Source organism: Rosa rugosa, chromosome 4 (assembly GCF_958449725.1).
Source record: "Rosa rugosa chromosome 4, drRosRugo1.1, whole genome shotgun sequence".
In the NCBI taxonomy this organism is placed as follows: domain Eukaryota; kingdom Viridiplantae; phylum Streptophyta; class Magnoliopsida; order Rosales; family Rosaceae; genus Rosa; species Rosa rugosa.
The window spans coordinates 3,542,674-3,614,490 of record NC_084823.1 but is presented as its reverse complement, the minus strand read 5'-3'; the positions used below and the strand labels follow the sequence as shown (position 1 = coordinate 3,614,490).

The 71,817-nt window shown below is 39.5% G+C and overlaps 4 protein-coding genes, 2 long non-coding RNA genes, 1 other non-coding gene and 2 pseudogenes across 7 annotated transcripts in view; 3 read left to right on the top strand and 6 right to left on the bottom strand.

The window, feature by feature from the left end:
- Window positions 1-2,436, bottom strand: part of LOC133744182 (probable leucine-rich repeat receptor-like protein kinase At1g35710) — a 4,405-nt gene extending 1,969 nt beyond the window's left edge. The window contains exon 1 of the mRNA XM_062172325.1: window positions 1-2,436. This exon is cut by the window's left edge and continues 476 nt beyond it. Within this exon, the coding sequence (XP_062028309.1) occupies window positions 1-2,436 (2,436 nt within the window).
- A 3,514-nt stretch (window positions 2,437-5,950) lies between these two features.
- Window positions 5,951-6,562, top strand: LOC133743394 (uncharacterized). The gene is made up of 3 exons (XR_009863094.1): window positions 5,951-6,042; window positions 6,156-6,289; window positions 6,503-6,562. It is a non-coding gene; the product is annotated as an uncharacterized LOC133743394 (long non-coding RNA).
- A 4,941-nt stretch (window positions 6,563-11,503) lies between these two features.
- On the bottom strand, window positions 11,504-12,234 carry LOC133742615 (uncharacterized). Its single transcript, XM_062170305.1, has 2 exons — window positions 11,884-12,234; window positions 11,504-11,794 (listed from the first exon to the last, which is right to left on the bottom strand). The coding sequence occupies exons 1-2, from the start codon at window positions 12,110-12,112 to the stop codon at window positions 11,577-11,579; spliced, it is 447 nt and encodes a 148-aa protein (XP_062026289.1). The 5' UTR covers window positions 12,113-12,234; the 3' UTR covers window positions 11,504-11,576.
- A 12,693-nt stretch (window positions 12,235-24,927) lies between these two features.
- On the top strand, window positions 24,928-26,820 carry LOC133746152 (uncharacterized). Its single transcript, XR_009863989.1, has 3 exons — window positions 24,928-25,345; window positions 25,453-25,556; window positions 26,479-26,820. It is a non-coding gene; the product is annotated as an uncharacterized LOC133746152 (long non-coding RNA).
- Window positions 26,821-30,284: 3,464 nt separating this feature from the next.
- On the bottom strand, window positions 30,285-33,924 carry LOC133745145 (uncharacterized; annotated as a pseudogene).
- Window positions 33,925-36,522: 2,598 nt separating this feature from the next.
- Window positions 36,523-38,778, bottom strand: LOC133744180 (MDIS1-interacting receptor like kinase 2-like). The gene has a single exon (XM_062172324.1). The coding sequence runs from the start codon at window positions 38,776-38,778 to the stop codon at window positions 36,523-36,525; it is 2,256 nt and encodes a 751-aa protein (XP_062028308.1).
- Window positions 38,779-45,458: 6,680 nt separating this feature from the next.
- On the bottom strand, window positions 45,459-50,808 carry LOC133744179 (uncharacterized; annotated as a pseudogene).
- Window positions 50,327-50,433, top strand: LOC133707632 (small nucleolar RNA R71). Its single transcript, XR_009845241.1, has one exon. It is a non-coding gene; the product is annotated as a small nucleolar RNA R71 (small nucleolar RNA).
- A 9,112-nt stretch (window positions 50,809-59,920) lies between the features above and the next one.
- On the bottom strand, window positions 59,921-64,182 carry LOC133744178 (MDIS1-interacting receptor like kinase 2-like). Its single transcript, XM_062172323.1, has 5 exons — window positions 64,041-64,182; window positions 63,195-63,767; window positions 61,542-63,032; window positions 61,204-61,451; window positions 59,921-60,841 (listed from the first exon to the last, which is right to left on the bottom strand). Exons 1-5 carry the CDS (start codon window positions 64,180-64,182, stop codon window positions 59,921-59,923), a joined length of 3,375 nt encoding a protein of 1,124 aa, XP_062028307.1.
- Window positions 64,183-71,817: the final 7,635 nt, after the last annotated feature.

The window sequence follows — 71,817 nt, the reverse complement described above, 5'->3', positions numbered from 1 at the left end:
TTCAAGTGTGTTAAAACTCAAATCTAGTTTGGACAGATGAATTAACTTCCCCAACTGAATTGGAATTGCTTGACTGAATTTGTTGTTGCTCAAATTCAAGTAACTTAACTTGAGAAAGTCACCTACAAAGCTTGGAATTGAATCATTGAATTTGTTTGTTGATAGATCAAGATATTCTAGATCAGCCAATGATTCAAACTCTGAAGGGACACGACCTGAAAGTTGATTGCCATCCATCATCAGCTTCACCAGTGAAGTCAATCTCCCAAACTCTTTCGGAATCGTCCCGACCAAACGATTTGATGAAATATTCAGCTCTTGAATTTGGGTTGCGGTAGCAATCTCAACTGGTATAGAACCAGTAAGTTTATTTCCCGCAATTCGTAGCGATGTTAAATTTTTGCACAATCCCCAATTTGGTGAGATTTCACCGTAAAGTTGATTGTTGCTCAAATCTATAAAATTGAGACTAGGATAAACGCCAAAGTCTTCAGATATGTTACCTTTCAACTGGTTCTGGTCAAGACGCACTCTGAATAAGCTTGTGCAGATTTTTAAGCTTTTTGGGATTGGGCCAGTTAGATGGTTGATGGATGCTGTAAACTTTCTAAGCGATCCAGCTCGGCATATGTTCTGTGGCAAATAACCGGAAAATTGATTTGTATCTAATTCCAATTCGATCAATTTCTGGATATTTCCCAGCTTTGGAGGGATGAAGCCAGAAAGTTGGTTGTCACGGAGGTGTAAGATATTCAAGTTATGCAAGTCACATAATGAAGCTGGAATTGAACCATTGAGTTGATTGTCGCTCAACACTAGTTTCACCAATGATTTCAGGTTTCCTATCTCCATAGGAATAGTTCCTGAAAGATTATTTGAATTGAGATAGAGACTGGTAAGGTTGTTCAAATTCCCAAATGTTGTCGGAATTAAACCACTGAGTTGATTGGTGCTCAACACTAGATCCACCAATGATTTCAGGTTTCCTATCTCCATAGGAATAGGGCCAGAAAGATTATTTGTATGGAGATAGAGAGTGGCAAGGTTGGTCAGATCCCCCAGTGTTGTCGGAATTGAACCACTGAGTTGATTGGTGCTAAAGGCTAGATCCACCAATGATTTCAAGTTTCCTAACTCCGTAGGAATAGGGCCAGAAAGATTATTTGTATGGAGATAGAGAGTGGCAAGGTTGGTCAGATCCCCCAGTGTTGTCGGAATTAAACCACTGAGTTGATTGGTGCTCAACACTAGATCCACCGATGATTTCAGGTTTCCTATCTCCATAGGAATAGGGCCAGAAAGATTATTTGTATGGAGATAGAGAGTGGCAAGGTTGGTCAGATCCCCCAGTGTTGTCGGAATTGAACCACCGAGTTGATTGGTGCTCAAGGCTAGATCCACCAATGATTTCAAGTTTCCTATCTCCGTAGGAATAGGGCCAGAAAGATTATTTGTATGGAGATAGAGAGTGGCAAGGTTGGTCAGATCCCCCAGTGTTGTCGGAATTAAACCACTGAGTTGATTGGTGCTCAACACTAGATCCACCAATGATTTCAGGTTTCCTATCTCCATAGGAATAGGGCCAGAAAGATTATTTGTATCAAGATAGAGAGTGATAAGGTTGGTCAGATCCCCCAGTGTTGTCGGAATTGAACCACTGAGTTGATTGGAGCTCAACTGTTGATCCACCAATGATTTCAGGTTTCCTATCTCCATGGGAATAGGGCCAGAAAGATTATTTGTATGGAGATAGAGAGTGGTAAGGTTGGTCAGATCACCCAATGTTGTCGGAATTGAACCACTGAGTTGATTGGTGTTCAAGGCTAGATTCACCAATGATTTCAGGTTTCCTATCTCCATAGGAATAGTGCCAGAAAGATTATTTGTATGGAGATAGAGAGTGGTAAGGTTGGTCAGATCCCCCAGTGTTGTCGGAATTAAACCACTGAGTTGATTGGTGCTCAACTCTAGATCCACCAATGATTTCAAGTTTCCTATCTCCATAGGAATAGTGCCAAAAAGATTATTTGTATGGAGATAGAGACTGGTAAGGTTGGTCAGATCACCCAGTGTTGTCGGAATTGAACCACTGAGTTGATTGGTGCTCAAGGCTAGATTCACCAATGATTTCAAGTTTCCTATCTCCGTAGGAATAGGGCCAGAAAGATTATTTGTATGGAGATAGAGAGTGGTAAGGTTGGTAAGATCACCCAATGTTGTCGGAATTGAACCACTGAGTTGATTGGTGCTCAACTCTAGATCCACCAATGATTTCAGGTTTCCTATCTCCATCGGAATAGTGCCAGAAAGATTATTTGTATGGAGATAGAGACTGGTAAGGTTGGTCAGATCACCCAGTGTTGTCGGAATTGAACCACTGAGGTGATTGGTGCTCAAGCTTAGATTCACCAATGATTTCAAGTTTCCTATCTCCATATGAATAGGGCTAGAAAGATTATTTGTATGGAGATGGAGAATGGTAAGGTTGGTCAGATCACCCAATGTTGTCGGAATTGAACCACTGAGTTAATTGATGCCCAACTGTAGATCCATCAAAGATTTCAAGTTCCCTACCTCTTTTGGAATGGAGCCAGAGAGATTATTTGAATGGAGATAGAGAAATGTGAGACTACTTAGAAGACCAATTTCTGGCGGGATTTTCCCAGAAAATTGATTACTAGATAGATTAAGAAAACTGAGTTTCGAGAGGAAACTAATTCCAGGTGGTATGACATCGAAGAGTTTATTTGAGTCGAGGTTTAGATACACAAGACTAGGGAATGACAGGAATGAGAATTCATGTAGCATACCTTGTATACCATAATTGGTAAGGTTTATCCTGTTGACACTTCCGGCAGCATTGCACGAGATACCAGTCCAAATGCATGGGTTTGCAATTGCTTTGGGATTGGTGGAAGTATTGGTGGCATTATTTGTACTGGGAAGTGACCCAGAACACGAGATTGGTGGAAGTATCATCCATGAGTTGATAGGCTGGGTTTGATTTTGTAAGCTGGCTTTCCATTTCAGAAGGGCTTGCGCTTCAGTAGTTGAACTGGCTAAAGCAAAAGCAAAGTAATTTTGTGACGAAAGTAGGTGAACATACAAGAAAATAAGGCAATAATAAGATCTCATGGTTATTGTTTTGTTTTGGTGTACACTTGGTGAGGGTTGGCTATCTATTTATAGTGTTCCACATTAATTGACTACTGTTTCAACTATTTCAAGAATCTGGTTTTTCTTTTTTACTTCTCTTATCAAAGTAATTTGGAACTAATTGGTGTTATTAGTCTTCAAATGAGCGTGTGGGGCTTTCTTTTCATCCACCTAAAAAGTCGGTTGACGCGTTTCCAATAAATAGGGAAGCCCCTTTCATACGGTTAGTTGTCAGCGGATAGGAAATGAGCGATCAAACAGGTGCCTCCTATCCATTGCCAACTTTAAGTCAAAACAATGGCAACACGTATGACGTCATGTACTAGTTTAAGTAAGCGCTGGTTTACAAAATTTCCAATGGCGAAGATATGTCGTTTCTTTCAGAATCTTGCTCAATCGTCGCAGACGGCCAGTAACTGGAGGCATTGCTATCCCCTTTTCTGAGTGTTGAACCCACCGATTGGTCACCTTCAGCTACAGTTTAGGTAGGTAAATTGGTTACATCTCAGATTTATACAAGATCTATAAACATGCCCAACAAAGACAGAATTTTGATGAACTCCATACCTTCCGGTGAATGATTGAGGCACAGAACCATAATCATAAATTAAGATATCCATCACAAATGATATAACATTTTTTTTTTATAGTACCTGCAAAACTACCAAACTATTGATATACATAGAACTAAAGCAAATATATATATATATATATATATATATATATTAAGGTTATGACTGTATTTGTATCTAGCAGCAAGGCAAGAAAATCAAAAGAAATCTAAACTCCAAAGTTTTTGCAAACATACCCCATCTATACCAGTTATATAACATATAAAACACCCTTCATATGAACTACATGCAAGGACTTATATAATGAAAATTTAAGGTGTGCACTACATATGGAACAGCACAAGATTTGCCTAACAAAATGAATGCAAGGACTTGGACATGCAAATTGAGTATGAATATGAAGGTATGCATTGTGCACCACTACATATGAATGAAATTCTGAAAAACTGAAATGGAAACAAAATCAAAAGCTAATTTTGTTCAAAATCATTTCAAACAGTTACGAGAAACAAGATCATGATAGAGATCTCTACCTGAAAATGCACAATTGTGGACTTGACAAGCTTTGTGTTGTAGTGGAAGTCATAGAACCTCTACCCCTTCTCCACTTGCAAGCGCTCTTGTAACATTCACAAGAGTTAGTAGTTAGTACACAAACAAAAGAAATCGATCCGGCTGAAAATTGAGGCACGCATAAGATCAAAAGGAATGAAGTCGAGGTCTTGACGAGGCCGACCGAGGCTCTCATAGTTCTTATACTGCTTCAATCGTGCCTCACGGTACTTATCTCTGGTGAAATTAAGTCTCTCCTATAATATTCCCTATATGTCTTTTCCATTTCTAGCTTCCAAAGCCGAAGTATCAGTCTTCACCTTGCAATGTAACTCCCAAACATCACTAAGCTCAGCTCAATTTCTCAAAATCAAGTAAATTCCAAGGTTCGAAAAATCGCTAGGCGCTAGTCGGACGGTGACCAAGGGACTAGCGCCTAGACGCCTAGGCGGGTGACTAGGCGGCGCCTAGGCGGTTTATATTTTTTTAATTTTTAATTCATTTTTATAGCATATAAAAATATAAATAAGAGTATATATAGACTCAAAATATATTTGCTTCTTATTATAATTAATAAAGAAGAATAATGAGATACTCTATAATAACATATTTTATTTTCATATTCCAATGTCTGTCGATTCAAAGTTAATAAATGAATTAAGGGGTAGGGGAACATTGGAAAATGGAAAGGATGCCATTGGAAAGAACAATTAATCCTATTTATTCTCTGTCAGAGAGAGAATACGGTAAAGAACAAATTTTTTTCTCTTTTCCTGCTCTCCTCGCTGCTCCTCCCCTCTCTCTCTCTCTCTCTCTCCCTCCCCCTCCCCCTCCCCCTCCCCCTCCAGCAACTGGATCGAAATCACGGCACACACTCTCTCTCCCCCTCCATCTCTATCTCTCAATTTCACTCTGGGTCAGAAATTTAGAAGCGGAGCTCTGAGTGCAATCTGATCTCACCAAGACATGTTTTACAGAGGACAGAGAAGAATTCATGATCTTGAAAAATTTTCAGGTTTCGAAATCCATTCTGCCCAGATCCGCCTAGATCCGCTCAGACCCGCCCAGACCCGCCTAAAACTGCCTAGGCGGCCGCCGAACATTTGCCCGCCCAATAGTACCGAGTTGGCATTCCTCGAATCGGAGAGCCACCGCCCAGCGCCTAGGCGGCCGAGTTTTAGAACACTGGTAAATTCTGTTCAAGAAAATTGAAGAGAAACAGTGAGGCGTTACCGAATCAAGGTCGTCTTCTAAGTCATCGGAGTCGACCTCGAGGCTTCGCCGGGGGTGATTATCAGCAAAAGTGTCATTTTGTTCCTCAAACTCAACGCGTCACCGTAGTAGTCGTTCGCCACTTGAAGGAACCAACGTGGCCAAGATTAATTCTTCCTGTATGGATGCAATCAGGGGCGGATCTACATGGTGGGCTGTATGGGCTCAAGCCTAGACAGTTTTTTGCCCAAAAAACTGCCATGCCAAGTATATATATATATATATATCTCAGCCCATACCCAAAGAAAAAAAAAAAAAAAAAAAATTAAGCCTTGAGCTGCGTTCTCCCCCAGCCACAGCTTCGAGACCGACGAGACGTCGACTGCTTCGAGTTCTGGAGAAGTGTTCTCTCTTCTCTTCGCCTCCTCAATCCTCGCCTATTTTTCACTCATTGGAAATATCAGACCCTCCGCGGTCGGCGGCTCCGCCTTTTCTTCTCCAATCTCCACCTCTCCCTTCCATTGCCCGATCTAATGCCCAACTGCCCAAGGTTTCTCTCACTCTCCTAGTCTCCTTTAAGCCAATTTCATATCTTGTTCGATTTTCTTAATGTGGGTTCACTGGGTATATTCCATTTCACTGGGTATCTTGTTCGATTTGCAGATTTGCAGAGATTCTTGGCTTCTTGCAGAGTTGCAGACTGGAGTGACCGAGTGAATGAGTGATTGGCTGATTGCCTGGGTTTCTGGAAGAGTTCTAGGCTTCTGGCCCTCCATCACTCCATAGCTCCATGAATTGTGAGTTGGGATTTTGATTGCCTCATTGCCTGGGTTTCTGGGATTGTTGGATTTGTTTGGCTAATTGCCTGGGATTCTGGGAATTTGGGATTGTTGGATTTGTTTAGGAATCGGTTTTGGCCTTTTGGGTTTGTTACTTTGTTTCACTCGTCTTAGTCGGCTACTCGGCTATCTCTTTTAAATCTGTCTTGCTTGTGTATGGTGTTTGTGTAGATAATATGAGGCTGAACTGTAGAAAGAAGGGGATCCTGGACAACTAATTAGCCTAGACAGCTCTCGCATCCTGGATCCGCCACTGGATGCAATGGACTAAATAAGGGTCTCCGGTTTTGCGTAGTTGGCCATGGTGAGCCTTCTTGTCAAATGCAATAGCTTTTTGCACCTGACTTCACACACAATTAAACTCTTTTAGTGGAAGCAGGTCATCAAATTCAATTCTATCACAGAAAATGAAAATGGCCCCAAATAAAAATGGAAATGGCGGCAAAACCTTTGGATCACGTCTAAGGAATTTGTTATGTGCATTGGATCACCGTAGTCTTCAGAGTCGGGGCTGAAGGATAATCCTTGCTTTGATCATCAGTTGCCGCCTCTGTTATTTCCCTCCCATAAACAATCTTCACTTGAGCACCATGACTAGCTTTCTAGCTCCGTGGTCTTCATCTTGGGTGGCATGATCAAAATTACTTTCATAGGTAATTTGGTTCAATCCTCCACTCATAGAAGATTGTCCATATCCATATCTTTCACGTCCACCACCTGTTCTGCTTCCACCATCTTCATCATCAGAACTATCCGGAGTTGCTGTACCACCTCTGACATCATCACTATCTGAATTATCTCCTGGGTTTTTAACAACTTCTTTAGATGATTCATATGATTGCACTTTATTTTTTTACACTCTTGTGCAAACCATAACCAAGAGTCTGTTCTCCTCGTTTGAAACTATCATATAGTTGAGGCCAATTCCAACATGGCTCCATCAAGTTTTTCTTTCGCTGAAATTGCTCCATCATGAATTCTTCTCACCCAGATTCATCTCGAGGGAATTTCTCCTCACCTGAATTCCACTTCAGTAATACCCCGAAAAATCCAAATTAACTTCCATGGATTTTTAGAAATGATTTCACGATAGTGGGAGTGAGTACGAAGCTTGGAGAAGTTGTGGAATTAGTTCGAACGATTTTATTTTCGAAATCGAACGTTATTTAGGGGCTCGTGGAAATTGACTTTTTATACATACGGAATTTGGGAAAACTTCCTTCATGAAAGTTGTAGAGCTCATCGATACGATCTCGTGCATATGTGGAACGTAATATTCGGAGTTCGTATGAATAAGTTATGAATATTTGAAAATTGGGATTTTCCTATAAATAGGTGAAGAATCCGAATTATTTCGGAAGGACGAAAGTTTCTCAAAATTGCAAATTGGTCCCCCGGATTCTCCGTTCTCTCTCCTCTCCCACGCGGCCGAACCGCTTGACCCGACCCGGATCCATCTCTCTCCTCCGGCGTCCTCTGGCCACGACCCGGCCCTCTCCGGACTCGCCGTGCCACGCCCAGCCGCCTGGTGGCCTCCCCTTGCACCGCAGCTGCCCCCAGAAGGAGATCGGAGCTCCCCAGCCACCGATCGGTGACCCGGCCGGATTTCAAGTTTTCCGGCGTTCCCTCGGCCGATCCTTCCCATTTTCGTGATGTCCTCTTCCTCCTGATCATCCCCATATAGGCCTTGCATGACGATTTTGGGTGTAGAGCGCTTGATCAAGGTTTGACTTTTTCGACGGCTCTGATTCAATCTGGAATCAGATCAGACGCTCCGGATTAATCCAACTTCCAAGCTTGATCTAGGACGATCTAGGCCAAACCAGACTTAGCTCCAGGTATGGAAGTCGATCACCCTTTCATTTTGAACAAGTTTGTAGTTGGTCGCTTTGCCATCGGAGGTGGTTGACCCGGAGTTGACCGCCGCGTTGACCGCCCACTGACCACCGCTTGTGGCGGCGCGTCAGACCATATTTCGAGTTTTCATTATCTAGGCGATGATCTATGCATCCATACGAGCGTTTTGATATATAACATGGTCATGTTAGAAAAAGTTGATAAATAGTGGATTTACGTTTTTACGTTACTATTTACGGTTTTTACGTTTTATCCACGGTTTACGATCTGCGAAGATCAGACCATCGGTTTTGCTTCAAATTTTAATATGTTGATCGTATGACTGTCCCGATGACTTTGTGAGGTCACGGGCGAAGATCCGACCGTTGGATCTTCGTATAATTGTAAAACAATAATTCTGAAGGCGATTCGTGAGAATCTGACCGTCGGATTTTCATATAAAATTATGGACATATTAGTAAGGGCGATTCAGGAAGATCAGACCGTTGGATCTTCATGATAATTTAGGAGGATGATCCTAAAGGCGATCTGTGAGGATTTGACCGTTGGATCATCATTTAATTTGAATCCGACCGTTGGATCGTCGTTTAAGTACGTTTATGAGTTGTTGGCTAAGTTAAGATCATTATTGGATTAGGTGATCGATGGATTGATTTGGCGGACGATTCGTGGAATTGTAGTTTGAGCTGTTAAGAAGACGCAGCTGGATTAGAGGTGAGTAAACCTCACGTGGTTCATATTACGAACCGAATAAATTTAATTACTTTATTTTTGTCGCAATTGTGTGAAAATATTTATGGAATAAATATTTGTTTTAAATCATATGGACTTGATCAACTACGGTCCATAGGTAAGTAAAATGATTTTGTTATACAAATGAATTTCACGGTTTTTATGCTTGAACTATAGTTGGTATTAGTGGTCATCCCTGAGCGGATGATTACGTATATATATATTTATGTGGAATATATATATTGGTTGACGTGTGATTGGTGTGATGAAATGATTGAGACTGGATTGGATATTATTCAAGCTATTAATCTCGCATTTAATTGTTGAATAATGAAATGTTGATCATGTGGTGTGAAAGCTATTTTATATGCCCAATTGTGAATATGTGGAAATTATTTTAAGAAATAAAGATTTATCTTGAAATAATATGTCTCTTTATGTGGGTGTACATATACATATATACGATCTATAAATCATAAAGATTGTATTTTGTGATTTTGATTATGTCTGAAAAGTACAATTGTGAAGCCGGGTGATTACAACAACCCCGTGCTTAAGTGAATTACTGGTAAATGTGTTTTGGTGTTATGTGGAAGTTAGCCTTGGGCCCTAGTCCCTACAGATAGTGCACTATTATACTCTTAGGAACCTTGCTTTGTGCATACGGTTGCTTTGTGCATACTTTGAGTATACATACCTTGGTATGGTGGACCTTGAGTATGCTGCGGCTTACCCGTGCTTTGGTATAGTGGACCCTAGCATGTGGATTTATGAATTGTTACCAGTCAACCTGGCTTTCCTGTGTTTTGGTATTATGGACCCTAACACGTGGATTTATGATTTGTTACCAGTTAATCCGAAAATTCACTAAAATGAAAGATGTACTTATATTATTTTGATCAAATATCTATCTGTGATATATTGTTAATATGTGAAGGTGTTAGTGGAAAGGGAATCAAGCATGCTTTGCTTTAATGTTATTTCACATATTAATGTTGCAATAGTTGTTGGTTGTGATCAGTCAAATGTTGAGTTTTAAAAGAGAGTATCGAGAATATACTTGCTTTTATGTTTATGTGATTTTTGGAGTTACCGTGTGACTGTGTTGATTGTTTACTTGAGTTATAATAAATATAATTGAATAAATCAACAGTTCTTTCTTGTTTACTCATACGGGCTGTCAAAAGCTTACCGGGTTTTGTGTTGTTGCAATTCCCGGTACACTATTCAAATTGTGTAGCGGGTAATCTTACAGGTCAGGAGAATCAGAGCAGTGATCGTGCGGTTTAGAGTATTAGTATTAGATTTACAGCATTTGTTTTGTGAGGAGAATTATACTCATTTGAGTTTTACTATTTGATTTGGTGAGAGTGTGCTGTAATAAGTAGCTTGAGGATTTGGTTTATGTATTATTAAGAGGTGTAAGGTGTGGTTGGTTTTGAGAAAAAAGTTCAGAACGTTATTTGTAATTGTTATTAATCATGTTTCGGATTTGAATCCTTTATTCAAAATTCGGGGCGTGACAGTTTGGTATCAGAGCGTAAGGTGCATATTTAATGATTTGTCAATACTTTCCGAGTGATGGCCCGTCTGCAGCGGATCCCCATCGTGTGCTCTTCGGTATTGATCAAGTCATTGGTATGTAAGAGTGTTAGAAGTCATCTAGGACGTTAGGTCGTATTAGGAGTTATGAAATACCCTCAGTGTGTTAGTATATTGGTTATTAGGTACTTGTATTGACTTATGCTATGTTTGAGTGTTGTACAAGTTTTAACCACGTATTGCTATGCTTCCAAAGTAATGGACAGATTGGGAAGCATAATTAAGGATTGAGGTAGACCCTTAGGTAGAGGTCTAGTTTTTTGTAGGAACATGATCTTTCTATGGAGACAGTTGAGGATGAGGTGTAGGCATTAGAGGTTGAGCTGCCTGTTCCATTAGTGGTTGATGTGATGAATTCTATTCTTAGGTTGAAATGGTGAAAAATGTTGAGGATTTAGGAGTTAGGAGTAGTTGGAAAGAGAATTGATCTCACAACTCAATATGATAGGAGTGTGAGAGATTATGAGACAAATGGATGCTAATTTTAGCAAGGTGTGAGGAATAGAGGTGCCTTATTAGACTTAAGACTTTTCTTACTAAAGCGAAGTGTGATACCGGAGAACCTAATTCCTTGGTGTGTTGTGACAGGCTGTGCTTGATGTCTATAGTAGACTTTTGCGTGTGAATTCTTTTTGTAAAGTGTTGTTCTATGTGGTATGTCGCATGATGCATCTTTCGTTATTTAACAGAGAAGTCTTTTACAACTTTGTTTGTGTGTGCAATACTATCTTGTTGTGTTTGAAATTATTTGAGTGTTTGTTGTGATTTTGGAAAAGTATCAACATACATTCAATCTTATTGATTTTAGGATGAGTCTTTTACCACTTTAATTAGTGCTGGGGCAATAGAGTTAATACTCTAAGCTCCTCATAGGGGGATGCCAATTATGAAAGATGTGTGCAGTAGAGTTGTTTATGGTTTTGAAAATAGTATTGGGTGACCAAGGTTCGATCCTTGGTGTTGTTGTTGGTTAAACAAAAAGAAAAGAAAACATGCACACCATCTTATTGATTTAATATTACAAAAAGGAAATTGGAACTACGCTATACTAAGCCTAATCAGTAGCTCCGGATGGGTTGAGGCTGAGCTCAAGAGAAACTGGAGATCCACGGTTGTAACCGCCTGAGCCACCGAAATAGTAATCATATGCGCTACCTTCCTCGGAAGTAGTCTTCGGGTTACCATAGACGTCCTCGCCGTGCACGGGGAACAGAGGAAGAGTTTCAAACTCCTGGCGAACTCCTCCTCGTTGTTCCATGGAAGATTGTCCTCCTGTTGTGCCAAAAGAGTTGTACTGGTATTAGTATTGAAGGGTGAGGAAGATTATGAAACAAAATTTAAGTAAATAAATCCTTCATTACCAGTAGAAGCAGTGGAACCAAAATTGAGATCAATGGATCCACCAGCACCAGTAGAACTAGTGGACCCAAAATTGATGTCAATGGATCCACCAGCTGGCCCAAAATTGATGTCGATGGATCCACCAGCACCAGTAGAACCAGTGGACCCCAAATTGAGATCAATGGATCCACCAGTACCAGGAGAACTAGTTCCCATGGGCACTTGAGCAGCCTGATTGCACCTCTTCATCTGCTTCTCTCGAGCCCTGACGTTCTGGAACCAAAAGTAAATGTTCTTGCCCTCAACCTGTCCATACTGGTTCAGCTGGAGACAGATCTCGTGAATGTGCTCTGTAGTTGGGCACTTAACTCCCTTGTCGTAGTAAAGATCCTTGAGGATTCTTATTTGATCTGGAGTAGGAATCCACCTGGTACGGCTTCGCCAGAAATCTGTGTTGGCACTACTCCCGGCTGCTTGGTTGTTTCCTACATCCTCGATTTGTTGCTGGGTTTGTAGCTCCATTAGTTGCAGAGTTCGTGGTTCCATGGTGATGAGTTGAGAGGAAGTGTAAATTGAAGAACGAAGTTGTTGAGTGTTTGTGGGAGATTGACCTTAGAAGGATTAAGGTCGATGAAGGGGTATTGGAGATCTGAAAGTTCAGAGGAAAGAAGAGATCGAATCTTCAAATGGAAGAAAAGATCTGAGAAAGAAGGATTGAAGATTTGGAGGAAAAGATTGAAGATCTGAGAGTGAAAAACTGGGGATTTGAGAAGAGAAAGGCTGAAGAGTTGAGAGAGAAAGGCTTGAGCTCGGAAGAAAATTTCTTTTCCTTTGGAGTGAACAGTCGCGTCTCCAGAATGCACCTATTTATAGAACAAGGTGAGCAGATCTCCACCGTTGGATGAACGATCTCAGAATTTGAATCCACGCGTTGGATTAAAGTCGCCCCGAAACCCGGAAAAGCTGTTGGCGCGTGTTGAGCGTGTAAGGGGACATGCCGAATCTCGAGGCGCTGTGGCAGACAGCTTTAGCCGAAAGTGATTCTGATTGCCTTAAATCACGGAAGGGATAAGCCGTGGCAGGTGGGCCGTACGTGGGCTTGTCTCGGATCAAGGCCCTCACTGTAGTTGTGGGTGGAGGCCCAATGGGCTGAACTTCTGAAATAGTTTTGGGTGAAATCCTTGGGCCAAATTTCTGAATAGTTTTGGGATGAAATTCATGGGCCGGATTTCTGCAACAGTTTTGGGTGTTTTGGGCCGGATTGTTGAAACAATTTGAAACAGCTTGGTTTAAATAAAAGGAATGGTATAGTTATCATCGAGAGCAGCTTGTGCTCGAGTGGTTGAGAGCGAGATTCATGTGCAAGAGGTCTGAGGTTCGAACCTCGCCTCTTGTTTATTTTTATTATGTTCGTTTATGACATAATAAGTATAACATTTGTGCACATTATATTAAGCACAGCTTGTGCTCCAGTGGTTGGGGGGCAAAGCCTTTGTGCAGCAGGTTAAGGTTTCGAACCTTGCCACCCTTTTTATTTTATTTATGTCGCTTATGACATAATAAATATAACACGTGAGCATATATTATTGGAAGCAGCTCTTGCTTCAGTGGTTGGGAGCAAAACTTTTGTGTTCGAGGTCGGGAGTTCGACCCTTGCCTCTTACATTTATTTTTGGATCTTGTATACGCTCAGTATACAGACGTATTTTTATACATAGAACCGTAGCTTTGTATATTTCTACGGTATGGTATCTGTAGATTTCTACAGTATTGGTAAAGTTGGAGATAGTATAGTCAGGCGTGGTAGTTGAAGTAAGAATTGTGGTGATCAAGTTGATGCTTGGTTAGTGTTCTGAAAACTTTAATCGGGAGAAATGGACTCACGATTAAATTTCGGGACAAAATTTCTTTAAGGAGGGTAGACTGTAATACCCCAAAAAATCCAAATTAACTTCCATGGATTTTTAGAAATGATTTCACGATAGTGGGAGCGAGTACGAAGCTTGGAGAAGTTGTGGAATTAGTTCGAACGATTTTATTTTCGAAATCGAACGTTATTTAGGGGCTCGTGGAAATTGACTTTTTATACATACGGAATTTGGGAAAACTTCCTTCATGAAAGTTGTAGAGCTCATCGATACGATCTCGTGCATATGTGGAACGTAATATTCGGAGTTCGTATGAATAAGTTATGAATATTTGAAAATTGGGATTTTCCTATAAATAGGTGAAGAATCCGAATTATTTCGGAAGGACGAAAGTTTCTCAAAATTGCAAATTGGTCCCCCGGATTCTCCGTTCTCTCTCCTCTCCCACGCGGCCGAACCGCTTGACCCGACCCGGATCCATCTCTCTCCTCCGGCGTCCTCTGGCCACGACCCGGCCCTCTCCGGACTCGCCGTGCCACGCCCAGCCGCCTGGTGGCCTCCCCTTGCACCGCAGCTGCCCCCAGAAGGAGATCGGAGCTCCCCAGCCACCGATCGGTGACCCGGCCGGATTTCAAGTTTTCCGGCGTTCCCTCGGCCGATCCTTCCCATTTTCGTGATGTCCTCTTCCTCCTGATCATCCCCATATAGGCCTTGCATGACGATTTTGGGTGTAGAGCGCTTGATCAAGGTTTGACTTTTTCGACGGCTCTGATTCAATCTGGAATCAGATCAGACGCTCCGGATTAATCCAACTTCCAAGCTTGATCTAGGACGATCTAGGCCAAACCAGACTTAGCTCCAGGTATGGAAGTCGATCACCCTTTCATTTTGAACAAGTTTGTAGTTGGTCGCTTTGCCATCGGAGGTGGTTGACCCGGAGTTGACCGCCGCGTTGACCGCCCACTGACCACCGCTTGTGGCGGCGCGTCAGACCATATTTCGAGTTTTCATTATCTAGGCGATGATCTATGCATCCATACGAGCGTTTTGATATATAACATGGTCATGTTAGAAAAAGTTGATAAATAGTGGATTTACGTTTTTACGTTACTATTTACGGTTTTTACGTTTTATCCACGGTTTACGATCTGCGAAGATCAGACCATCGGTTTTGCTTCAAATTTTAATATGTTGATCGTATGACTGTCCCGATGACTTTGTGAGGTCACGGGCGAAGATCCGACCGTTGGATCTTCGTATAATTGTAAAACAGTAATTCTGAAGGCGATTCGTGAGAATCTGACCGTCGGATTTTCATATAAAATTATGGACATATTAGTAAGGGCGATTCAGGAAGATCAGACCGTTGGATCTTCATGATAATTTAGGAGGATGATCCTAAAGGCGATCTGTGAGGATTTGACCGTTGGATCATCATTTAATTTGAATCCGACCGTTGGATCGTCGTTTAAGTACGTTTATGAGTTGTTGGCTAAGTTAAGATCATTATTGGATTAGGTGATCGATGGATTGATTTGGCGGACGATTCGTGGAATTGTAGTTTGAGCTGTTAAGAAGACGCAGCTGGATTAGAGGTGAGTAAACCTCACGTGGTTCATATTACGAACCGAATAAATTTAATTACTTTATTTTTGTCGCAATTGTGTGAAAATATTTATGGAATAAATATTTGTTTTAAATCATATGGACTTGATCAACTACGGTCCATAGGTAAGTAAAATGATTTTGTTATACAAATGAATTTCACGGTTTTTATGCTTGAACTATAGTTGGTATTAGTGGTCATCCCTGAGCGGATGATTACGTATATATATATTTATGTGGAATATATATATTGGTTGACGTGTGATTGGTGTGATGAAATGATTGAGACTGGATTGGATATTATTCAAGCTATTAATCTCGCATTTAATTGTTGAATAATGAAATGTTGATCATGTGGTGTGAAAGCTATTTTATATGCCCAATTGTGAATATGTGGAAATTATTTTAAGAAATAAAGATTTATCTTGAAATAATATGTCTCTTTATGTGGGTGTACATATACATATATACGATCTATAAATCATAAAGATTGTATTTTGTGATTTTGATTATGTCTGAAAAGTACAATTGTGAAGCCGGGTGATTACAACAACCCCGTGCTTAAGTGAATTACTGGTAAATGTGTTTTGGTGTTATGTGGAAGTTAGCCTTGGGCCCTAGTCCCTACAGATAGTGCACTATTATACTCTTAGGAACCTTGCTTTGTGCATACGGTTGCTTTGTGCATACTTTGAGTATACATACCTTGGTATGGTGGACCTTGAGTATGCTGCGGCTTACCCGTGCTTTGGTATAGTGGACCCTAGCATGTGGATTTATGAATTGTTACCAGTCAACCTGGCTTTCCTGTGTTTTGGTATTATGGACCCTAACACGTGGATTTATGATTTGTTACCAGTTAATCCGAAAATTCACTAAAATGAAAGATGTACTTATATTATTTTGATCAAATATCTATCTGTGATATATTGTTAATATGTGAAGGTGTTAGTGGAAAGGGAATCAAGCATGCTTTGCTTTAATGTTATTTCACATATTAATGTTGCAATAGTTGTTGGTTGTGATCAGTCAAATGTTGAGTTTTAAAAGAGAGTATCGAGAATATACTTGCTTTTATGTTTATGTGATTTTTGGAGTTACCGTGTGACTGTGTTGATTGTTTACTTGAGTTATAATAAATATAATTGAATAAATCAACAGTTCTTTCTTGTTTACTCATACGGGCTGTCAAAAGCTTACCGGGTTTTGTGTTGTTGCAATTCCCGGTACACTATTCAAATTGTGTAGCGGGTAATCTTACAGGTCAGGAGAATCAGAGCAGTGATCGTGCGGTTTAGAGTATTAGTATTAGATTTACAGCATTTGTTTTGTGAGGAGAATTATACTCATTTGAGTTTTACTATTTGATTTGGTGAGAGTGTGCTGTAATAAGTAGCTTGAGGATTTGGTTTATGTATTATTAAGAGGTGTAAGGTGTGGTTGGTTTTGAGAAAAAAGTTCAGAACGTTATTTGTAATTGTTATTAATCATGTTTCGGATTTGAATCCTTTATTCAAAATTCGGGGCGTGACAGTTTGGTATCAGAGCGTAAGGTGCATATTTAATGATTTGTCAATACTTTCCGAGTGATGGCCCGTCTGCAGCGGATCCCCATCGTGTGCTCTTCGGTATTGATCAAGTCATTGGTATGTAAGAGTGTTAGAAGTCATCTAGGACGTTAGGTCGTATTAGGAGTTATGAAATACCCTCAGTGTGTTAGTATATTGGTTATTAGGTACTTGTATTGACTTATGCTATGTTTGAGTGTTGTACAAGTTTTAACCACGTATTGCTATGCTTCCAAAGTAATGGACAGATTGGGAAGCATAATTAAGGATTGAGGTAGACCCTTAGGTAGAGGTCTAGTTTTTTGTAGGAACATGATCTTTCTATGGAGACAGTTGAGGATGAGGTGTAGGCATTAGAGGTTGAGCTGCCTGTTCCATTAGTGGTTGATGTGATGAATTCTATTCTTAGGTTGAAATGGTGAAAAATGTTGAGGATTTAGGAGTTAGGAGTAGTTGGAAAGAGAATTGATCTCACAACTCAATATGATAGGAGTGTGAGAGATTATGAGACAAATGGATGCTAATTTTAGCAAGGTGTGAGGAATAGAGGTGCCTTATTAGACTTAAGACTTTTCTTACTAAAGCGAAGTGTGATACCGGAGAACCTAATTCCTTGGTGTGTTGTGACAGGCTGTGCTTGATGTCTATAGTAGACTTTTGCGTGTGAATTCTTTTTGTAAAGTGTTGTTCTATGTGGTATGTCGCATGATGCATCTTTCGTTATTTAACAGAGAAGTCTTTTACAACTTTGTTTGTGTGTGCAATACTATCTTGTTGTGTTTGAAATTATTTGAGTGTTTGTTGTGATTTTGGAAAAGTATCAACATACATTCAATCTTATTGATTTTAGGATGAGTCTTTTACCACTTTAATTAGTGCTGGGGCAATAGAGTTAATACTCTAAGCTCCTCATAGGGGGATGCCAATTATGAAAGATGTGTGCAGTAGAGTTGTTTATGGTTTTGAAAATAGTATTGGGTGACCAAGGTTCGATCCTTGGTGTTGTTGTTGGTTAAACAAAAAGAAAAGAAAACATGCACACCATCTTATTGATTTAATATTACAAAAAGGAAATTGGAACTACGCTATACTAAGCCTAATCAGTAGCTCCGGATGGGTTGAGGCTGAGCTCAAGAGAAACTGGAGATCCACGGTTGTAACCGCCTGAGCCACCGAAATAGTAATCATATGCGCTACCTTCCTCGGAAGTAGTCTTCGGGTTACCATAGACGTCCTCGCCGTGCACGGGGAACAGAGGAAGAGTTTCAAACTCCTGGCGAACTCCTCCTCGTTGTTCCATGGAAGATTGTCCTCCTGTTGTGCCAAAAGAGTTGTACTGGTATTAGTATTGAAGGGTGAGGAAGATTATGAAACAAAATTTAAGTAAATAAATCCTTCATTACCAGTAGAAGCAGTGGAACCAAAATTGAGATCAATGGATCCACCAGCACCAGTAGAACTAGTGGGCCCAAAATTGATGTCAATGGATCCACCAGCTGGCCCAAAATTGATGTCGATGGATCCACCAGCACCAGTAGAACCAGTGGACCCCAAATTGAGATCAATGGATCCACCAGTACCAGGAGAACTAGTTCCCATGGGCACTTGAGCAGCCTGATTGCACCTCTTCATCTGCTTCTCTCGAGCCCTGACGTTCTGGAACCAAAAGTAAATGTTCTTGCCCTCAACCTGTCCATACTGGTTCAGCTGGAGACAGATCTCGTGAATGTGCTCTGTAGTTGGGCACTTAACTCCCTTGTCGTAGTAAAGATCCTTGAGGATTCTTATTTGATCTGGAGTAGGAATCCACCTGGTACGGCTTCGCCAGAAATCTGTGTTGGCACTACTCCCGGCTGCTTGGTTGTTTCCTACATCCTCGATTTGTTGCTGGGTTTGTAGCTCCATTAGTTGCAGAGTTCGTGGTTCCATGGTGATGAGTTGAGAGGAAGTGTAAATTGAAGAACGAAGTTGTTGAGTGTTTGTGGGAGATTGACCTTAGAAGGATTAAGGTCGATGAAGGGGTATTGGAGATCTGAAAGTTCAGAGGAAAGAAGAGATCGAATCTTCAAATGGAAGAAAAGATCTGAGAAAGAAGGATTGAAGATTTGGAGGAAAAGATTGAAGATCTGAGAGTGAAAAACTGGGGATTTGAGAAGAGAAAGGCTGAAGAGTTGAGAGAGAAAGGCTTGAGCTCGGAAGAAAATTTCTTTTCCTTTGGAGTGAACAGTCGCGTCTCCAGAATGCACCTATTTATAGAACAAGGTGAGCAGATCTCCACCGTTGGATGAACGATCTCAGAATTTGAATCCACGCGTTGGATTAAAGTCGCCCCGAAACCCGGAAAAGCTGTTGGCGCGTGTTGAGCGTGTAAGGGGACATGCCGAATCTCGAGGCGCTGTGGCAGACAGCTTTAGCCGAAAGTGATTCTGATTGCCTTAAATCACGGAAGGGATAAGCCGTGGCAGGTGGGCCGTACGTGGGCTTGTCTCGGATCAAGGCCCTCACTGTAGTTGTGGGTGGAGGCCCAATGGGCTGAACTTCTGAAATAGTTTTGGGTGAAATCCTTGGGCCAAATTTCTGAATAGTTTTGGGATGAAATTCATGGGCCGGATTTCTGCAACAGTTTTGGGTGTTTTGGGCCGGATTGTTGAAACAATTTGAAACAGCTTGGTTTAAATAAAAGGAATGGTATAGTTATCATCGAGAGCAGCTTGTGCTCGAGTGGTTGAGAGCGAGATTCATGTGCAAGAGGTCTGAGGTTCGAACCTCGCCTCTTGTTTATTTTTATTATGTTCGTTTATGACATAATAAGTATAACATTTGTGCACATTATATTAAGCACAGCTTGTGCTCCAGTGGTTGGGGGGCAAAGCCTTTGTGCAGCAGGTTAAGGTTTCGAACCTTGCCACCCTTTTTATTTTATTTATGTCGCTTATGACATAATAAATATAACACGTGAGCATATATTATTGGAAGCAGCTCTTGCTTCAGTGGTTGGGAGCAAAACTTTTGTGTTCGAGGTCGGGAGTTCGACCCTTGCCTCTTACATTTATTTTTGGATCTTGTATACGCTCAGTATACAGACGTATTTTTATACATAGAACCGTAGCTTTGTATATTTCTACGGTATGGTATCTGTAGATTTCTACAGTATTGGTAAAGTTGGAGATAGTATAGTCAGGCGTGGTAGTTGAAGTAAGAATTGTGGTGATCAAGTTGATGCTTGGTTAGTGTTCTGAAAACTTTAATCGGGAGAAATGGACTCACGATTAAATTTCGGGACAAAATTTCTTTAAGGAGGGTAGACTGTAATACCCCAAAAAATCCAAATTAACTTCCATGGATTTTTAGAAATGATTTCACGATAGTGGGAGCGAGTACGAAGCTTGGAGAAGTTGTGGAATTAGTTCGAACGATTTTATTTTCGAAATCGAACGTTATTTAGGGGCTCGTGGAAATTGACTTTTTATACATACGGAATTTGGGAAAACTTCCTTCATGAAAGTTGTAGAGCTCATCGATACGATCTCGTGCATATGTGGAACGTAATATTCGGAGTTCGTATGAATAAGTTATGAATATTTGAAAATTGGGATTTTCCTATAAATAGGTGAAGAATCCGAATTATTTCGGAAGGACGAAAGTTTCTCAAAATTGCAAATTGGTCCCCCGGATTCTCCGTTCTCTCTCCTCTCCCACGCGGCCGAACCGCTTGACCCGACCCGGATCCATCTCTCTCCTCCGGCGTCCTCTGGCCACGACCCGGCCCTCTCCGGACTCGCCGTGCCACGCCCAGCCGCCTGGTGGCCTCCCCTTGCACCGCAGCTGCCCCCAGAAGGAGATCGGAGCTCCCCAGCCACCGATCGGTGACCCGGCCGGATTTCAAGTTTTCCGGCGTTCCCTCGGCCGATCCTTCCCATTTTCGTGATGTCCTCTTCCTCCTGATCATCCCCATATAGGCCTTGCATGACGATTTTGGGTGTAGAGCGCTTGATCAAGGTTTGACTTTTTCGACGGCTCTGATTCAATCTGGAATCAGATCAGACGCTCCGGATTAATCCAACTTCCAAGCTTGATCTAGGACGATCTAGGCCAAACCAGACTTAGCTCCAGGTATGGAAGTCGATCACCCTTTCATTTTGAACAAGTTTGTAGTTGGTCGCTTTGCCATCGGAGGTGGTTGACCCGGAGTTGACCGCCGCGTTGACCGCCCACTGACCACCGCTTGTGGCGGCGCGTCAGACCATATTTCGAGTTTTCATTATCTAGGCGATGATCTATGCATCCATACGAGCGTTTTGATATATAACATGGTCATGTTAGAAAAAGTTGATAAATAGTGGATTTACGTTTTTACGTTACTATTTACGGTTTTTACGTTTTATCCACGGTTTACGATCTGCGAAGATCAGACCATCGGTTTTGCTTCAAATTTTAATATGTTGATCGTATGACTGTCCCGATGACTTTGTGAGGTCACGGGCGAAGATCCGACCGTTGGATCTTCGTATAATTGTAAAACAGTAATTCTGAAGGCGATTCGTGAGAATCTGACCGTCGGATTTTCATATAAAATTATGGACATATTAGTAAGGGCGATTCAGGAAGATCAGACCGTTGGATCTTCATGATAATTTAGGAGGATGATCCTAAAGGCGATCTGTGAGGATTTGACCGTTGGATCATCATTTAATTTGAATCCGACCGTTGGATCGTCGTTTAAGTACGTTTATGAGTTGTTGGCTAAGTTAAGATCATTATTGGATTAGGTGATCGATGGATTGATTTGGCGGACGATTCGTGGAATTGTAGTTTGAGCTGTTAAGAAGACGCAGCTGGATTAGAGGTGAGTAAACCTCACGTGGTTCATATTACGAACCGAATAAATTTAATTACTTTATTTTTGTCGCAATTGTGTGAAAATATTTATGGAATAAATATTTGTTTTAAATCATATGGACTTGATCAACTACGGTCCATAGGTAAGTAAAATGATTTTGTTATACAAATGAATTTCACGGTTTTTATGCTTGAACTATAGTTGGTATTAGTGGTCATCCCTGAGCGGATGATTACGTATATATATATTTATGTGGAATATATATATTGGTTGACGTGTGATTGGTGTGATGAAATGATTGAGACTGGATTGGATATTATTCAAGCTATTAATCTCGCATTTAATTGTTGAATAATGAAATGTTGATCATGTGGTGTGAAAGCTATTTTATATGCCCAATTGTGAATATGTGGAAATTATTTTAAGAAATAAAGATTTATCTTGAAATAATATGTCTCTTTATGTGGGTGTACATATACATATATACGATCTATAAATCATAAAGATTGTATTTTGTGATTTTGATTATGTCTGAAAAGTACAATTGTGAAGCCGGGTGATTACAACAACCCCGTGCTTAAGTGAATTACTGGTAAATGTGTTTTGGTGTTATGTGGAAGTTAGCCTTGGGCCCTAGTCCCTACAGATAGTGCACTATTATACTCTTAGGAACCTTGCTTTGTGCATACGGTTGCTTTGTGCATACTTTGAGTATACATACCTTGGTATGGTGGACCTTGAGTATGCTGCGGCTTACCCGTGCTTTGGTATAGTGGACCCTAGCATGTGGATTTATGAATTGTTACCAGTCAACCTGGCTTTCCTGTGTTTTGGTATTATGGACCCTAACACGTGGATTTATGATTTGTTACCAGTTAATCCGAAAATTCACTAAAATGAAAGATGTACTTATATTATTTTGATCAAATATCTATCTGTGATATATTGTTAATATGTGAAGGTGTTAGTGGAAAGGGAATCAAGCATGCTTTGCTTTAATGTTATTTCACATATTAATGTTGCAATAGTTGTTGGTTGTGATCAGTCAAATGTTGAGTTTTAAAAGAGAGTATCGAGAATATACTTGCTTTTATGTTTATGTGATTTTTGGAGTTACCGTGTGACTGTGTTGATTGTTTACTTGAGTTATAATAAATATAATTGAATAAATCAACAGTTCTTTCTTGTTTACTCATACGGGCTGTCAAAAGCTTACCGGGTTTTGTGTTGTTGCAATTCCCGGTACACTATTCAAATTGTGTAGCGGGTAATCTTACAGGTCAGGAGAATCAGAGCAGTGATCGTGCGGTTTAGAGTATTAGTATTAGATTTACAGCATTTGTTTTGTGAGGAGAATTATACTCATTTGAGTTTTACTATTTGATTTGGTGAGAGTGCTGTAATAAGTAGCTTGAGGATTTGGTTTATGTATTATTAAGAGGTGTAAGGTGTGGTTGGTTTTGAGAAAAAAGTTCAGAACGTTATTTGTAATTGTTATTAATCATGTTTCGGATTTGAATCCTTTATTCAAAATTCGGGGCGTGACAACTTCTCACTCGGATTTCCCTCGAAGAGAATATCTCTCACCCAAATTAGCTTTGAGGAGATTTCTCCTCACCCATATTCGTTTCGAAGATATCTCTCCTCACACAGATTTGCATTTAAGAAATTACTTCTCATCTAGATTCGCCTTGAGAGAATTTCTCCTCATCCAGATTCGCCTTGAGGGGATTTCGTTTCACCCAAATTTGCCTTCAGATGTTTCACTCCGAGGTATTTTTCTCAAACAGGTTAATTTGCCTCTTTATTAGGCCCTCAACTAAATAGAAACTGTTGTTAAAATTTTATACCCCCGTGTAATCCTCCATATTCCGTAATGTATGTTTCTCTGTGAATAATTGAGTTTTTTTTTTTTTTTTCCATAAGAATTTACAGATATTTCTTCATTTTATTGGAAGATATTCTAAATATCTTATATATCGAGGATATTTGACGATATCGAAGAACTTTCAGAAAAACGGTGGAAGATAAGAAATTTTCCCCCTATGATATATCAGTTCCTCCAAAAAGAGAGATATCGAGGGATATATTGTAAAGAGCACAGATATTTCACACCAAGTTAATCAAAGTACCTCATCTGATGTTTCTTCAGTTGCCTTAAGTTTTGACTCTATCAATTACTCTATCAGTTTAGGCACAGAGCGTAGTGCGACCTCAAATGAATCCCATGAAGGCAACAATCAATATGGCTATGATGCTTATGGATATAATCAATATGGAGAAGTACATAATCAATCTTCCAGTTGGATTCATCATTATTATCCCCTTATAGAGAAAACAGTCGGGTAGCTCCAACGAGATCTATAATTATCATGTTCATCGATCACTACAATTCGTATTATTAGGTCATATGTCTTGGTCTGATTATTGTACTTTTGTAGACCAGTGAACGACTTTTCAACCACCTAGAGTCACTTTCTAGATGTAGATGATTGACATTTATATCTATTTATATGTAAATCCAATAAATTATCTCTTTCAAAAATGATATATTTTCCAGAATATCCCCACTATCTTTTTTTTTTTCAAAGTTCTGATAGAAATGTTAAAACTCGATATTTTAATCCTTGAGCACAACACAACATTAAAGATATAGCCTTTCTTTTCTTTGAAAATTGTTTATTATAACCGAAGTTTATTATGCTGAGAATATATGTCATCCCACATGGGAAAAATGGGACACTGCCTATGGGTTTATAAGGGTTTGGGCCACTCCATCCATTGCCAATTGGTTTTGGATGTGAACCCCAGATTATTTTATCATGGTATCAGAGCAAGTTAAGCAACCACTAAAAAAGTTGAATACTTTTCTGTTAAGCAACCACTCTAAATCCTTTCTTCCTTGAAATTTCCCCTTAGAATGCTCATTTGAGCCTATTATGTAGTAAAACATATAGAAAATTACATGCAAGTGTCATTTTGAAAGTTTATTTAGTTATAAGGCCAGAATGCTCATTTGAGCCTATTATGTAGTAAAACATATAGAAAATTACATGCAAGTGTCATTTTGAAAGTTTATTTAGTTATAAGGCCATCTAATTATTTTTGTACATATAAGGCCATTTCAGACAAGAATTATTTTCGGTCATGACAATTATGCCCCTTCACTTTTATAACAAATAATTTCTGATCTCTCTCTCCGAATCCGGATCCATTCTCATTCTCAATCTCGATCTCATTCACCTCTCTCTCTCTCTCTCTCTCTCTCTCTCTCTCACGCCGGTGATTCAGGATCGACCTCCTTGCTCTTCTCCAGCAGATCTTGTTGTCAGTTAGCGTCGGGAATGGTGAAGGCGTCGGTGACGCCGATTTGGATGAGGAGGCAGGCTAGGTGGCTGCCGAGGGTGGGGTCGGCGTAGTTGAACACGGTGGAGGGGACTGAGTTTTGAACGGTGGAAGCGGCGCCGTTTGGTATACAGCCGGCATCGTGGTTCTCGGCCTTGCAAACGTCAATTGAGCCAATCTCGACTCGGCATTGTCAACGATTTCGCAGACGGCGCTTAAATTTCAGAGAAGCCTCCGCCTTCTCTCTGTCAAACAGGTATGGTGATGTGGATTTCGTGTTCAATTTCGACTAGTGGTTTTTTATAATGGAGATGAAATTAGGTTTTTGTACTGGTTTTGATTGGGATTTGTGGTTAATCACAGGTGGAGCTGGCGAAGGTGCTGTGGAGATGGGGCAAAGTCATCTATTCAATTATTAGGCCGAGCCAGGAGTCGATGATGAGGAAAAGAAAGTGCTCTTTGATCAGGTTTGGTATTACAATCTCTCTCTCTCTGTTTTTTTTTTTTTTTTTTTTTGTGGTTAATATGTTGCTATTGTGCGTTTTCGTTGCTTTGAGAGTTGAACTCATATACTTGTGCAACAAATGAGCATTCTTTCTTCTTATACTAAATAATGCCAGTAATGGCCAATGATGATAATTGGTGTGCACTTGATGGACTTGAATGTAGTCATCCTTTTCTTTTCAAAATTGAGACTAGTGGATTTCCATTACTTGATTGTCTATTGTTGCTCAGTTTAAGAACGACATTGCTTTTGTATTCTTCAGATGTGCATTGGATCCAAGTGATAGTTTTGGTGTTTGTTTTGATGGAGTTGGGCTTAAATTAATGTCAGTAGGTTTTTTGGTTTTATTTTGATTGATTTCAAGTCAGTACCTCTGTAGGTGTTATAGTGGCTTTTCAACATAGTGATAGTAGTTTCTTATGCCTATGTTAGTATCTTTTAAAGCTGATTCCAGTAGCTTTTTTCTGTTCATTTTGATTGATTTCAAGTGGTCTTTTGTCAATAGCGTATCAAATTGAAAGATCATGATTTTTAATAAAATTCAATTTTCTTTTTGTTGTGATTTCGTATCTCTAGCCTTTCTTATTTGGAATTTGTGTTACACTATCAACATGGATAATCAGTTGGTTTTGTTGCAATTAGTATATATGTCTGTAGCTTTTTATTATTGGTCATAGTTTTTTACATATGTTAGAGTAGCTTTTTGTTTCTATGTCAGTAGTTTTTTATTACTGATCTAGTAGTTTTTGTACATGTGTTACAGTAGCTTTCTGTTTCTATGTCAGTAGCTTTTAGAATGCTTGGTTTTTATTACCTAATTGATAAAGATTTCTTGTTTTGTTGTACTTTTGTTCTTATAGAATTCTTCCCCTTTGCATTGGCAGTGGTTGATTTCGAAAATCATGTGAATTTGAGTAGTGAAGGCTCTATTGACCAAGAGATCATCCGGCCAACCAAGAAATTTTGAAATGAAGCTTGGTGTTGTAGGTGGCAAAATAATGCCTATGGTTAGTGTAGAGTGGTAGAGCTTGACAAGAAGAAACATCAATGGTGGCCATTTGAAATATGACACTAGTATCACAATATGGACAGTAGCTTTCTACAACTATTGTAATAGATTTTCACAACTATGGTAGTGGTTTTTTACAACTATGAAAGTAGCTTTTTACATGGTTATATCATTGTTGGATCCTGCATACTTTTTATATCATTGAATTTGTTTTCTTTTTCCGATTGCAGTAGCTTTTTTACTTTAGTTGTATCATTTACATATCCATAGCTTTGTTAGTCTATAAGAATAGTTTTCTCAATCTCTGAGAGTAGCTTTTGTTTTGCTTGTTTATTGCTTTTGGCGTTGTTGAGAGTAACTTTTGATGATGGTGAGAGTAATTTTTGATAATGGTGAAAGTAGCTTTTGTTATTGGTGAGAGTAGTTTTCTGGTGTTGGTGACAGTAGTGTTTGTTACTGGTGAGAGTAGCTTTTAGTGTTGGTAACAGTAGCTTTTGTTGGTAAGGATAGTAACTTTTGGTTTTAGAGAGCGTAGCTTTTGTTAGTGACAGTAGTTTTTGTTGCTGGTGACAGTAGCTTTTGTGACCTTGCCGGAAATCTCACCAGCGTAACTTTTGTTAATGACAGTAGCTTTTGTTACCTCATTAGAAATCTCACAAGCGTAGCTTTTGTTGCTGGTGATAGTAGATTTTGTGAACTCGCCGGAAATCTCACCAGCGTAGCTTTTGTTGCTGGTGATAGTATTTTTTGTGACCTCGCCGGAGGTTACCGGAAATCTCATCAGAGTAGCTTTTGTTGCTAGCCACAGTAGCTTTTGGTGTTAGTAATAGTAGCTTTTGTGGTCGCCGGAGTTTGCCGGAGACTCGCCGGAGTTGGTAGGAGGTCGGTCGGAGTCCCGCCGGAAGTTGGCCGGAGGTCGGCCAGAGACCCGCCGGAGTTGGCTGGAGACCTCGCCGGAGAGGAGAGAGAGAGAATGATTGTTGACTTTTTATTCTAGTGGCATTTATGTAAATATGTTGGTTTTTATATCCAAAATATAACACCATTTTTAATCTAGTGGCCTTATGAGGGAAAAAATTAGTTGGTGGCCTTATGGCTAAAAAAACATTCAAAGATGCACTTATATGTAATTAACTCTAAAACATATATCCAGAACATTATATACTACATCCAGAACGATCGACACGCCACTGCATATATAAGAGCACATGCACCATTGTACTTGTTTGGCTCCAAAACCAGTTGGCTTGCAAACTGTCTCTTTTGAGAGTGTGCGCAGGCGTGCCAGCACCGTGGGGTGCAGTCGTCGGGGTAGTCCCTTGACCTGACTTCTTCTTCAAGCGTTGTGGACGAGGAGAGCACCAACCTCGTCACAAGGTTCTTCTCTAGCCTTCCGGAAAAGGACTTTTTGCCTTACTGGGTAAGGGCTTTGGTTGTGGTCTCTTGCGTTCACCGAATCAATACTTAGTGTTGTAGACTAAGCAGAGCAATCACTGGGAAGTTGGGAGAAGCATGGGTTTGCTAAAGCGTGACTTTAGCTTCGCTGGGTTGCGAGGGCGTTACCCTTGCTTCGCTGGTAGTATCGGTGACAGTAGCACTAGCAGTCGGCTCCTGGGGAGACTAGGACTGAAAGTACGATCACCGGGTTGATCTGGTGATGCTGACAGTCGGCTCCTGGGGAGACTAGGACTGGCGCGCGGTCACCGGGTTTCAACGAGGTTGAAGGTTTGCTCCGGGAAGGCTTTGTAATCGCTAGGATTGATTGATTTGAGAGACGTCCGTGATTCGTCCTTGAAACCTGGTATATATACACCTAGGGTTTCGACTGTTCCTTGCTATGGAAGGATTATTGATTGAAGTTTCCTATTCAATCTTTGCTACTCGACTCCAATAAGGATTCGTTTTCCTTATGGATCACGGAATGGGCGAAACTGTAACTCAAACCCAAGCAAGCTTATTTTTGGGCCGCAGGTATCGGCCCGCCGCGCTAAACCCACTAAAGGATATCGCCAAAATTACTTTTGGGCTCAAACAGTACTCATTGCCAAACCAGTTGGAGAGATGGAGTTTTGGTGATGCAATGGCAATTTATTGCCTGACTGATTTACCCCAGGCAAATGGGTGACTGATTCTTGCCCATCCAATTTTCATGGGCTCCACATATTTGGTTGGCACCAATGGGCAATGGCAACCATTATATAACCGTCATTTAATTTCAGCTGTTGGATCTTCAATCCAACGGGTATAATTAAATAGCAATGATAATTTTTTTTTCTTCTGTTAAATTTAATTTTTCTATAAATAATCGTTCTTTCCCTTTAGTTGCTCACACTAAATGAAAATTGATCGATAATCTTATCAATTGTCATCAAATTTTTTTTTTTTTTTATGATAACGATTTCTATGTTTGATATAGAATTTAATTTGTTAAAAAAATAATTTTTTAAATTAATATTGTATGATTAATCTTATTATTAATTAATTAATCAATCAAATTATATGTTTAACATTATTTTGTGAATTAATATTTTTTTTTTAGTCAACCAATCAATTCTCATTCAACTCAAGCCAAAATGGCACGGATACATATCTTTCCTTGTCAAACTTTATGAGCAAGTCTAGAACGTGGCATGTTAACACCACTCATTAGACAACCAGTGCTCACTTATTAAAAGCGGGCTTATGAACTATTGAAAAAAAAAAAAGTAAATAAGCTAAGTCCACAAAAATGAAAAAACTTTAGTTTTCTTCGGCCCGTCAGCTAGGTCTAGGAGGCTTTATAAGATATGATATCTCAATCCTCCTGGATTCTAAATACGAAATCCAAGAAGTAATATTAGTATGGTCCAACCTTGAGCACATATCTGAACAACTGCTTTAGAGACACAAGACCTAATTGATTTGGGCACCCCTCCTTCCTCTTTGACAATTGCATATCGAACCCGGGCGTCAATCCGCATTTAACCCAAACTGTGATGGGCACCCAAATTGATTTGGACACCCAAAAGCAAGGCGGCACCCAAATTGATTTGGACACCCAAAAGCAAGGAGCCTATTGCCGCCACAACATGGAGAGGCTTGTGGATCTGCCATGTTGGACGGACCTTCTCTCCTGCAGATCGGAGTGCAGCAGCATCAGAACAAGCCCGGAGCGTCCAGGGCCTATCGTTGCCTATGCTACTGCCATCGCAGACAGGATCGCGCTGCCCGTCGCCGCTCGTCTCTCCAGGCCTATCGCCGCCGTTCCCTCAGTCATGATCAGACCACCTGCAATCGACTGCCGCATCCAGTTCGAACCAAACCTTGCCAGAAAATTTAGCTCCTCACAGGCCTTGAGTCGCTTCCGACCTGGTCGTACCCCATCCGGATCTTCTGCTAACAGCCAATTCGAGAGACCATCCCACTCTCTGCTCCAAGTTTACTTCGGTGAGTCTCCGTAGAAAGCCAAACCGAATGAAAATTCGTCGAACAAAAACGACGTTGGATTGCCGCAAGAAGACAGCGAGAGGCAGAGATAAACGGTCTGCTTAGTGTTGGCGTCGTACACCATTAATATACACACCAACGAGAAGAGCTTTACAATCGAAGAGTTATTTATTCCATTTCTGCTCGATGAAAATAAAAGACCTTTTACAGAAATGGAGAAATGAAACCCAAAACCTGCGACAGAGAAGCCAAGAAGAAACAAAACTGGATATAACTTTTTCTTTTTTTGGATATTTGGTGGATCAATCTCGCTGAATATAAAAACCCAGAGGCCAGAGTAAACCCCAATATACCAGAGGCATGAACTTTCTCGGCCTCAGCTAAATATAGTTGTAAATACAGTTGATAAAGAGACCTTGGCAAAATATACACCTTCATCTTCCCATGACTGATGGACTTGAACTAGAACACTATTTCTTGACAGGGATTATAGTGCCTCTTATTGAACTCCAATACACTACCATATCGGCAACCCCAACAAACAAAGCTTCAGAGTCGGGGCCGAAGGATATTCCGGCAATCTCACCAAACAGATCAATCTCGTCCCTTTGCATATCCGGACTGGGTATCAATGATGTGAACAAAGTCTGCTGACTCAGCCATGGCCATAAAACGACCACCAGAGGTTAATTTATAGCTCTTATTGCTCCCATTCTTCCCTTCAATACAGCTAGGGACTCTGACAGGTTCCTTATGTCCCATAGCCTGCAAGTAGTGTCTCGGTTCCCGGTAGCCAAGATCCGTCCATCCGGGTGCCAAGCTGAAGAAAAGCAATAGTCTAAGTGCGCTTTGAGGCCACCGACAGCCTACATAAAGTAGGAAATATATCAGAAATCTGCACATTGTCTGCATCAAACAAATTATATAGGCAGAGAAATAGTGATGCGACTTACTTTTCCAGACTGAGCATCAGCAATAAAACAGTCTGCACTATCACCAAGCGAGCAGCTTACCATTGGGACTAACAGAGGTGTTCTGCCAATAAATAATGAAGCCAACATTAAGCGAAATGGTAAAGAATAAAAAAAAATAAATAAATAAAAGGTTTCTATAGGGTACTCACATTTACAGACCACTCAAAGGAGAAGCGATTGAAGCAAGCGAACTTTTCGATGTCAAAAACAACTTGAGCATCATTATTTGCAGTCATTACCCTCATTGAGCCACTACACAGAGCATTCAGTCAAATTAAGTCAAGTCGAGCAACCTGCAACATTTCCTGGAGGAGAACTTACGTTGGGTTTCGGAAAATATCCACTGAATTAGTGATGGCATTCTCATCTGTTGTTAGTTTTGAGCAGAAAGCAACTCCAGGTTGTTTCATGTGCTGCTCCAAAAAAATTGAAAAATGAGAAATGTGAAAGAAATATACAACTGATTCAGTAGTCAGCAAAGAAACATTTGTCATAACACCGGCCTAGCTTGCAGATTAGTTCACCTTGGAAGCCCCCAGCAACCAACAAATTGTCCTTGACAGCCATAGTGCTTATCTGCACTCTAGAGAGTGGTTGTGCCACCAAAAAATACCTTATACAGAAATGGAGAAACAAAACTCAAAACCTGCGACTTGCATCGACTGAGAAGCCAAGAAGAAACAAAACTGGAAACAATTTTTTCTTTTTTTGAATACTTGGTGGATCAATCTCGCTGAATATAATAACGCAGAGTAAACCCCAAATATACCAGAGGATGAACTTCCTCTTCCTCAGCTAAATATAGCTGTAAATACAGTTGATAAAGAGACCTTAGCCAAATATACACCTTCATCTTCCCATGACTGATGATGGACATGAAATAGAAGACTATTTCTTGATAGGGATTATAGTGCCACTTATTGAACTCCAATACACTACCATATGTGCGATCAGCAACCCCAACAAACAAAGCTTCAGAGTCGGGGCTGAAGGATATTCCGGCAATCTCACCAAACAGATCAAACAGAGTGGGCCATTTTTTCTGTGTTGATGCATACCCCAGAACCCACAACGAGAAAATAATTACTAGCAAATAAAAGAGCAATGCCATTTTACTAAGCACCACAAGAATGAAGTGAACAACTAAGCACCCTGAACCTAGAGATCAGTAGACCACAAGAATCCCAACCAAAAAAAATAAAAATAAGAGTCAATTAAATGTGACTCCAAAGTTTGGAAGCTTCATATATAGTTGACAAAAAACTTAAACTTGGATGGACGGAGAGAGAGTAAGACTCAATTCTACTGCCCTGAAAGATAACTTATGCATCGGAATCTCGATGGCTGTACAGGAATGCATTTTATCAGAGACATGCAAGACTGCAGATATCTAAATTAGAGGGTCTATAAACTTTGGGGGTTGTAATGAAAACTTCATCCGATCAAAGGTATGTGCCTCCAACCGTGAAGTGCAATTGATGCAAAGCCATAACAGTTAAGTGCAATTGATGCAAAGCCACAACATGATCACTCTCCACGCCTCCCGATTAGTTTATAAGACCTGCAAAACTACCAAACTACTGATATACATAGAACTAAAGCAAGGAGCAGCTATATACTAAGGTTATGACTGTGTATTTGTATCTAGCAGCAAGGCAAGAAAATCAAGAGAAATCTAAAATAAAAAATTTTGCGAACAACATGCCATCTATATCAATTATATGACACATGCAACACCCTTCATATGAACTACATGCAAGGACTTACATAATGCAAAGTGAAGGCATGCACTTCATATGAAACATCACAAAACTTGCTTACAAATTGAATGCAAGGACTTGTACAATACAAATTGGGTAAGAAGATGAAGGTATGCATTGTGCACCATTACATACGAATGAAATTTTGAAAAATGAAATGGGACATCACAAAGATCCTATCCGTTTAATTCCAACAAAATCAAAAACTAATTTTCTTCAAAATCATTTCAAACAGTTATGAGAACCAAGATCATGATCTCTACCTGAAAATGCACAATTGTCGACTTCACAAGCCTTGTGTTGTATTGAAAGTCATAGAAACTCTTCCCCTTCTCCACTTGCAAGCACTCCTATAAGATTAACATTCACAAAAGTTACTATACTAACAAAAACAATTGATCCAGCTGAATCAAGGCACTCATAAGATGCTGAAAATCAAGGCCACTCATAAGATCAATAGGTATACCTTCTCGAGGTCTTGACGAGGCCGACTGAGGCTCTCATAGTTCTTATACTGCTTCAATCTTGCCTCACGTTACTTATCTCTGGTGAAATTAAGCCTCTCCCATGGTATTCCCAGTATGTCTTTTCCATTTCTAGCTTCCAAAGCCGAAGTATCACTCTTCACCTTGCTCTGTAACTCCCACACATCACTCAGCTCAGATCATTTTCTCAAAATCAAGTAAATCCAGTACATGAAAACTGAAGAGAAACAGAGAGGCTTACCGAATTAAGGTCGTCGTCGTCGTCGTCTACGACCTCGAGGCTTCGCCGGGGCTGGTTATCAGCAAAAGCGTCGTTATCTTCCTCAAACTCAACGACGTCGCCGTAGTAGTCGAGGTCATCGTTCTGGAAATACGCCATTGAAACCTAGACACAAAAACCTTCCAATTTCTCAAAAATTCACATTACAAAATACACAATAACTGAGATTTCACAGTGAATCAGAATCAAATTTACCTGGAAATGGAGGAGCAATGGAGCTGATTAGGTCGGAAGTGTGTGGAAGCAAATAGAAAAGGGAGTTCTTTTGGAGGAAGCAAAGGAATCGGAGGATGGCGATGTAGAAAAGTGAAAGGAGGGAGAAGAATCCAGAGAGCAAGAATTGGATTATGCCGAAGAAAAGTGAGGACGGCGGAACAGAAGCGCACATTGTTGATTCAAAATTCACGAGGCAGTAAAACCATTAGAAGCAAGCAATTCACCGCATGTTATCATAGATATTGGATCTGACAAATGCAGTCTTTTAGTTGAGAGGTGTTGAGAAACTTGCTTCATTGTTGGACGAGATTGAGGACTGGAATTCAGGCACGCAAATGCTACCTTCACAACAGAGACAACTTCTCCTGCAACTTCTCCTGTAGGAGGGGGAATGCGTTGGTCCAAAACATCTACAAGTGGCATTTGATGGGCTGGTAATGCAGCTGATGATGATGATGCCGATGACGACGATAAAGATGAGTAAAAATCTCCTGGATGCCTTCCCATGACTATTTCCAGTGTCACCACTCCAAAGCTATAAACATCGCATTTCTCGTTCACTTGCATCGTGTAAGCTAGCTCTGCTTAGAGAAAAACTCATAACAAAGGGAAATTTATTTAGTTATTAAAAGAGAAAATCGTCCAAACAGTGTCTGAACTTTTCCAGACTATTAATTTTCATACCTGTATTTTGAAAAATATCAAAATGGTACCTGACGATTTGAGTCTGACCCAATATTCATACCTAGAAACAGTAAAAACGTTAACTCCATTAACTTTTGAAGGGTATTTTTGTCCCTTCACTATTCATCTTCTTCCTGGTTCGTGTTCTTCCTCTTCTTCCTCTCCGACATCAAATCCTCCTCATCAAATCCAAATCCAAACTCCAACTCGACACAGCCTCTTTCAGAATCCCAACTCAAATCCTTAGTTCTCAGCCGCTACACTCGCGGCAAATTCACCAACCTCCTCCAAAACGTCGTCGCTTTGCCCGCTGTTCTCCTCACCGCCTGCCAAAACCTCACCACCCCTCAAACCCAGAATAGCCTCCGCCTCTCCCTTCCCGACTCGGTCTCGAAGCGGTTCTCAATTCACGAGTGTAGCGGCTGAGAACTAACTAACCGGCCAGCATCAAAAGATTTACCGGCACCCTATTGAAATCGGTAACATATATATAGAACACCATTTCAAAGCAGGAAACTAGTTGAAATTTATTACCGGTGGTAGTAAGTTAGTTAGTTACCTTTGAAATTTTTGAAAGCGTTACTTGCAGCCCAGTCCATCCTTTTATTTACTGTTACTGTTCCAGCCTAGGAATCTCCGTTCACATTTTCCGGGAAACCAAAACTGAAATTCATAAGAAACAAAAATCGAAGAAGAAGAAAAGGGTTTGGTTGAAAGGAATGGAATGACAGTGGCTGAGTCAGTTGCTAGGAAAGAAGAGGGAAAGAAATGGAGAGAGAGAGAGAGAGAGAGAGGTGGAAGCTGTAATCGGATCGGCGCGAATAGTGAGCCGGATCGGAGCCGGATCGAAGAAAGAGGAGGCGGGTGTGGACTGTGGAGTGGGGATGGAGCTAGCTGAACTTGGAATTTGGAGTCTGGGTTTTTTTTTTTGGAGTTTGGAGCAGAGCCGCGCGCGAGCGACGCCTCTGAGCTAATCTGACTCAGTCACTCGCTCACTACAAGGGGATTAGATCTAGAAACTAGAAAGAAAAGGGAACAAGCTTAAACTAAAGTAAACGCTGAGATTCGAACAGAGAGAGAGAGAGAACTAAGGATTTGAGTTGGGATTTGGGTTGTGAATTTGCCGCGAGTGTAGCGGCTGAGAACTAAGGATTTGAGTTGGGATTCTGAAAGAGGCTGTGTCGAGTTGGAGTTTGGATTTGGATTTGGATTTGATGAGGAGGATTTGATGTCGGAGAGGAAGAAGAGGAAGAACACGAACCAGGAAGAAGATGAATAGTGAAGGGACAAAAATACCCTTCAAAAGTTAATGGAGTTAACGTTTTTACTGTTTCTAGGTATGAATATTGGGTCGGACTCAAATCGTCAGGTACCATTTTGATATTTTTCAAAATACAGGTATGAAAATTAATAGTCTGGAAAAGTTCAGACACTGTTTGGACGATTTTCCCTTATTAAAAACTAGTTTTCCAATTCATAAAGCATTTAGTTATAAACCAAGAGCATGAGGATCTCCTTAAACTTGAAAAATGAGGATGTATTTTTATAATCAAATCCACTCATTCTCTAGATACCTACACACATATGAATCTTACAAAAAAAATTAGCTAAATCAAAAAATGTTTAACCATTTGATTAGCGCAATGTTTGTTTTAATTTAATCTAACAGACTACATTTGTTTACACAATTTTCAGTGACCAAATGATTATGAATTTGGTTGATTTTTTGTAGACACACTGACATAGAAATGTAAATGATCAACGGTTGAAATTATTTGATTATGTCATATCCTAGTGTAAAATAGTAGAAATCTTCAAATTTTTAAAATAAGGAGTTCATCTCTTAATCCTCCGTATATACACACACACCACACACACATGAGACCAGCATTCAATCATTTAATAGAGTAACGAAGTCAACAATTAAAAGTATCGGTTATTACAGAAACACTGCCCTATAAAACACACACCATACAAGACCAAGGAAAAAGATTTGGACAGTTGATTCTGAAAATTTTATTAAACAAACTAAAATGTTGCAAGAAGAAAAATTAAATAAGAGAATCATTTGATTGAGTCTACAGGGGGATATGCCTAATAAGATAAACCATAAAAAGGTCTAAAACTAAATGAACAGAAAACAACAAGGTTACCTGGTGCCACATATCCATATGTGCCTGCATGGGCAGTCCAATTAGCTGAGTCCGGGTTTAAGAACTTTGCAGTGCCAAAGTCCGAAACAGAGGCCTCATATTTAGAGTCCAGCAATATGTTCTTGCTCGATATGTCACGATGGACAATTAGTGGCAAGCAATCGTGGTGCATGTAACACAATGCATGAGCTACACCTTTCACAATATTCACTCTTTTTCTCCACCCAAATTCTTTAACTTCATCATCTTTGCTCAACATAGTGGCCAGTCTACCTCTTTCAAGATACTCATACACCAAAAGGGAATGTCGCTTGTGTGAACAGAAACCATAAAGCTTTACAATGTTTCGGTGTCGAATCTCAGTTAGTGCCCTTATTTCATTCAAGAATTCATTCTGAATATTATTCTCATCATTGCACAAAGGATGAAGTTTCTTCACTGCAACTATGTTGTTAGATGAGAGACTGGCTATGTAAACACTTCCATGTCCTCCGTTCCCAATGCAATACATGGAATCAAAATCTTTTGTTGCCCTTACGATTTCCTCGTACATTGACTTGCCATCAAAATTTATTACTGAAAACAAAATCTCCTTATGCATGTTCTTTTGGTTCATGTGTTGATCTTTCTTTTTTCTTTTTGCTAGAAAAGCAAATAAAAAGACAAGTGCAAGTGCAAGTGCAAGTGCTCGCAACAAAGGAAACGTTATTAGAAATCCCAATATGTGGTCGTTTGAGATATTGCAGGCTTGCAAAAATCGTGCGTTGCCACACAAGCCCTTGTTCCCTAGCAATGCTTCTCGAGGAGCAAATTGAAATGCTTTGTTGTTGGGAAGTGGACCTTCCAAGTCATTGTAGGATATGTCTACATACGATAACCAGCGCATGTCTTCAAAACTTGTTGGAATGAAACCAGAAAGATTGTTGTGGGATATATTAAGTATCTCCAGACTCTGCATGTTGCTAATATCTAATGGTATCTGACCTTCAAGTGTGTTAAAACTCAAATCTAGTTTGGACAGATGAATTAACTTCCCCAACTGAAATGGAATTGCTTGACTGAATTTGTTGTTGCTCAAATTCAAGTAACTTAACTTGAGAAAGTCACCTACAAAGCTTGGAATTGAATCATTGAATTTGTTTGCTGATAGATCAAGATATTCTAGATCAGCCAATGATTTAAACTCTGAAGGGACACCACCTGAAAGTTGATTGCCATCCATCATTAGCTTCACCAGTGAAGTCAAGCTCCCAAACTCTTTCGGAATCATCCCGACCAAATGATTTGATGAAAGATCCAGCTCTTGAATTTGGGTTGCGGTACTAATCTCAGCTGGTATAGAACCAGTAAGTTTATTTCCCGCAATTCGTAGGGATGTTAATTTTGGGCACAATCCCCAATTTGGTGAGATTTCACCATAAAGTTGATTGTTGCTCAAATCTATAAAATTCAGACTAGGATAAACACCAAAATCTTCAGATATGTTGCCTGTCAATTGGTTCTTGTCAAGACGCACTCTGAATAAGCTTGTGCAGGTTTTTAAGCTTTTTGGAATTGGGCCAATTAGATGGTTGGTGTCTGCCGTAAACTTTCTAAGCGATCCAGCTCGGCAAATGTTGTGCGGCAAATAGCCGGAAAATTGGTTTGTATCTAATTCCAATTCGATCAATTTCTGGATATTTCCTAGCGTTGGAGGGATGGACCCAGAAAGTTGGTTGTCACGGAGGTATAAAAATTTCAAGTTATGCAAGTCACTTAATGTTGTCGGAATGGTTCCGGAAAGGTTATTTGAATTGAGATAAAGATCGGTAAGGTTGGTCAAATTACCCAATGTTAGCAGAATTGAACCACTAAGTTGATTGAAGCTCAAGTCTAGATCCACCAATGATTTCAGGTTTCCTATCTCCATGGGAATAGTGCTGGAAAGATTATTTGAATAGAGATGGAGAGTGGTAAGGTTCATAAGATCACCCAATGTTGTTGGAATTGAACCATAGAGTTGATTTAAACTCATATCTAGATTTACCAATGATTTTAGGTTCCCTATCTCCATAGGAATAGTGCTAGAAAGATAATTTGAATAGAGATAGAGACTCGTAAGGTTGGTCAGATCACCTAATGCTGGCGGAATTGAACCACTGAGTTGATTGGTGCTCAATGACAGATCCACCAATGATTTCAGGTTTCCTATCTCCATAGGAATAGTTCCAGAAAGGTTATTGGAATCGAGAGAGAGAATGGTAAGGTTGGTCAGATCACCCAATGTTGGCGGAATTGAACCATTGAGTTGATTTATGCTCAACTGTAGACCCACCAGAGACTTCAAGTTCCCTATCTTGGCGGGAATTATGTTTGAAAGATTATTGGTATGGAGATACAAAACACTAAGATTTCTTAGAAGACAAATTTCTGGCGGGATTCTCCCAGACAATTGATTAGCAGAGAGATCAAGAAGAATGAGTTTTGAGAGGGAACTGATTTGAGGTTGTTAAACAGCGACAAGCGTGGCCCGTGGCCCACCATTGTACCGATACTGTCCCAACTTAACCACCCGATAGGTGTTGGGTTTTAATCACAAAAGGCCTCGGTACAATTAGGTAAGAGCCACCCACTTATAAGTTATATTTTATTTGTCACTTTTCCAATGTGGGATCTTTCCTCTCCAACACGCCCCCTCGCGTGCAACCTAACTCTAGGTCTGCACGTGAAATTAATTAATCCAATTTCCACATTGAAAATTGTGACACAAGTCTCATATTGGAGACTTGGTCGATACAATCCAAGGCCCACATTGGACACTTGGTAATTTCGATGGCAATACAGGGAACCCCAATTTGGGCTCATGATACGTGCCTACGTGGAGACGCAATTGGAGAAGGACCCGCTTTGATACCATGTTAAACAGCGACAAGCGTGGCCCGTGGCCCACCATTGTACCGATACTGTCCCAACTTAACCACCCGATAGGTGTTGGGTTTTAATCACAAAAGGCCTCGGTACAATTAGGTAAGAGCCACCCACTTATAAGTTATATTTTATTTGTCACTTTTCCAATGTGGGATCTTTCCTCTCCAACAGAGGTGGGATGGCACCAAATAGTTCATTCGTGCTAAGATCAAGGTATTCAAGATTAGGGAAGGACAAGAAAGAAAAATTATGTAACGTACCTTGTACACCAGAATAAGCAAGGGTTATGTTGCTGACACTTCCTGCAGCATTACATGAAATACCGGTCCAAAAGCAAGGGCTTCTTCCGTTTGCTTTAGGATTATGGGAAGAAATATTGGTGGCATTATTAGTACCGGGAAGATACATCCATGAGTTGATAAGCTGGGTTTGATTTTGTAAGCTGGCTTTCCATTTCAGGAGGGCTTCCGCTTCAGTAGTTGAACTGGCGGAAGTAAAAGCAAAGTTGTTTTGTGATGAAAGTAGATGAACATACAAGAAAATAAGGCAATAATAAGATCTCATGGTTGTCGTTTTGTTTTTCTGTACACTTAGTGAGGTTTGGCTATCTATTTATAGTGCCTTGGTCTCGTGTTCCACATTAATCGACTACGGTTTCAAGTCTTTCAAGAATCTGCTTTTTCTTTTTCACTTCTCTTTTGTTTTAACTAATTGGTGTTATATATTCTCAAAAAAAAAAAAAAAAAAAAAACTAATTGGTGTTATAAGTCTTCAAATGAGCGTGTGGAGTTTTCTGTTTATATATCCACATGAAAAGTCGGTTGACGCGTAACGTGCAGTTGGTTTTCTGTTGGTTTTGTAGCTCATGTACTTTCAACTACTGAAGCTTGGCTTGCAAAAACTGGGTCTGAACGCGTATGTTGCCTTCTTAAAACTGGAGGCTTACTTTGTTAGGATGAAATTAAAGACTATTTACTAACTATACTACTGTCTTTCCCATGCAGGACTTGTCAGAAATAAGAAAGGAGATCTCCTAGTTGCAGTGGCATTTGATTCTGGTATTGTCGAAGCATTGCTTTGAGACGTCAGATAGATGAGCCTTCTTTGGGCAAATCCAGAATTTTTTTAGGGAAGCAAAGGTTCCTTCTGTTTTATTCTATATATGATCTTGGCGGACTCTTGGCCCCAATAACAGAATTGTCATTGGCCCTTAAGATTAGCTCTTTATAATTTTGTATGCATAATCCCACCCATCCATTTGGAACCCAAGTAAACTTTGATGAATTCATGTGTGGATTGTTATTTTTCTTTTCCTGGAGTAACCAAGGAAACTTCCATGCCCAAATTTTCTTCGTGTCAATTAAATAGTGTGTGAATAGAGAGGTTTGAAACATGATCACTTTTAAACAGCAAATCATACACCTTCATTTACAAATCAGTGAAATCACACATATTGGGTAAATCGAATGTTTTAGACGTGATAGTTTTGTTTGACATGATTTTCAATGTGTACAATTTCTTTTTGTCTAATTAAACACAATTGTGTTAACATATCAGTACATCACAGGATTCACAGCATTCTGATCTTCAAAGTGAAATTTATTTCACCTTTAGACCAAGAAAGAAAAAACAATACTCTGTGGCAAACCAATGACCGAGGCACATGAGCACAACACAACACTAAAGATATGGCTATTCTTTTCTTTGAAAATTGTTGATTATAACCAAAGTTTATAAAGGGTTCCCAAATAAAAAAACATGCTAGTGCCTTGACTACGTTCTAATATGGTTAATCTTTCATTAACAAAGGGTTCCCAAATAAAAAACATGCTAGTGCCTTGACTACGTTCTAATATGGTTAATCTTTCATTAACCTTGGCAACTACATATAAATTAATACCACTAAGAAAGTTGGAATGCTTTTCTGTTAAGCAACCACTCTAAATCCAACTACCTTGAAATTTCCTCTTAGAAAGCTCATTCCAACCTATTATTAGTAAACTATAGACCCAGAACGATCAACACAGACGCCACTGCATATATAACATTTGACAGTTTCGATCCCACTGAACAAGAAGAACACATATTATATTCCAAGTAGATCAAAAGTAACTTTCGAACTTTGCACGGATATGCCAAAAACAAGTGAAAAAAAAAAAAAAACATACACACACGCATTTTCCATTGAATCTGATGAGAGGCATCTGGACTCTGGAACTTCAAAATAATCCCATGCTAACATATTAGTCTAAGAATACAACACTGCACATAAAATGCAAACAGTAAAAATAAGTAAAATGTGTTGGAATTAATGCTTTCCTGTCAATCTGGGAAGCTCCAGCAAAGTTCGTGAAGTGAGTTCACCACGAGGAAAAGTCAGAAGTTCGCTGCGAAGTAGTATTCGCGAATAACAGTTCGCTGAGTAATTAAGTCTGTTCGCTGCACAAAACGCTGCGGTGAAAGATATTTTACAGCCACTTGCATTACTGTTTACTCCACTCAAATTTAAGCAAGATATTTTGTATTTAAAGTACTTTTAATCTAGTTTAGTATGCTTTCATTCTAGATATTTTGTAGGTTAATCTTGGACCCTATATAAGGGAAGAGATGGTTGATGTAAAGAAAAGAACAAGTTCAGAAACTCAAGTACACAAGTTTGCTGAGTTAAGTTGATCTGTTCATGCTTCATTTGCTACTGCAAATTAATCAAATCAACAAAGTTGTGGTTTCGATTATATTTTGTTCAAATACAAAGTAGAAGCTATAAAAATATTCAACATGATATCAGAGCTCTGTTGATCAATATCAACTGGGTCGTATCATCTGTTAGATAAAAAAAAAATCAAACACAAGTTACTGATCTAATATGGCTAGTTCAAGCAACTTATCATAAATCAGAGTTCCAATCTTTAATGGAGAGAACTTTGACTTTTGGATGATCAAGATGAGAACCATGTTCATCTCACATGAACTATGGAGTTATGTGGATGAAGGCTATACAGTTCCTGAAATTGAAAACATGTCTAATGCTCAGAAATTGGAGCTGAAGACAAACATAAAGAAAGATGCAAAAGCTCTAGGTATACTGCAAAACTCAGTCTCAGATGAGATCTTTCCGAGAATCTTAAATGAAGAAACAGCCAAAGTAGCTTGGGATGTTCGGCTGCTTGAGTTCAAAGACTTAGAAAAGGTTAGGGCTGTTAAACTTCAATCTTTGAGAAGAGATTTTGAGTATACTGGAATGAATGAAACTGAGCTGCCAAATGATTATAGTACTAGACTGACTGATATTGTAAATCAAATGAAAACCTATGGTGAGTCCATTATAGAGAAGAGAATAGTCCAGAAGATCCTAATGAGTCTAAATAGAAAATTTGATGCTATAATCTATATTATAGAGGAGACTAGGGATATGGAAACTCTTGGTGTACAAGATGTCACTGGGACACTTAAGGCTTTTGATTAGAGGTTAATGAGTCATGATGAACCATCCAAAAAAGCTTTTCAAACACTGAGTCTTAGCTCAAATCAGAAGAATGATGAGCCATCTAGTTCTAATTCAAATAAGGGAAACCAAAAGATGAAGAAGAACTGGAAAAACAAAGGCAAAAAGTGGGAAGGCAAATCGGCAAATCAGATCAGTTAGTGAAGAAAAATAATGAAGGAAGTAGCAGCTCCAGTTATTCAAAGTGTTCTATTTGCTCAAAAATGCACAATGGTGAATGTTGGTTTAAAGGAAAACCAAAGTGTACAAATTGTCATAGGTTTGGTCATGTCAAGAAGGATTGCAACTACAAAGGCAATCAACAAGCGAACAACATTGAAGAACAGTGTGATACCAACATGTTCTCTGTCAACTATGCTGCAACTACACAAGTGAGTGAGAATGTGTGGCTTGTTGATAGTGCTTGCAGTAATCATATGACTGCGAATGCTAATCTTCTGTATGATATTGACTACAACAGCATCACTAAAGTGAAGATGGGAAATGGAATGTTGGTTGACACAAAAGGCAAAGGAAGTATTGTGGTGGAAACCAAAAATGGAAAAATGTTCATTAGAGATGTAATGTTAGTTCTACATCTTGATTCAAATCTGCTAAGTGTTGATCTTCGAGAGAGGGAGCAGTAAGAAGCTGATGGTAGAAGTTGAGATGAAGAGGAACAAAAGTTTTCCTTTGACTCTCAAGTATGCAACCGAGAGTGCAAGAAAAATGGAGCTACAGGATGATCCTTGGCTCTGGCATCGAAGACTTGGACATTTGAATTTTCAAGGTCTCAAGCAACTGCATCAAAATGAAATGGTGCAGGGATTGCCGAAAATCAAAGAAGTTACTGAAGTATGTGAAGGATGTGCACTTGGAAAGCAGCACATTATCTCATTTCCAAAAGGGAGAGGATGGAGAGCCAAAGGTCCATGTTGTCAATTTTAATTTAGTACTCGCAAGTACACGAATCAATTGTAGAATAGAGGTGCAAGCACGAGGTCATTCCCTCAAGGACTGATTGAGACAATTTCGTTATGACAAATGTGCTATACTTAAGTGAAACAAACTTATTTTTATGATGATTGAGTTTTAAACAGAAAATTAAAGAAAGAAAAACTAAAATTAAAGACAAGAATGAGCAATGAGATTCTTTAGAGTTTAAGAATAGATTATAAAGATGCTAAAGCATTGAATCCACCACCTAATACTTCTATCCGATTCTCTAGTTGATAACAATTGAATTCCCTAGAAATTATGCTAAAGATTTTTTTACATAAGCCTTACCCTTTAACCTAGTATAGTTATATCTTTACCCTATTCGACATTTACAATAACACTCCCCCATACTTTCTTACAAAAGTACCTTGAACAATAATGAATCTCTAAGAATTTGTGCTCCACTAACTCCGTAGAATAGGGTAAAGATATAACTATACTAGGTTAAAGGATAAGGAATTTGTGGTTGACCAAAGAAAAGGCTTAATGTAGGCTCAAAGGGGTTTATCTAGGGGGTTGCACAACTTGTGTGCATAAAGGGACACATGCTTTATTTGGCTATGGTGGTGAATCCTAGTGCCTTTATCCTTTCCCATCCATCATGCAATTCAACCATACGCTTCAAGAGGCTTTGGGGCAAGTTCTAGCATTTGTCCTTGTATAAAATATGCAAGTCGAATCCGAGTCTCATCCAAGATGAATAAAAGATGAGATCATGCAAAATCCACGTCAAGAAAATAGGATGATCTATTCTAATTCACTCAGAAAAGAAAAGCACATATATAAGCTCAAATTCTCACAAGGGTTAAAATCAAGTTTAACTCATCCTAGCATGCATCAATCAAATTTCAATCATTACACCAATCTAACCATCAATGCAAGACAAGCTGAGCACAATGGTCATAAAAATCTATTAACAATTACTTAAAATCATGAATCAATACATGCTTGCTATCATCTTAAGACCATAATATTATCCGTTAGAAGCTCATGCTCATCATAGTATTTGGAAGAACCCTAAGACTTAGACTAACCAACAAACTCAAAACCCAATGAAAAACACAATTTTTTTATTTATTATTATCTTTTTTTTTTTTGAATAAAATAAAACAAAACACCAAACACATACCTAAAATAAAATAAAAATACGAAATCCCACCCCCAAACTTAAATTGAGCATTGTCCGCAATGTGAAGAGCAAATCAGCAGCAGGATTGAAGTGCATACTGCAATCCCAGAATATAAAACAGCAGTAAAGCAATAAAAGTAAGGGGACAGACACGACCAAAACAACTAACAGAGGAAAAAGAACTACGAAAATAGAAGAAAAGAGTTAGGAAACGTCCCTGGTATGAAGGTAGCAGATGTAAGCATGATTAGAAGCCTCCTTCTTACTGAACATACACTCATCTTCTTCCAAGAATCATTGGGTTGCCTCCCAACAAGCGCTAAGTTTTATGTCTTCAGCCAGACCAAGTTTAAGCTCATTAATTTGGAGGATCAGTGAAGGAAACATGCTGCTCATTGGTGTCAAAAGATGTCTCCAAGTAAGGTTTGAGACGTTGACCATTCACTTTGAAGATAGAGTTGTTCCTCAAGTTCTTAATTTCAATTGCTCCATGGGGCTTTGTGACCAGAAAAGGACCCATCCATCGAGATTTCAACTTCCCTGGAAAGAGTCTCAGCCGAGAGTTATATAGCAGCACCTTTTGGTTTGGCTCGAATGTCTTTTGACGAATGACTTTATCATGAAACCTCTTGGTGCGCTCCTTGTAAATTTTTGCATTCTCATAAGACTCATTACGAATTTCCTCCATCTCATTCAGCTGCAATGCTCTCTGTTCACCGGCTGCATGCATGTCAAAATTGTAGTGCTTGATTGCCCAATAAGCTCGGTGCTCCAACTCCACCGGAAGATGACAAGCCTTCCCAAAAACTAAGCGATATGGCGACATGCCGATTGGAGTTTTATAGGCTGTCCTATACGCCCATAGAGCATCATTCAAACGTTGAGACCAATCTTTCCTATCCGGGCGAACTGTTTTCTCCAAAATATTTTAAATTTCCCGGTTGGAAATCTCAACTTGACCACTAGTTTGAGGGTGGTAAGGTGTAGCCACTTTGTGAGTGATGGAATACTTCTTCATAAGTGATGCAAATGGCTTGTTGCAAAAGTGTAGTCCTCCATCGCTTATAATGGCTCTAGGAGTGCCAAAACGAGCAAAAATATTGTCTTTGAGAAAGGAGAGTACCACCTTGTGATCATTAGTCTTGCAAGCAATTGCTTCAACCCACTTTGATACATAATCCACTGCCACCAATATGTAGAGATTGCCAAAGGATTGAGGGAAAGGTCCCATGAAGTCTATTCCCCAAACATCAAATAATTCAACCACCAAAATATTACTCAAAGGCATCATGTCACGTTTAGATATATTACCCATTCGTTGGCAGCGATCACATGAAGAACAAAATTCAAAAGCATCCTTGAATAATGTTGGCCAATAAAAGCCACTTTGAAGAACTTTAGCTGCTGTTTTCTTGGCTCCAAAATGCCCACCACAAGCATAACTATGGCAGAAACGAAGAATGCTTTGAAACTCACTTTCTGGTACACATCTTCTAACCAATTGATCTGGGCAATATTTGAATAAATATGGTTCATCCCATATATAATGCTTCACTTTAGAAAGAAATTTCTCCCTCTCTTGCTTGCTCCAATGATCTGGAATTTTTTTAGTAACAATAAAGTTCACAATATGAGCAAACCAAGGAGGAGAATCACGTACCATAAACAATTGTTCATCGGGGAAATTTTCATTCAAAGGAAGGCAGTTCACTTCATCATCTTCATGCACCAATCTACTCAAGTGGTCTGCAACCACATTCTCACTTCCTTTTTTATCTTTTATCTCCAAATCAAATTCTTGAAGTAAAAAAACCCAACGGATCAGCCGAGGCTTGGCATCTTTCTTGGCAAGTAAATATTTAAGGGCAGCATGATCAGTGTAGACAATTACTTTGGAACCAATCAAATAAGACCGGAATTTGTCTAGAGCAAACACAACCGCAAGCAACTCTTTCTCAGTGGTAGAATAGTTAAGTTGAGCATCATTTAGAGTCTTTGAAGCATAATAAATAGCATGAGGAAGCCTCTCTATACGCTGCCCCAAAACTGCACCCACCGCATAATCCGATGCATCACACATTAATTCAAACGGTAAGTTCCAATCCGGAGGCTTAATGATAGGAGCTGAAGTTAGGAGGGTCTTGAGCTTGTTAAACGCCTCTAGACATGCTTCATTAAACACAAATTCTGCATCTTTTGCTAATAAATTGCTCAAGGGTCCTGCAATTTTGCTAAAATCCTTCATGAAACGCCGATAAAATCCGGCGTGGCCAAGGAAAAAACGCACTCCCTTTACTGTTGTTGGTGGAGGAAGATTGGTAATTAAATCCACTTTTGCTTTGTCAACTTCAATGCCTTTGCTTGAAACAATATGCCCCAACACAATACCTTGCTTGACCATAAAATGGCACTTCTCCCAGTTTAGCACAAGATTGGTTTCTTGACATCTTTTGAGCACTAGAGCTAAATGAAGAAAACAATCATCAAAAGAAGAACCAAAAACAGATAAGTCGTCCATAAATACCTCAATAAATCGCTCCACCATGTCGGAGAAAATACTCATCATACACCGTTGGAAGGTACGTAGCTGGTGCATTACACAATCCAAAAGGCATTCTCCGGTAAGCAAAAGTACCAAAAGGGCAAGTAAATGTAGTCTTTTCTTGGTCCTCCGGTGCAATAGGAATTTGATTATACCCTGAATAGCCGTCAAGGAAACAATAATAACTATGACCCGCCAATCGCTCAAGCATTTGATCAATGAAAGGTAATGGGAAGTGATCTTTGCGTGTGGCAGTGTTGAGCTTTCGGTAGTCAATACATACTCTCCAACCCGTAGTCATCCTTGTAGGCACTAATTCATCTTTTTCATTCTTCACAACGGTTATTCCTGACTTTTTAGGCACCACTTGAACTGGGCTCACCCATTGGCTATCTGAAATTGGATATATAACTCCAACATCTAGAAGCTTCAAAATTTCAGCACGCACAACTTCTTTTATTGGTGGATTCAAACGCCTTTGTGCATCTCGTGTTGGCTTCACATTGTCTTCAAGATGGATTCGGTGCATACACATTGTAGGACTTATACCTTTAATATCTGCAATTGTCCATCCAATCGCTGTTTTGTGAGCTTGAAGAACTTGCAACAACTTCTTTTCATCTTCTTCACAAAGGTCCGAAGCAATAATCACTGGAAGTGTCTCACTTTCACCCAAAAATACATATTTCAAGTGTTGTGGCAGTGGCTTGAGCTCTAACTTCGGTGCTTGCTGAATGGAAGGCACAACTTTATTTATGGACAGAGGTAAAGACTCAAATTGGTTCCACTTTCTTGATTCAAAAACCGGTGCAGCATTAAGAAGCTTCTCTAACTCATCAACCTCTTTCTTGGCATCAAAATCCATTCCAGATTGTGTCAAGCATACTTCAAGGGGATCTTGAGATGAATTCAAAACAAAAGATTCATGAGTAATAGGAGAAATAGAATCAACCATAAAACATTTACCATCATCAGAGGGACGTCGACCCGCTTCAAAAATCTTGTACTCCACTGACATGTCACCAACTGTCATAGATAGAAGTCCATCTTTTACTTTAATTATTATGGTATCAGCAGTAGCCATGAACGCACGACCCAAAATGATTCGTACATCCTCACTTGAATAAGCATCTGGTTCAGTTTCAAGAATGACAAAATCTGCAGGCAATATGAACTTATCAACCTTCACTAACACATCTTCAACAATTCCCTTTGGCCTCTTGACTGATCGGTCTGCAAATTTCAAGGTGATTGATGTTGGTTGCAGGTCACCAAGCTTTAATTTCAAATATAGAGAGTATGGCATCAAGTTAACGCTAGCACCCAAGTCCATCAAAGCACGCTCAAAATAATGATCACCAATTGTGCAAGGGATTGTAAAGCTGCCCGGATCCTTCAACTTTGGAGGGAGTCTTCTTTGAATTACGGCACTGACCTCTTCTGACAACAACACCTTCTCATGATCTTCAAATTTTCTCTTGTTAGTGCATAACTCCTTCAAAAACTTCGCATAAGCTGGGATTTGTTTAATGGCATCAAGCAAAGGAATATTAATCTGCACCTTGCGAAATAGTTCCATAATCTCAGTCAAGTGCCTATCTTTCTTTGGCTTCTGAAGTAATTCTGGATATGGAGGTTTAGGATCAAATTGAGACTCTGTAGTAGGCCTTAAAGTCGTTTCTGGGGTGCTAGAAGTCGCTGGGTTCGAATCAATTCGTTTTCGGGATTGCTGTTGCAGCTTCAATCCTCCTGCAGAATCCTTCTCTGCTGATTCATTAATTTCTGGGACAGCAACAGACTCATCAATCCCCTGTTCAACTTCTTCTTTTTGTTCGACTTCTTGAATAGCTCTTGGACTATGAACTTTAATATCAACTTCTTTACCACTCCTCAACGTGATCACAGCTTTCATAGGCTCATGTTTCTCAAATTGACCCCTTGGATTAGCAAGAGTTTGGCTAGGTAAACGCCCTTGTTCTCTCTCATTCAAGGCAGTGGCAATCTGACCAACTTGAACTTCTAGCTTAGAAATAGCTTGAGATTGAACTTGCTGCTCTTTTTTGGTCTCCTGAATAGCTTGAAGCATCTGAGCATTGGCCTTTTGAAATTCCATCTGATTTTGTGCAAGTTGCTGCATGGTTTCTTCAAGAGATGGTTTCTTTTGTTCAATTGGCCCTTGATAATTTTGCATGGGAGGATTCCTTGGCATCTGCACTTGATTATTATTACTATAAGAGAAATTTGGATGTTGTCTCCAACCTGGATTATAGGTATTTGTAAAAGGATCATTCACAGGCCTTCTATAATTATTCACCATGTTCACTTGCTCATCTTGGAAGAAATTTTCGGGACAAGCCTCTGTGGTATGTGCAATACTTGAACACGAAGCACATGTCTCCCTTGCAGCCTTATTTAACAGAGGAGTAAGGCTCTTCATTTGTCTCGCCAAGGTTGCCACTTGCTCTTCCAACTTAGTGTTTGCACTAACCTCATATAGTCCTCCTCTTTTGGGCACTGATGTATAAGGATCATATTGCTGCGAATTTTCACATATAGTCTCAAAAGCTTGAATTGCCTCTTCTGCCGTCTTTCCCATCAAGCTTCCACCAACTGTAGCATCCACCATACTTCTACTTTGGGAGTTCAAACCTCTGTAGAAAAATTGAGCCTTCTGGGGTTTAGAAAATCCATGGTGAGGACACTTCAAGAACAAATCCTTATAACGCTCCCAACTCTCATAAAAAGGTTCTCCTTCGGGTTGAGAGAAACCAAAAATTTCTGCTTGGAGAGCATTGGTTTTCTTAGCTGGGAAGAATTTCAACAAGAACTTTTTAACCAAATCATCCCAAGTATTGATGGAACCAGGGGGAAGAGAGCTTAGCCACTTTCTTGCCTTGTCCTTCAATGAAAAAGGGAAAAGCCTTAAACGGATCTGCTCATCTGATATCTCATACCGAAAAGTTCCACATATGTCTTTGAATTCCTCCACATGGAGATAAGGGTCTTCATTCGTCTTCCCATAAAAGTTAGGCAAGCTCTGGATTGTTGCTGGTCTAATCTCAAAACGCACTCCTGCAGGAATAGGAGCTACAACAATACAAGATGATGTTGTGAGTGCAGTAGGAGCCGTGAACTCCTTCAATGCTTTTGTTTCATCTTCTGCCATTGGAACCGCAACTTGTACTTGAGTTCTTGCTTGCCTTAAAAGTCTTCTACGAGTTCGTTCAATCTCCGGATCGTATACAATGAGATCTAAAGTCTGGGATCGACGACCTTGCATAAACAAAATTCAAACCTACAAGAAAAACAAACAAAAAATAAGTAAAAGAAAAGAAAAACTAAAAACTATACAAAAATTAAGTATGGCACAACTGACAAATCAAATTGAATTAAATCAGTCCCCGGCAACGGCGCCAAAAACTTGTTGTCAATTTTAATTTAGTACTCGCAAGTGCACAAATCAATTGTAGAATAGAGGTGCAAGCACGAGGTCATTCCCTCAAGGACTGATTGAGACAATTTCGTTATGACAAATGTGCTATACTTAAGTGAAACAAACTTATTTTTATGATGATTGAGTTTTAAACAGAAAATTAAAGAAAGAAAAACTAAAATTAAAGACATGCAAGAATGAGCAATGAGATTCTTTAGAGTTTAAGAATAGATTATAAAGATGCTAAAGCATTGAATCCACCACCTAATACTTCTATCCGATTCTCTAGTTGATAACAATTGAATTCCCTAGAAATTATGCTAAAGATTTCCGTACATAAGCCTTATTGATCCCAGACATATGCCAAAGTTCTTCTAACCTATGAATTCCAACTTATTGATCCTGTATAGAACTCAAGTAGCCAAACTATAATTTACTCCACTTAATGATCAGGTTCAAGCAAACATGTTCAACTCCATTAAGCACAAAAGAACTAGGAAATCATGCAAACAAGAATATCGACTATGATCAAGCACTTGTATTCTTAATTCACAACTCTTTAATCACAAGATTGAATTATCTTTTGGCACCCTAGAAAACATCTACTCATTGATCAAGCATCATGTTCTCCAACCAAATAACTCATAAACAAAACCTAGGTCTTATTGATCCCGAGCAAAGATTTTGAATAAAAGTTCTATTGAAACGGTGATTAAGAGTTTAACATAGAAATCCAGAAATTCAATAGCAAACCAACTAAAGAAATAGAATAGTCATACTAGGGGCTTCATCTCAGCCCTAGCCTAGAAGTTTAGCAATCCATAACTATGAAAAACATGACTAGAATCAAAGAAAACATGAAACAAACAATGGAAGAATTGAGGAACTCGGGTCCAGCGATGGTAAGAGCTTCTCTTCTCCTTGTTCTCTGCAGAATATGCTGTCTCTTCTGCCTCTAGGCGTGCTAGGTTTTCTGCCTTGTATGTCTCCCCCAATTCCTACTTGAATTGGGCTTCTTAGGTCTTCTAGTCAAACTTGGAATAGATTTCTTCTCTCCAAAGCAACGCAGGGTTATTAAAGTCAATGCAAGAAATTACTCCAAATATGTCAAACACGTTCAGCCTTGTTCCATTCAAGTGCTAAGAACAACGGACTTGGGCCTCACAAGTCAGATTCCGAAAATCGTCAGAATCTGCCTTTCTGAACTAGGTTCACTTAAACCATCATAACTTCCTCCACAAGAATGCGAATCCACTTCCGTAAAATTCCTCAGAAAGCTAACATCCGTATCTTTCCAGTAGTATAAGGCTCGCCTGCTAATTCCTTCTGAGAAGGTACATTTTAATCCATGAAGTTGATGCACAGCAGAGACAATTCTGGACGCTCAGGATAGCAAGCATCCTTTCAATCCCGCGTTTGACTTTAAGCTCCAAATCTTTCTTTTCTCCAATTTAACCTACAAAACAAAAACACAAAGTAAATGACTCAAAAATGATAAGAACTAAGCCTAGAATCCTACATTTAAGGGTATAAAAATATTTGAAATTATGAACCTATCAGTCCACTTGAGTTAGTTCATTCTGATCTGTGTGGTCCAATAAAGACCATAACTGAAGCTGGAAATAGATACTTTCTGAAGTTCATTGATGATTATTCAAGAATGACTTGGGTTTATTTCTTGAGGTAGAAGTCTGATGTGTTCTTTGTATTCAAGAAGTTTCAAGCAATGGTTGAGAGACAATCTGATCTCAAGATCAAAGTATTGAGAACAGACAGAGGAGGTGAATATACATCAAATGAGTTTGAGAATTTCTGTGCAAACATTGGTTTGGAAAGACAACTCACAGTAAGCTATACACTGCAGCAAAATAGGGTAGCTAGTATATGGCATCGAGTGTGTTCACTATAAGGTGTACTTGGTGTCTGCTGGGATAGCCTTTTGTTTTGCATGTAGTGGCATGCAATCATATAATGGAGAAAGGTGAGACATGGCGATATTGTATAATGGAGAGAAGACATGGTGATATAGTATCGTGTAATGGAGAAATAAAACATGGCGATATCATGTAATGGAGATAAAACATGGCAATGTCGTATAATAGAGAGAAAACATGGCGATATTGTGTGTTGGAGAAAGATAACTCTTGTTGATATCATATAATACAGAGATAACACATGGCGATATCGCGTATTGGAGAAAGATAACTCATGCCGATATCATATAATAGAGAGATAACACATGGCGATATCGCGTATAAAGGAGAGCGTGCCGTAATAATGCTTGTGGTGATATTGCGTGTTTTACTGGATAGTGCTAGGCTACGTCACCATAACCATGCTTGTAGTGGTGTTTAGTGTTGGCTATTTCATCTTGATCGCATTTAGCCTAGCACTAGTTTTTATTACAATAGGAGATTTGGCTAAGAGGATAAAAACTTTGGGTAGGCATTGGAAGAAAAAGCTTGTTACAAAGATTTCTGCTTTGAAATATTTTCAAATATGATAGTGAAAATTTTGGTTATTTTTGTGAGGACTCTTGCTTTGATATGGAAGGGTACAACTTGGAAAGGAGACTTACGACAAGAACTAATTTTTTTTGACATTAGGCTAATCAGGTTACAAGGCTGAATATTATGACTGCTGCAAATGAGATCTTGAGTATTGCAGTGGAAACCTTGGTTCTTGAATGAATGTTTTTGTTTGTGAAACACTTGCAGCAATTGTTTTGGTATTGCATAACCTTATTTGGCTAAGATGAAAACCTTTTTCTCTAGAAATGTTCAATGGTTTGAAGAAGGGTTGGAGTAAATGGTCTTAACTGCAGTGAATAAGGGCTTGAACATGAGTGGGAATAGATGGTTGCTTTAGCTCTAGTTTTGAATGCTTCTTCTAAAGAGGACTTGAATGTGGTGACCATAAATAGAAGAAAAATTCATTCTGGCATGAACATAAATTGATTATTGTGGTGATAAATGACTGAACCTCCATCTGGATTTATTCAGAAAAGGCATGTATCTATAGACCACAAGCATGTTTGCTTGTCTATATATATTGAGTATAACAGATCACTACACCAATTTTTCAATCAGACGACAGTTTTTCACTGTCGTCTGATTATAGGGTCTGCTGTTGTCTATCTCAATGCCGTCTGATACATGAATCAGACAATACCACAAAACTGTCGTCTGATAAAGTTTAGTACAACAGCAGCTACTATCCTGTCTGTTGTCTGAATAACAAGAAGAACAACAGCAATTGGTACCTTAACTCTTGTGCAAAGTAATCTTAGTTGGCAGATCCTAGAAGAATGTTGACGTATAAAGAACATTTAGAGAACATTGTTTTGTAAAAAAACTGTTGTCTGAAGGAAGCTTGTAGATCAGCAAAGTAATTGAATACTATTGACTGACTTCGAACAAGACAACAGGAAAACTATTAAAGCTATTGTGTGTCATTGCTTCAGACAACAGTTTTTCTTTCTTTTTTCTTTATGTTCATTTGTTAGACAATAGTTTTTTATTGTATTGAATTGACTGAGATAGGAGAGAAGACGTACATTCTGTACAATTAAACAACACATCCTTGATTCCAAAAACCATTTCATTCCATCAGCAGTATTCATCCCAACATTTACACATGAATTAACCTTGCCCAAGTGCCTATATTTATTTCATTAGCTTAACAAGCTTTCAAGTTTCAAGAGCTTTACATGATAAATAAAAAAGAATACAATTTGCTCGATCTCCCAAGATAGTTGTAAGCAAAATCACTGCAAGGTTGAAGCCCGTTCCTTTAGTATTGTACCACTAAGATAGTTGTAAGCAAAATCACTGCAAGGAAAGAAAAGTAGATGCAATTAATAAACTGTCAAGGTATTGAGAGCATCATGATCAAATACTAAAGAACTTATAAAAGTAGATTGACACAAGTCAATCAAATAGTTTACGTACACTCGGGACTGATAAACTGGGGAAATCATATAAAAAAAAAACACAAAAGCCCTTGATCGTAAAATGCTTATCAGTTTGTGCTAGCTGCCTGGCCATTTTGATAACCAGCCAGGAAGTGATAAGCTTCCTGGCCAGGTGCAAGCTTTGATACAGAAGGGATAACACCAGAACTGCTTGAACAGAATGGGCAAAAAGGGCAGTCTTTTTACACATTAGGAAACATAAGAAACATGAAAAGAAGCAAGTGGTGGTGTGGATTTCATCTTACATCATCCTATAAAAAGTATGACTTTCTTTAGAAGGATAAAACCAATAACCAACCTTTGGAAGATAATTATCAATTATACGGTAGAGGAAAACACTATGCCAGCACAGAAAATAGATCCAAAGCATGACGGAAACAAACAACTGCATACAAGGTTCTATTACCTGTCAAAAGTTGCAAGGACTGCAGTAGCTGGCAACTTGAATAGATTTGAGCTACCAGAGCTTCCAGTTTGAAACAATGGGTCAACACCTTCAGAAGAAAGAATGACTCCTACCATCTCCTGACTCCTACCATCTCCTGGCACCAACAAATCTCCACAACCCTTAATGGTATCTTATGGTGCAAATAAAAGAAGCACAGAATCACCAAACACTAAAAGCCTGAAAATTTTCAACCTCCTAATGCAAATCAGGCAGTGCATCCAAAATAAAACTCTAGTGCTCTAAAAGAGAATGAATAACTGTACCTTGCAGATAGGGGAAGGCCTCTTCGGGCAAATATAACACGTCTGGACAAGACAGCTAGTGCTTCTTTAGTTGCATTTGAATCTGAGAATGCATTGCCACATAAAACAAGTGAAGAACACTCAATATCCATTGCCACATAAGACAGCTACAAACTTCTGCCTCGCTTTGGATTGCAGGAAGATGCCTAGAGAAGGCGGCCTTCAAGCCCTCTGAAGAGTCAAAAAATTACCCCCACTCCTCCCATGCCATTCTCTCTAGCATAGGCACCATCAATATTCAATTTAAGACAGCTTCTTGGTGGAGCACCCCACTGCACTACCCTGGCATGACTGTGATTAATCTTAGTATCACTGCATTCATTAGGATTCACAAAGATTTGTTCAGTGTTTCTGTTACGTCTGAGTTTTAGCTATGAGACATGAAAGCTTAATCCTGAGACAATCTGGATGACAGAACCATTTCTCTTTCGGAACTTCCTGGAGAGGAAATGTTTGTACATTTACAAATAGATAAACTGACCAGCCAGAAAGAGAGCATTTTAAGAAGCAAAAATTTCAAAGTCAATATTTAGGAAGGTCAAGATCAGTAGGCAATCATAGTACCTGATCACATAAAATAACTGTGCCAGGACCAAAACCCTCGTTTTTGAACTCATGGCCTCTGTAGACATCAAAATCAATCGTATATGTTAGTGTAAACGCAAGAAATCTAAGCAAATCATGATAAAATCCTTGGCGATCAACCCATATCAGAAACAATCAAAACTTGGTAATCCAACTATACTAAGCAATAGAAAACAAATCAAAAAATGAAATCTGAACCCAAAAACAACACAAGATAACGACAGACATAAACCCAGAACAAGAACAATCATATAGAAATGACACCCAACAAAGAGCACACAAGCAATCATAAGATTAGCCCAAATTTAGAGGTTAACAAACTATAAAGCATAAATTTTTAATACCCAGAAAGCGATTTCAGTTTGGAACCGAATCCGATCAAGAACCCAGAACAGCAACAGGTCGAGAATTCAAGAATCAATAATGGGTATTGAGAAGAATAGGAGACCAAAGCATCTGAAACAAGAACTAGCTTTTTCTCCTCTGTCGGCACATTAAAAGTAAATTTAGGTAGGCAAGCACCAAATTGAGGTGATAATATAAGAGAGATAGGAAAAAAGAAAAAATGAAATAGCAGATTGCAAATTTACAATCAATGCCCACTAACTAGAACCCAAAATTCAGTGACAAAATCAAAGACCCTTTCAAATTTTATCAAATGAGCAATTGGAATCGAGAACCATACCGAGTGAGTGATCTGGTGGATGAGGAGAGAAGGCGAGCTCGAAAGAGAGAAGGGTGAGAGCACCGTTGTTCGGCGACGGTGAGCTGGGTTTTGTTCGGCTACAGTGGGTTGGGGTTTGTTCTTCAACCCCCGCGATACGGTTTGGTGGTGGTGGTGACGAACGCCAATGGCCGGAGGCTGGCGTTGGAGTTGCAGCGACGGAAGCGGTACATGGAGTGAGGCTCGGGCATGAGGAAGAGTGAGAGAGGGAGAAAAAAAATTAGGAAGGCTGCTGCTGAGAAAGAAAGAAAGAAAGAAAGAGAGATGGCTGACAGTATTGAGGGATGAGAGAGAGAGAGAGATGGCTGAGAGCGGGACTGAATATTTTGAGCTGGAGGCGGGAGGTGGGTGTTTTGCTCGATCGAATGGAGAGGGAAAGAGTTGAAAGTGTTAAAGTATATGTCAAACCCTAACTCTAAAAGTCAGCTATTGTATCAAAAAAAAAAATTACTCTAAAACTCAGACGACATCAAATAAGGTATATTGTCTGAAACTAATCTGACAACAGACAAACTAAAAAGCATTGTGTGAACTACTCAAATCAGACAACATCTTTCAGCAGGCATTGACTTAAAAAATATCAGACAACAGACACCTAATAACAGTTGTGTGATTGAAAATAATCAGACAACAGCAAAAAACAACCATTGTATAAATGAACCTTGGACAACATCACATAATAACTGTTGTCTGAATTAATTCATTCATACAACATCATAAAAATAAACCATTGTCTGAAATGCTATTGCACAAGAGCCAAGAAAAAACTGTTGTCGGATTCGAAAACTTAGACGACAAAATATTTCTTGCTCTTGTCTGATTAACTCAGACGACAGTTAAAATGTTTGCTGTCGTCTGATATGTGTTGTCTGATTCTGAAATTGGTGTAGTAGATTAATAAGAGGTTTTGTTAATTGTATAGAACATGATCAAGCATGGCTACAGATCACCTTGATTTTGAAAATGAAAGACTACTTGCTGCAGTGCCTGGCTACCACTATAAATTCCTGTTTCCAGCTTTCATGGTTGAATTCCCAAGTCTTCAACTGAATATGTAATTGTACAAAGTACAACATATTAGCTGGGGAGCCTCTACTAATTGCATCCAACAACAGTTGTGAATAACAAAGCATGCTTGAATTGAAGAACTGCATGATGAATCATTTTTCTGAATCACAACCTAGTCCCCAGCAGAGTCGCCAAAATGTTAGGGTCCTTTTTGAATTAAACATCGACTAGGTCAAAATCAACCCAATAATCCGATTATTGGGAGGACTTTGTGCGTGATTCAGATAATGAATAGGGCTCGATATCGTAAAGCATGGTGTGGGAGCTAGAAACACATTGGGGTTTCTGGGAAAGTTTGAAGGACTGTTTCGAAGGGTAGCCGAGGACTGGGTTTATGCTTGAAAGCTTGAAGGCATGACTGCTATAAGTGTTTCTCAGCTTTCTGGGTTTTTGCTCGATTGTGCTCCTCCCTTTGCACTAGCAAAGCTGCATTTTTTAAAGACTCCACTAGAGGGCTTTGATGTTACAGAACACTTTGATTTCTGGGTAAAGAAAGGTCTTCTATACATAATATCTGCCTTAAATTTAGGAAAGAGATGTTTTCTTGGGAGTTGAGGATTTTGAAGAATGCAGGGGTTGTTGTAGTAGTCAACCTATACTGTAGTAGAAGCCACCACAGTGACAGAAAACAGGGAATGAGGTATATTAGAAGTTGGAGTTCTTTGTTTAAGGAAGAGGGAACGATTCCCTTAACTGGTCACAAGGTTTCTCTTTCAATGACTAATAGAGAGAAAACAATTGTACTTAGGGATTTTGGCTAACTCTCTGTGTATTAGGTTGCTGCAGGGAGAAGGTGAGATATTAGGTTGCTGCGAGGAAGAAGGTGAGTTCAGAACGAAGAAGAAAAAGGGCAGTCGGGCTTTTCTAATATGAGCTTTGGTTTTCAAATGAGAGGCTGGTCCAATTCTCATGTTCACCATTTCGTTCTTGATATAAGTCATTGGGCTTGGATTTTGGGTCCAAGACCGAAATCACCAACAACACTAAATCAATGGACGAGCAGTATATGTTTCCATAACTGTACATACCTCCACTAGTATGGAGGATTTGGTACATCACCAAGCATAAGTAACACCCTCTTAGTGGGCCTACAAGCCATGGTGGGGACCCAACCGCGACATGGATCCAGTAGCCCGATGTCCAAGCTATGCCGTGATAGTCAGAAGCGGCCAAAACCTCGCCGGGAAGCCACCTTCCCGGCCTTGCCAAGTTGCCTCCATAATAGCCTTTGAGGACTAGAAGGGCGACTTTGAGTCCCACATTGGAAAACAAGTGTAAGAGGGGAGGCTCCCTTACTTATAAAAGGGACCTCCACCCACTTAGATCAATACTCCATTACAACTTGCCTTTGTAATCATGTTGGGCCGCAAGGCCCAAACACATATAGTTGAATATTTGAAGTGGATGTAGTTTCCCCCAAAAGTAGGAGATGAACCACTATACTTCCTTGTGTGTACCTCTCTCTCTCTCTCTCTAACGTTAAATAAGACCCTTTGGTTCTAACGTTAACAGTACCCTTCCACACCACACCCACTTCTGCAAGCGCCAAGAGTGTAATTGTGGCTTTGGTCCACATGCGTGACATGATGGTTCGATATGTAACGTTTTGTCTTTCCGAATGTGATTTGCATGTGTGTTTCCTTTTTGGGGTTGAAATGTGCATACGACATGTCTTGTGATTTTTTTGGGTATCAACACAAATATAAAGGCCAGAAACGCAAATGCTCCAAGAATAGGGAAGATTATCATAAACAAGAGTTTATGATCCTTTTTTGGGCTTTGTTTATTGCAGGGTTGCAAAAATCGTGCTTTGCCACACAAGCCCTTGTTCCCTTGCAATGGTTCTTGAGTAACAGCTTGAAATGCTTTGTTGTTGGAAGTGGACCTTCCAAGTCATTGTTGGTTTCAAAACTCATTGGAATGAAACCAGAAAGATTGTTGTGGGATATATTAAGTATCTCTAGACTCTGCATATTACTAATATCTAATGGTATCTGACCTTCAACTACATTGAAACTCAAATCCAGTTGGGACAACTGAATTAACTTCTCCAACTGAAATGGAATTGCTTGACTGAACTTATTGTTGCTCAAATTCAAGTGATTTAACTTGACAAAGTCACCTACAAAGTTTGGAATTGAATTATTGAATTTTTTTGCTGATAGATCAAGATATTCTAGATCAGTCAATGATTTCAACTCTGCAGGGACATGACCTGAAAGTTGATTGCCATCCAACATCAACTTCACTATTGAAGTTAATCCCCCAAACTCCTTTGGAATTGTCCCAACTAAACCATTTGAAGAAAGATCCAGCACACGAATTTGGGTTGCGTTTCCAATCTCAACTGGTATAGAACCAGTAAGTTTGTTTGCAACTATTCGTAAGCTTGTTAAATTTGGGCACAATACCCAATTTGGTGAGATTTCACCATAAGGTTGATTGTTGCTCAAATCTATAAAATTGAGACTTGGATAAACACCAAAGTCTTCAGATATATTGCTTGTCAATTGGTTCCCTTCAAGACGGACTCTGAATAAGCTAGTGCAGGTTTTCAAAAATTTAAGGATTGGACCACTCAGATGATTGGAGAATGCTGAAAAGTATCTGAAAGATCCAGCTCGGCAAATGTTATGTGGCAAATAACCCGAAAATTGGTTTGCATCCTAGGACAATCTTGTAAACTTCTAAATATTTCCTATTTCCATGGAAATAGTTCCAGAAAGATTATTTGAAAACAAAGAGAGAATGGTAAGGTTGGTAAGATTGCCTAATGTTGTCGGAATTGAACCACTGAGCTGATTGGTGCTCAACTGTAGATCCAACAATGATTTCAGGTTTCCTATCTCCTTAGGAATAGTGCCAGAAATATTATTTCCAAAGAGATAGAGAGGTAAGATTGGTCTTCACCGCATGTTATCATAGCTATTGGATCCGACAAATGCAGTCTTTTAGTTGAGAGGTATTGAGAAACTTGCTTCATTGTTGGACGAGATTGAGGACTGGAATTCAGGCACGCAAATGCTACCTTCACAACAGAGACAACTTCTCCTGCAACTTCACGTGTAGGAGGGGAAATGCGTTTGTCCAAAACATCCACAACTGGCATTTGATGGGCTGGTAATGCAGTTGACGATGATGATGATGATGAACACGCCCCCGAAGATAGAGATGAGAGCAGATCTCCAGGATGTCTTCCCATAACTGTCTCCAATGTCACCACTCCAAAGCTATAAACATCACACTTCTCATTCACTTCCATGGTATAAGCAAGCTCTGCTCGGTCAAATCTCAAACAGTCAAATGTCGGCATATAGAGATAATAATGAGTTAATCAAAATAGAGAGCAGAGAAAAACAACATTACCTGGTGCAACATATCCATATGTGCCTGCAAGGGCACTCCAATTAGCCGAGTCTGGATTTAAGAACTTTGCAGTGCCAAAGTCTGAAACACAGGCCTCATATTCATCATCCAGCAAAATGTTCTTACTCGATATGTCCCGATGCACAATCGGTGGGAAACAATCGTGATGCATGTAACACAAGGCATGAGCTACACCTTTAACTATATTCACCCTTTTACTCCACCCCAGTTCTTTGGCTTCCTCATCTTTGCTCAACATTGTGGCCAAACTACCCTTTTTCAGATAATCATACACCAAAAATGAGTGTCGCTTATGTGAACAAAATCCATAAAGCTTCACAATATTTCGGTGACTCATCTCAGTTAGTGCCCTAATTTCATTCAAGAATGCCTTCTGAAGATTCTTGTCATCATCGCATGGCAAATGGAGTTTCTTCACGGCCACTGTGTAAGTGGAAGACAAAGTTGCTTTGTAGACACTTCCCTGTTCTCCCTGCCCTATGCAATACATGGGATCAAAATCTTCTGTTGCCCTTACTATTTCCTCAAACATCTTCTTTCCATCAAACTTTAATATTGAGAAAGAAATTTCTTCGTTCATGTTGGTTTTTTCTCCATGGTGGTGATGTTTCTTTTTCCTTTTTGCTACCAATGCAAATATAAAGGCTAGAAGTGAAAATGCTCCAAGAATAGGGAAGATTATCAAAAATACGAGTTTATGTTCCTTTTTTGGGTTTTGTTTATTGCAGGGTTGCAAAAATCGTGCGTTGCCACACAAGCCCTTGTTCCCTTGCAATGCTTCTTGAGTAGCAGCTTGAAATGCTTTGTTGTTGGGAAGTGGACCTTCCAACTCATTGTAGGATATGTCTACATACGACAACCCGCGCATATTTTCAAAACTTTTTGGAATGAAACTAGAAAGATTGTTGTGGGATATATTAAGTATCTCCAAACTCTGCATATTACTAATATCTGATGGTATCCGACCTTTAACTGCGTTAAAACTCAAATCTAGTTGGGAGAGATGAATTAACTTCCCTAATTGAAATGGAATCGCTTGACTGAACTTGTTGTTGCTCAAATTCAAGTAATTTAACTTGAGAAAGTCACCTACAAAGCTTGGAATTGAATCATTGAATTTGTTTGCTGATAGATCAAGATATTCTAGATCATGCAATGATTTCAACTCTGAAGGGACACGACCTGAAAGTTGATTGCCATCCAACATCAACTTCACCATTGAAGTTAATCCCCCAAACTCCTTTGGAATTGTCCCGACTAAACCATTTGAAGAAAGATCCAGCTCATGAATTTGGGTTGCGCTTCCAATCTCAGATGGTATAGAACCAGTAAGTTTGTTTCCTGCTATTCGTAGGTTTGTTAAATTTGGGCACAATCCCCAATTTGGTGAGATTTCACCATAAAGTTGATTGTTGCTCAAATCTATAAAATTAAGACTTGGATAAACACCAAAGTCTTCAGATATATTGCCTGTCAATTAGTTCCCTTGAAGACGGACTCTAAATAAGCTAGTGCAGGTTTTCAAGGTTTTGGGGATTGGACCACTCAGATGATTATAGGATGTTGAAAAGTATGTCAGTGATCCAGCTCGGCAAATGTTCTGGGGCAAATAACCCGATAATTGGTTTGTACATATTTCCAGTTCTGTGAGCTTCGGGATATTTCCTATCTCTTGAATGGAGCCAGAGAGTTGGTTTTCAAAGAGGAATAAATTCTCCAAGTTAGGCAAATCACATAATGAAGTTGGAATTGAACCACTGAGTTGATTGGTGGCCAAGTCTAGAGTCACCAATGATTTCATGTTTCCCATCTCCATAGGAATAGTTCCAGAAAGGTTATTTGAAAAGAGATAGAGAGTGGTAAGGTTGGTCAGATCCCACAGTGTTGTCGGAATTGAACCACTGAGTTGATTAAAGTCCAACCTTAGATCCACCAATGATTTTAGATTTCCTATCTCCATAGGAATAGTGCCAGAAAGATTATTTGAATATAGATAGAGAATGATAAGGTTGGTCAAATTACCTAATGTTGTAGGAATTGAACCACTGAGTTGATTGGAACCCAAGTGTAAATCCACCAAATATTTCAAGTTTCCCATCTGCATAGGAATAGTGCTAGAAAGATTATTTAAAAAGAGATAGAGGGTGGTAAGGTTGGTCAAATCACCTAATGTTGTCGGGATTGAACCACTGAGTTGATTAGTATCTAATTGTAGATCCACCTATGATTTCAGGTTTTCTATCTCCATAGGAATGGTGCCAGAAATATTATTTCGATAAAGATAGAGAAATGTGAGATTTCGTAGAAGACCAATTTCTGGCGGGATTTTCCCAGAAAATTGATTTCTAGATAGATCAAGATAAATGAGTTTCGAGAGGGAACTAATTCCAGATGGTATGACATCGAAGAGTTTATTTGAGCCGCGGTCTAGATACACAAGATTAGGGAATGACAAGAATGAGAATTCATGTAGCTTACCTTGTATACCAAAATTGGTAAGGTTTATCTTGTTGACACTTCTAGCAGCGTTGCATGAGATACCGGTCCAAATGCAAGGGTTTGCCTTTGCTTTGGGATTGCTGGAAGTATTTGTGGCATTATTTGTACTGGGAAGGTCCATCCATGAGTTGATAGGTTGGGTTTGATTCTGTAAGCTGGCTTTCCATTTCAGAAGGGCTTGCGCTTCAGCAGTTGAACTGGCAGAAGCAAAAGCAAAGTAGTTTTGTGATGAAAGTAGGTGAACATACAAGAAAATAAGGTAATAACAAGATCTTATGGTTATTGTTTTGTTTTTGTCTACACTTGGCGAGGATTAGCTATCTATTTATAGTGCCCTGGTCTCGTGTTCCACATTAATGGGCTACTGTTTCAAGTCAGTCAAGGATCTTCTTTTTGCTTTTTGCTTCTCTTTTCATGATTATAAGATGGGCTGATCTTAGTCAAGTAATTTGACCTTGTGTTTTAACTATTTGGTGTTTTAAGTGTTCTTCAAATGAGCGTGTGGGGTTTATCCACATGAAAAGCCGGTTGACGCGTAACGAGCACTTGGTTGTCTGTTGGTTTTGTAGCTCATGTACTTTCAACTACTGAAGCTTGGCTTGCAAAAACTGGTTTGAACGCGTATGTTGCCTTCTTAAATCTGGAGGCCTACTTTGTTAACATGAAATTGAAGACTATTTACTAGCTATACTACTGTCTTTTTCAGGACTTGTCAGACATAAGAGAGGGAATCTCCTCATTGCAGCTGGCACTTGATTCTGGTATATTGAGGCATTGCTTTGAGAATTGAGAGGGTAAGAGAGATGAGCCTTCCTTGGGGAAACCCAGAATTGTTTTAGTGAAGCAAGGATTCCTTCTGTTTTATTCTAGAAATAAATACTACTTACTCCCTTATAGGGTTTTCCTCCCAATTGGTCCCTGCCGTCAAGCATTCGTCAAAGAATTCGTTGTCTTGCTGACGTGGCCGTCGTTTCCCTCCAAAAAAGTCTATTATAACCTCAATTACTTTTTTGGATTAATTTCAGTCTACCTACTCCAATTTAGGCCAATCTTCATGTTATTCCATGTTCTTCTAATTTCATCAAGAACACCCCTACACTCCTAATTTTAATCAGCCGTGTCAAATTTCCTAAACTCCATCCAAATCTCCGTTAAATGATGACGTGACAGGAGACAAAAGCCTAATTTTTTGCCACCGGACCCACAAGAAGGGCTAAAATGGACAATTTGCCCTCCAAAATAAAATAAACAAAAAATCATCTAAAATGAACCCTAACCCTCTTCCCCTATCTCCCCTTGCGACTCTTCTGCACCCAATTTCAACAACGATAAGTTCTCTCTCTCTCTCTCTCTCTCTCTCTCTCTCTCTCTCTCTCTCTCTCTCTCTCTCTCTCTCTATTTTCAGCAGGACCTTCCTCTCATGATGACTGCTTCTCGAAGCCAATCGGCAACACGTTCTCTTCTCCGACCGACTCCACCGATCACCGATCCACCACTCCTACAGCATTCGCAACCCTTGCGGCCTCCCGGTTATGATTCGCCGCCTCCGAAACAACCCCAACCCCATCTCGCACGCGCCGCACGGATGGGACCGCAGGCATCCCCTCTTCAACTTATGATGGGCCGCCGTCTTTGGAAGGCGGCGATAGCTATGGCATGGATGAGGATCGCCCCACCTTCGTCTAGGGCACCAATATCAGTGTAATGATGTTAAATTGGCCATTATTAGGTTTTTGAAGAATTTTCGGGACCAATCACAGAATTCGGAGAGCGAGCATCGTACAGAAGGGAAGAAGGGAAGTACATTGAGGCCATCAAGAGAATTCTAGAAATGGAAGGTGATTCACTCGATGTGGATGCCCGCAATGTGTTTGATTATGATTCGGATTTGTATGTCAAGATGGCCTGGTACCCACTTGAGTTTCTTGCTATTTTCGACATTGTTTTGATGGAAATGTTGCCCATCATTAAGCCCTTGTTCGAGAAGCATATTCAAACTCGGATTTTCAATCTGAAAACATCAATATCCATGAAAAATCTGCACCCGTCTGGTTAGTTTTATTCACCTTCTTGTTCTTCAATTCAATTCCCTTGTTTTGGTTTTGTGTTTTTTGGTTTGTTGTTAATCATGTATGATGTGGATATGGAGAAATGGACTGATTTGAGTACATAATCTATTTGTAGACATTGAGAGGATGGTTTCAATAAAGGGAATGATTATTCGGTCTAGTTCAATAATACCTGCGATAAGGCCATCTCCAACCCAAAGGGCTAAAAATATTTAGCCCTAAATTCTATACTATTCATTGATGTGACATCAACCGTTTCCAACCCGTCAAGGCTAAATTATAGCCCTAATATATATATATTACTTATAGTAATTGAAATCATTTTTATGATAAAAAAATATTTTTTCGGTTGTATTTTTTTTTTAAGATAATCAAAAATATCTTTAGCTGATTTTGAAATGGAATAAAATTAATTTCAAAATTAAATAAAGCTGATTTCGAAATGAAATAAAGTTGAATTCGGAATGGAATCATACAGTCCCGTTCCCCTGGTCAGATTATGTGGTCAATCACCGTCTGATTGAAATCGGACGGTTGACAACTCTCACCACAGATCTCATCACTTAGCTATCAACCGTCCGATTTCAATCAGACGGTGATTGACCACATAATCCCTGGTCGGCAACTGACCAGGGGATCAGGACTGTGGAATCATATTCTCAAAAAAAAAAAAAAAAAAGACCCAACGGCTAGCTGACGTCAGCAACTAGCCGTTGCTGACGTCATGCTTATGTCACCTTCCACTCCCAATTCGTGGGCCATAGCATTTTGATCCAATTTTTTTAAAGGGCCAAAGGGGCATCTTGAGGGCTAAAAATAGTCCTTTACACTCACCTATAGCTCTAATATTTAACCTTTTGGCCCTTAACTTATTGGGTTGGAGTTGGATTAGGCTAAAAAATGCCCCTTTAGCACTTTGTCTTCTTGGGTTGGAGGTGGCCTAAGGGAAGCAATATTTAGATGCCTAGTGTGTGGTTACTACTCTGACCCTCTTCCTGTAGAAAAAGGTAAACACTACATGAGCTTGTGTTTCTTAGCTTAAATTTGTCTATGAATGTATCTATCGTTTGCTGAATGTTGAGTGCTGTCAGGGAAAACAAATGACGATTGCAGTGTTGGGATGATGGTCGAGATTGGCGGTGAAGCTTGATTTTGGGGAAAGAGAATGAAACATAAGGCTTGATCGGCGATGTTATTTGGGTCTGTTCATGCTGTTTTTAGTTTTCATGGGTTGCTTGAATCTTGCAATATTGATTACAAGCCTTTGGATTTCAGGAGAGATACAAGATTTTTTTTTTTTTTGGGTCTGAAGGAGAGATGTTGATTGTTTGTAAATAAAACAAATTATTTTTCTTTTAATAAATAAAAAAAACTTTTTAAAAAAAAATTAGACATTGTACTATCGGAATTTAGCATTTTGTCTCCTGCCACGTCATCACTTAACGGAAGATTTGGATGAAGCTTAGAAAATTGAACACAGTTGATTAAAATTGGTAGTGTAGGGGTGTTCTTGATGAAATTAAAATAATAGAGACTAACATGAAGATTGACCTAAAGTTGGAGTAGGTAAACTGAAATTAATTCTACTTTTTTTTTATATAAAAAAATTTTCTCTTTCTCTTTTTTTATTTTATTTTAATTTTAATTTTTTCTATTTACCTCTTCTTCTTCCGGCTCTCTCTCATCCTTCTGTTCATCTCCTCATTAAGATGGTTCCAATCCACAGACCTTCAAGATCTGCAAGCTCTATTATTGGCCACATTTGGCAACACCCACAAACCCTTTCAGTGATTTCTGCAAGCTAGACACACTTTTCCTACTACCAGGAGAGACCTCTGAATCCAACCTTGAAACTTTCAAAACCAGGCCACCTCCAATCTCACAAAAACCCCCAACTCTCACACCATCCCACAATCAATCAAACCCTAATTCAACAACAATCGGTTCAAATCCGGACTCGAATCAAACCTCACCTGATCTGCCTTCATGTTGAAAGCCCCCGAACCCTAATGCCGCCGCTACCACCACCACCTCCACCAACCGTTAGTCTCCAAAGCCCTAAACGACGACACTCGGCTCGATCGGTTGAAGCCCGTGTTGAAGACCTGCATGTTCGAGGTCAACTCCTACAGGACTTAGGTGCTATTTTCATCAACCACAATCGGTTCAGGTTCGACTTGCTGGATAATTTCTGGAACTCGCCGATCCCCGTCTCTGTCGAATTCAAGGCAGCAAGCAACTTGGATTGTGTGAATAGGGATGCGAATTTGAGAGAGAAAGGCAGAGACTTTTCCAGAGAAGAAGAAGAAGAAGAAGAGATAGAGATGAATAGAGAGAATGAGGGTACCGGGCTAGGTGATCGGATTCGAATTTGAGATGGAGAGAGAGCTAGAATTGTTTTTGGAAGAAGAAGATCTGGAGATGGAGAGAGAGCTGGGTTAGTTTTTGGAAGAAGAATACGAGATAAACAGAGGGGGAGAGAGAGCTGGAAGAATAAGAGGTGAAATGAAAAAAAGAAATAAAAGAGAGAGAAAAAATAAATTAAAAATAAAAAGTAAGTGAGGGCATAATAGACATTTCAACATGTAAGGAATGTCAGTCAGCAATTTAACAGATAATTTTGACGGCATGGACCAATTGGGAGGAAATTGGGAGTTTAGGGACTTTTTAGGTGAAATTCGAAGGGTCAGGGACTGAAACAATGAAACCCTGTATAGGGAGTAAACATGATTTGATCCTTTATTCTATAATATGATCTTGGCAGATTCTTGCCGCAAATAACAGAATTGTCATTGGCCCCATTTGGAACCCAAGTAAACTTTGACGAATTTAGGTGTGGATTGTTATTTATCTTTTCCTGGAGTAACCAAGGAAACTTCCATGCCCAAATTTTCCTCTGGTGAATTAAATAGTGTGTGAGTCGAGAGGTCTGAAACAGGATCACTTTTACACAGCAAATCATATACCTTCATTTACCAATCAGTGAAATCACACATATTAGGTAATTTGGATGTTTCACACATTTGACAGTTTTGTTCGACATGATATTAAATGTGTGAAATTTTTATTCTAATTAAACACGATTGTGTCACTTTTCAAAAAAAAAAAAAAAAACACGATTGTGTCAAAATATCAGTATATCACAGCATTCTGATCTTCAAAGTGAAACTTATTCACCTGTAGACCAAGAAAAAACAATACTGTGATGCAAACCAATGACCGAGGCAAATGAACACAACACAATACTAAAGATATGGCCTTTCTTTTCTTTGAAAATTGTTTATTATAACCAAAGTTTATGATGGGCTCACAAATTAAAAAACATTCTAGTGTCTTGACTACGTTCTAAGATGGCTAATGACCGAGCAAGACTAATGCAAAAGAAGTTTAACCATGGCAACTACATATAAATTAATACCACTAAGAAAGTTGGAATACTTTTCTGTTAAGCAACCACTCTAAATCCCAACTACCTCAAAATTTCCTCTTAGAAATGCTCATTCGAGCCTACTATGTAGTAAGTAACTAAGTACACACCCAGAACAATCAACACCCCACTGCACATAAAACATTCGACAGTTTCGAACCAACTCAATAAGAGTAATGTATATTATATATACCAAGTCAATCAAAAATCACTTTTCAATTTTGCACGGAAATGCCAAAAAATAAGTAAAGAAAAAAAATAGGGAAATTTATTATAGACTGTTTTAGGGAAACGATATTTGAGAGAGAATTGAATCGTGCTTTCATTGATAATAGGAGCCTCTTTATATAGAGGATTACAATGCATAGAATCTGAATCATACAAGGAAAGGTAATCATACATTGAATAGGAATCTCTAAGATTCTCCAAGATTATCTAATTAAACCATATTACCACTAGGTCAAGTAACCTAAAGTTTGGGTCAGACACATATATTGGATTTACTTGAACACTCCCCCTTGTGTCGCCCAAACGTGGTGCTCCTCTCGTTGCCTCATTAAAAACCTTGTCGAGTAACAAAAACCCTGTGGGATAAAAATAACCTCGGTCGAAAAGGAAAAAGAGCACAACACACCCTTCACGTTTCGAGACCATACATGTAGACATCTTCCCCTGATGTCTGCATCTCCCCCTGATGACAACGGTCATGGGAGTTCGGATAACTTCCGCAAATGATGCTACCAACATGTTTCTCGAAAGTGGAATTTAGGCAATGACTTAGTGAGCAAGTCTGCCATACTGTCCTCAGATTGAACCTAGTTCACTTTGATCTTGAGGAGAGTCTGTTGTTGTTGATTATGCTTGGCGTTGTCGCTTTTGATGTAGCCTTGCTTCATTTGTTCAAAACAAGCAGCATTATCCTAAATGCTCATAGGCTCATCTGTGGTAGACTTCAAACCACAATATTTCGAACATGCGTAATTATGGATCCAATCCATATACATTCATGAACCACTTTGTGAAGAGCAAGATCTCTACAATATTGTTCGAATATATAGCGACTAGGGTCTGTTCTGTAAACCTCCAAGATATCATGGTCTTTATCCATGGTGAACACTTAACCAATTTGGGAATGACCTTTGTATGGGTCAGAGAGATACCCAATATCAGCAAAACCTTCCTAAACACTTATGTCATTTTGGGGTGGGGATAGAGAACGCAGGCCAGCGTTGGCGGCGTTTCTGGTGTGTGATGGGTCCGAATCCATCATCTTTCTGTAGGGATAGAACAAGCTCATATCAATCGTACATCTCAAGTACTGAAAGATATCTTTTACACCAATCCTAATGGCGTCGCTTTGGCGCAGAGCTATATCTTAGCTAACAAGCTCATGGCTAATGGAAACGCGTGGGCATATCCCTTCCCAATCAAGTAGTCACTTTAGTGAGCGTTTCAACCTTATTGTAAACGCGATCCGTGGTCTAGAGCCACTTGACTTGGGTAAATGAAGTCTACCATGAACCTTCATGTATATTCCGTATCTAGATCCCTATAGAACGTAGTGACCACATTTGTAAGCTGCATGTTCAGTTATTCGGAAACTACCAAACTGACAAGGTAGTGGAGTGCAATGACATCCATTAGGAGAGAATATGTCTCATCGTAGTCGATTCCAGGGCGTTTTGTGAGAAGCCTTGCGCCATAAGGCGAGATTTCCATCTTTTTTTCTCATCACGCTTTCTAACGAAGACCCATTAGTCAATAGGTTTTATGTTAGGAGGTGTTGGCATCATTGGCTCAAAAACCTTCCTCTTCGTTAGAGAATCTATCTTAACCTGGATCGTATCTTTCCATTTAGGCCAAATTTCTCTACGTTGGCATTCATTCATCAATGGAGCATGGTTCGATATCATCGGACTCAACAAACTCATGCGCAACTACATCATCAATTATGATGGAGTTTCTATCCCATGCCTCATGTACACTAGTGTAAGTTTCATAGAGATCTATATTCTCAGGAATAGATTCTTACGTTGAGGCGTCCCCCAACGATAACCATAACCCGGAAGATACTCATGAGACAGATTTTGAGTGTCGATGATCAAAGGATTGGAGTGTGCCAAAGTATCCTTCGAACCCACGGGCCTCCCATGCATCCTAGCTGGGGCCATGGCCTGTAACGGCAGAGTGCCACTCTCTTTGGCGTTGGTGTCGTGCCTACCTTCGTGTAGGGTGGCGCTACGTCCTCTCGTAGGGACGT

Excerpts from the sequence above, each read along its gene's own strand:
- LOC133742615 (XM_062170305.1), bottom strand. The coding sequence starts at position 12,112 with ATGAAGAGGTGCAATCAGGCTGCTCAAGTGCCCATGGGAACTAGTTCT. Across the intron at positions 11,795-11,883 it reads TGGTTCCACTGCTTCTACTG|GAGGACAATCTTCCATGGAA; the intron begins GTAATGAAGGAT and ends TTGGCACAACAG.
- LOC133744180 (XM_062172324.1), bottom strand. The coding sequence starts at position 38,778 with ATGGAGATAGGAAACCTGAAATCATTGGTGGATCTGTCATTGAGCACC.
- LOC133744178 (XM_062172323.1), bottom strand. The coding sequence starts at position 64,182 with ATGGACCTTCCCAGTACAAATAATGCCACAAATACTTCCAGCAATCCC. Across the intron at positions 63,033-63,194 it reads GCTCACAGAACTGGAAATAT|GCAATATATCTGAAGACTTT; the intron begins GTACAAACCAAT and ends ACTAATTGACAG. Across the intron at positions 60,842-61,203 it reads AAGTTGTCTCTGTTGTGAAG|GATGCAAACCAATTTTCGGG; the intron begins GTAGCATTTGCG and ends AGATTGTCCTAG.